The 63,759-nt window shown below is 47.0% G+C and overlaps 1 protein-coding gene and 1 long non-coding RNA gene across 6 annotated transcripts; one reads left to right on the top strand and one right to left on the bottom strand.

Annotated features, from left to right (window-relative positions):
* Positions 1-23,379: 23,379 nt before the first annotated feature.
* LOC309618578 lies at positions 23,380-45,993 on the bottom strand. The gene is made up of 2 exons (XR_014238529.1): positions 45,057-45,993; positions 23,380-28,646 (listed from the first exon to the last, which is right to left on the bottom strand). It is a non-coding gene; the product is annotated as an uncharacterized lncRNA (long non-coding RNA).
* Positions 45,994-46,126: 133 nt separating this feature from the next.
* Positions 46,127-50,873, top strand: TMEM92 (transmembrane protein 92). 5 transcript variants are annotated; one of them, XM_082372335.1, is made up of 6 exons: positions 46,139-46,224; positions 47,843-47,897; positions 48,775-48,800; positions 49,610-49,699; positions 49,842-50,037; positions 50,276-50,873. In XM_082372335.1, the coding sequence occupies exons 2-6, from the start codon at positions 47,853-47,855 to the stop codon at positions 50,387-50,389; spliced, it is 471 nt and encodes a 156-aa protein (XP_082228461.1). In that variant the 5' UTR covers positions 46,139-46,224; positions 47,843-47,852; the 3' UTR covers positions 50,390-50,873. The 5 variants fall into 5 exon arrangements, with proteins under 5 accessions (XP_082228458.1, XP_082228461.1, XP_082228460.1 ...); XM_082372334.1 differs by having other exon boundaries at positions 47,766-47,897; XM_082372332.1 differs by lacking the exon at positions 47,843-47,897 and having other exon boundaries at positions 46,127-46,224.
* The last annotated feature ends 12,886 nt before the right edge of the window (positions 50,874-63,759 follow it).

The following is a 63,759-nucleotide window of genomic DNA, read 5'->3' as shown; positions in this document are numbered from 1 at the left end:
AAAATTGTAACTTTTTGCTCTTCTAAGTTTAGGTTTGGACTATCACAGGTAGTGAACATATTGGCATCTGAACAAGCTGCTTGAGATCTTAGAACTGGTCTCAAGTGGCATAGCCAATGACTTGAAGAAATAGTTTTATCTCATCTCTCTTTTCAAAAGAGAGGTGACCCATGTGTGTGAAGTTGGTTAAAATCAATGATGTGCAGAGTCCAAACACTCTTAGCATATGTGTGGTTCATATATCAGAGAAAAGCATTTGATAACTTTTAGCTTTATCACTTAAAGCCCGTGCTTCAGGAAAAAAAGATTCCTTGCTTAAGTGATCATTTTGTGAAGCATGATATGCATTGAAAGGATTGTTTGGCAATCACCGCTGAGGGAGCATCAGGAAAGGCTCTCCTCCAAGGATGAAAGAAGTTGTTCTTGAAAGCCAATTCCTATCTGTTTCCTGAACTTTCACCAGCATTTTGGCAATGCCAGCTATTGCCCCCCAATATCCCTTTCCCCTTCTCTCTCACAGTAATTGTATTCCCAATTCTTAGCTGGATACATGACCCCTCAGAATAAAAACTACATTTCCCATCCTTCCTTTCAGCTAGATGTGGTCATGCAACAATGTCTGGCCAAAGGGATGTGAGCTGAAGTATGACTTTCAGGTCCTTATAGGGACATGCTTTTCCACCCACTTTCCTCCAGCTACTGCCTGGAACCTCATGTCTTGGTGAGCCAGCTTGGAGCATGCAGATGAGGGCAAGTCTTAAGGGTGGCAGAACAGCAAGACAGAAAGAGCCTGGGTTTCTGGACAAGCTAATACAGAAGAACCACCTTCCTAGCACTGGACTACTTGTCTCTGGACTTTTAGATGGAAAAGAAATAAATTGCTGTCTTGTTTAAATTACTATTATTCTGGATCTCTGTCCTACCCAATATAGAGTTGAGGGAAATACTAAAAATTCTGACTATGATCCAATCTCGTTCACTGAGAATACTTCTCAGCATCCTATGCAAAGACAAGGACGGCAAGTTCAAGACCCCACTTTTCCACCCTAAGATAGTCTAGCTGTGGAAGGAAAAGGTTCCCACAAGGAGTTTTGAAAAGAATGATGAGATAAAGCCATTTTTCATGGCATTGATAATGCCACTCAAGACCACTTCTAAGATCTTATATGTCCTGTTCAGATGGCAGTATGTTCAACATCTGTATTGCCCAGAAATCACCAAATTATTACATTTACTGATGAGTATCAAGTTAACAGAATTTCTTAAAACCAAACTGCATTGTGACTGCTCCATTATGAGAGTCTGATTCTTTCTTAACACTTGGTGATTTTTGTTTCTGAGCAGGAGAAAGGAATCAGTGACATATTATTAAGATTATTTAAAAACTACATCCAAATATTACATCAGAATTTAAAGAATTCTTTCCAGAGTCAAATTCAACCAAAGAGAGGATTATGGCTCCGTTTGTCAACCTCTCTCTTTCTCAAGGTGATATAGTCTTGTCTTCTAACTTCTGGAAACTTTGTACCTGTTGACCTAGTGTCCAAGAGAGTGGAAAACAGTCTTCAGGGAGAAACAGCTCTGTGATTTATGGATTCTTGTTTGGTTTGAATCCACAACCATCTGACAGCCAACAAACATTTGCTGCCATTTCTAATGACCTATAATTGTGGTTTAGGATTTTCTAATTTAGTACAAATAAAGAGTAAGAAAAGAAACTGACAGGATGTGAGAACTCATGGCTCCTTATTGTCACACAGAGCATAGATACACTGGTGGAAATTTTCAGACAGCATCCTCTCTCACTGATAGGAAACATTTATCCTTCATATTACTTTTTTTAAAAAATAAATTTATTTATTTATTTAATTTTGGCTGCGTTGGGTCTTCGCTGCTGCGCACGGGCTTTTCTCTAGTTGCGGTGAGCAGGGGGTACTCTTCGTTGCGGTGCGCGGGCTTCTCATTGGGGTGGCTTCTCTTTGTTGTGGAGCACGTGCTCTAGGCGCGCGGGCTTCAGTAGTTGTGCCGCAGGGGCTCTAGAGCGCAGGCCCAGTAGTTGTGGCTCACGGGCTTAGTTGCTTCGCGGCACGTGGTATCTTCGCGGCTCGAACCTGTGTCCCTTGCATTGGCAGGCGGATTCTTAACCACTGAGCCACCAGGGAAGTCCTATCCTTCATGTTACTTTTACGAAGTTACATTTCGTATTATTTTAGAAATACAATGTTCTTTTAAAATTTGCTTAAACTTGGAGGTTGGTGTGTGAGCGCAAGACGCATTAAGGGATTGCTGATACTAAGAGTGTGAGAAACATTTTTCCCTATGGCCTAACATGGCTGCATTCCACAGCAGATAAAGAAATCCCTAAAGGGAATCCATGGTGGGGGCAGGGGCTAAGATCTGGCAGCCCTGCCTGTCCAGCGGAAGCCCATGTGCCAGCTGGACTGACCCCCCAGCGCAGCCTCTCCCAGTGGGTCACAGCTCCTGCTCACACACTGTCCCATCTGCTCTACCCCAAGTCCGGTGTGGGAGTTATTAGTGTTCCCATAATAGGGACAGGACCTAGAAGCCCAGGGAACTTCTCTCCAAAGCCACCCAGCTTGTGAGGGAGGGTCTAGGACCAGAACCCAAGATTTCTTATGCCCCTCCGAAAGGCTCTTTCCTCCACAATTAAATGTTTGCAAAACAGCCTAAACTACAGAATAATAACGGCTACAGTCTACTTGGGACTTTCTGAATACCAGGCCCCTGCACTCACATTGCCTCAGTCTTCACAACGGCCCTGTGAAATATACCATATGAGCTATATCATTAGCTCCACTTTACAGATGAGAAAACTGAGATTCAGAGAGGTTAAGTAACTTGCCTTCCGTTCCATCGCTAGGGAGTGGCAACATCTGCCTCAAACTAAAATCCGACAGCCAGGGGGCTTTTAACCCCCATCACAAACGGCCATCGCACTGGGCTCGGAGTTCGCCCCCCTCTAAAATCTCTCCATCCACGGCTCGGATTCCAGCCGCCTGCTCTTCGCCTGCCTCGCCACGTCTGCGGAGCCCTGCAGCAGCCTCCTACTCCTCTCCCTGCCCACGTCCACCGCTTCCCCAAAAGGCCAGAGTGGCCTTCCGAACTCGTGCAGGCTCCTTCCACCCCGCTCTGCCCCAGGCGCAGTGTGCCACCCTCGCCTGGGCAGGACCCGAGCCCCGAGCCGCCTTCCTGGGCCCCGGGCCGAGTGCATCGGGCTCCGCGCGAGTCCAGCCCCGCCAGCCCCGGCCAACTCTTCCAGGGTGTGACTCTCCCACGTAGACTTCTCCCGCGTAGACGACTCCCGTCGCTCAGGCACGCACACCTCCGCCACGTGCGCCCCCTCCCCGGCCGGTCACTATCCTCAGTCACATACCCGGACTCGTTTTTCTCGGAGTTTAAAATCCCGGGCTTTTCCCTGCCTGACCCCCTTTCTCTGGCGTACAGTTCTGAAACTGGGCGCCCGCCGCCCTCCAGGCCGGCCCTCCGGCAAGCTGCCCTCACCCACCCCGGGGGGCAGGAGCCCTTTAACTCTGATGCCCTTACAGCGCTTCAGAGGCGCTGACGTGCTTGGAGGCCTTGGTGCCGGCCACTCCTTCTCTGCCTGGAGCAACTTCCCCTCCGCCTACTGTCTCACTCCTACTCTCCCTTATGTGCCTCGGACTCCTCATCCTGCCCAGACTCACCTTGGGTACCTGCCCCCATCAGGGTTCTCCCACAGGACCCACACTTCCCCTACCAGAGCCCAAGCCCAGCCTGGGTGGTTGCTCTCCCCCATCCCACCCTGCAACGGAGCCCTGGCCTGTCATCTTCATTCTGGCTCCCAGCACAGGGTCTGGCCCAGAGTGGGTGCTCAGTGAATATGCTAGAAGTAAGTGGAGCTCTTGAGAGTTTGGGCTCTGGGCTCCAACTTCCAGTTCAAATCCTAACCCCTCCTTTTCCCAGCTGTGTGACTCCGGCCAACTTACTTTCCTTCTATGTGCTTCAGTTTCCTCAGTTCTAAAATGGGGCTAATAATAGATCTTTTTCGTGGTTTTTGTGAGAACTTAAAGCAATACCGGCATAAGTAAGTAATTATTAGGTACCATATAGTTACTATTAACGGTATTTGTGTTGTTAGTTTACTGTTTCCTATGTATGTCTCTTCCACTAAACAGCAGACTCCTTGGGTGTGGGAGGAGTCCTCACTTCCTGACTCGCCAGAGCCCTGCCCAAAGCATGACGTCAGGCTGTCCCTTGGATCTTCCCTGGGAATTGAATATTTTCTGTGAAGCTCCCCTACCCTACTCCAACTAACATCTTGACCCCTGACAGTGCGCTCATCCTACTCCCCTCTCCTGAGGGCTCATGTGCCCCTGAAAGCCTGGCCCCCTCCTCATTCACTCAAGGGCAGTCCCAAAATCCAAAGGGAGAGATTCTGTCTTCCACCACACCTCCCATCCCTCAGCCCCTTCTCAGAAATTTCAGAACTCAGAGAGCTCTGAACTTGGAGAGAGGAACCCTGTTCCCTAGTCTTGGCTCTGCTGCTGAACAGCTGTGTGACTTTGGGCAGGTTGCTTTACCTTTCTGAGCCTTACTTTCCACACCTGTGAAATGGGATTAATACCAGTCCTGCTACCCTCATAGAGTTGTCCTGGTGCTCAACTGCACACACTGGAGAGAGGGTGCTTTGTAAACAGAGGCAGAGTGAAGCAATGCAAGTCACAGTTACCATGGCGTTGGAAGTGGGGATCAGGACCAGGCCAGTAGGCGCCTCTGGTTAGGGCTGTGCCAAGGGTGTGACCACTGGGCTCTGAGTTGGGAGCAAGCTGTTACAAGGTGGGGTTGGCTGGGGACAAGTCTAGTGACTACTGCTTGGTCATTTTGTCCCTGCCACCTGCTCTCACCACTTTTTCAAAAGCACCTTCAAGTACCCCTGAGGGCCCCAAGATTCCTAGTGAATCCTGACACCCAGAGGCGCCGCCATGTCTGTCAGCCACAACTCTCCTCCCCCTCCCCCTCCCCACAGACTCCAGTCCAGCTGAATTAGGAATTTCCTAACATTAGTCATCAATCTTTCAGTTGCAAGTGCCAACAGCCTAACTCAAAGCGGCTTATGCAGAAAGTTAAATACATTTGGGTTATTTAACCAAAAAGTCAAAGTACAGCTGGATCTGTGGGCTAAAATGATGTCAGAAGGACTCAGTTTCTCTGTCTCTCACTTTTGCTTTTCTTTGAAATGGCTTTTTTCCCCCCTGGACAGTCTGGCTCCATGTGGTGGTCTCAGGAAGTTCCAGGTTTATTTTCTAAAAGCTAAGCAACCCCAGGAGAAAAACAGAACCTCTTGCACAATAGTTTTAGAAAAAAATTATCCCAGTGTCAACCTATATTAAGCTAACTTGAGCCCTTCCCTAAACCAATGACTGTGGCCAAAACGGTGAAATGTGCTGGTTGACCTGGGCATATGCCCACACCAGCGACACATAAACCAAGAGCTGGGGAGGGGCAGTTCCCCAAAGTAAAATCTGAATGCTGTTTCTGGAGGAAGGAGGAATGAATGCTAGGGAAGGCAGAAACAATGGATGTCCAAAACATTCCACCCCTTGGCTGGTAGCATGTAGACACGCACATACTTTTTCCACACGCATAATATTTATAAGCTTTTTGTCACCATTTTTTCTTCTTACTTGCAAATCATTTCAAATTTACAGAAAATTTCCAAGAATAGTGCCAACAACTTTTTTTCCTGAAGCATTTGAGGGTAAATTGCTGACATGATTTCCCACTATTCATGAATACTTCAGTATAAATCCTGCAAACAATGACATTCTACTAAATAACCACAATGCAACCATAAAAATTATAGATGTATTACTATAATTTATTCATGTTTCACCATTTGTCCTAATAAAATTCATTGTAGCAAAAAGACCCAATTTAGTGTCATGCATTGCATTTAGTTGCCATGCCTCTTTCATTTCTTTCAGTGTGGAAAGAGACCATATTAAAAGTAGTCTTTCCTTGACGATCATGACTTTGTAAATTTTGAAGATTATAGGCCAGTGATTTCGTAGAGTATCCCTCAGTTTGGGTTTGTCTGATGTTTCCTCATGATTAGATTCAAGTTATGCATTTTGGGCAGAAATATCACGGAAGTGATGCTATGATCTCACTGCATCTTATCAGGTAATGCATGATTTCAATTTGTCCCATTACTGATGATGTTAATTTTGATCTTTTGATTAAGATAGTGTCTACCACATTTATGTACTTAAAGTTACTTCTTTTTCGCATCGTAATTAACGTTTTTTGATGGGAGGTACTTTGTAAAGTACTGTATAAAGTCCCATTCCTCATCCAACTTGGACCCATTAATTTTAGCATCCATTGATATTGCTTGGTTGAAATATTTTGTATTATGATAGTTGCCAAATGTTGATGATCTAATTCCATCATTCCTTTTGTCATTCTACTCAATGGAAAAACTTTTTCTTTCTTTCTTTATTTATAATCAGTATTAAGATTATTATTTATTTTGATGCTCAAATCGTCCATATTCTGCCAGTGGGAGCCTCTTCAAACTGACATCTATCTTTTTTATTTGTCTCTGATGTGGGCTGAATCACGTCCCCTCCAAATTCATATTGAAGTCCTAACCCCTAATATGACTGCATTTGGAGATAGGGCCCTTAAAGAGGTAATTAAGGTTAAATGAGGTCATGAAGTAGGGACCACAATCCAGTAGGGCTGGAGTTCTTAAGAGGAGGAAGAGGCACCAGGGTGGACAGAGGAAAGACCTTGTGAGGACACAGGCAGAAGGCGGCCATGTGCAAGCCAAGTAAAGAGGCCTCAGGAGAAACCAAACCTGCCAACACCTTGATCTTGGACTTCTAGCTTCCAGAGCCATGAGAAAATTAATTTCTGCTGTTTAAGCTGCCCAGTCTGTGTTACGTTGTTGTGGAAGCCCTAGCAAACTAATATAGTCCCTATCATTCTTTGAGCAATTCCTTACTTTCTGGCATAAGATGTTCCAGGCTCATTTTGTATTTTACCTGCCCCAGCTGTGGAGCAAGTCATTTCTCCAGAGAGTTCTAATTCCTTTTAGTGAAAAGTGGTACTTAGAAACCAAAATGTGGGTGCTACTATTTACAATTGCCAGGACATGGAAGCAACCTGAATGTCCATCGACAGATGAATGGATAAAGAATATGTAGCACACATATACAATGGAGTATTACTCAGCCATGAAAAGGAACGAAATTGAGTTATTTGTAGTGAGGTGGTTGGACCTAGAGTCTGTCATACAGAGTGAAGTAAGTCAGAAAGAGAAAAACAAATATCGTATGCTAACGCACATATATGGAATCTAAAAAAACGGTACTGATGAACCCAGTGGCAGGGCAGGAATAAAGATGCAGACATAGAGAACGGACTTGAGGACACAGAGGGGGAAGGGGAAGCTGGGACAAAGTGAGAGAGTAGCACTGACATATATACACTGCCAAATGTAAAATGGATGGCTAGTGGGAAGCAGCTGCATAGCACAGGGAGATCAGCTCGATGTTTTGTGATGACCTAGAGGAGTGGGATAGGGAGGATGGGAGGGAGGCTCAAGAGGGAGGGGATATGGGGATATATGTATACTTATAACTGATTCACTGTGTTGTACAGCAGAAAATAGCACAACATTGTAAAGCAATTATACTCTAATAAAGATAAAACATAAACAAACCAAAATGTGGGAGCTAGGTGCTCATTGCTATTGCAATGTCAGTGCTCCCAAGACTTCTTAAGGGACAGAACTAGGGAATGCATACACCTACACATATTCACGTCTACATTTATTTTTTATTTACCTGTATATGTTGAAAATTATGGGTTCATACAGATACCTCCAATTTCAACCCAACATGATAGGATTCATTCTAGTTTTCTCCCTTTCCCTGCTTGTAATGTCCTTCTCCAACAGCAAGAAACCTGACTTCCATTATCCTTAATACATTTATTTATTTGTTCAATTCTCCTGTTTACAACCAACCTCCATCTCTGCTACCACTTCCTCCTTGTGTAGATCCTGTTCACTCTCTGCTCGGGCTCTGTGATCCCATTACAGGCCACCCCTCTGTATGGACGCCTTCCCATGCCACTCAGCCTGACTCCTCACACTGGGCCACCCTTTCTCTTCTCAGGCTGACGCCCCACACCTGGCCACCCTATATACGTGGAACCCTTCTTAACCACACTGTGGTTCTGACTTCCCATGCCAGGTCATCTCCATGCAGGGACGCTCTCCTCAACCAGGCTCTAATAAACTGCATGGGGCCATTCCACTGCATGGACGCCCTCACCCCCATTAGTCTGACTGACCATCCCAGCTGCCCCATCTCCCGGGGGGGAAATGCCCTCATCACCCAACTCTGGCTCTGATTCCTTGCTCTGGACCACTGTGGCTCCCACCATCACCACCATGGGCACCTACCTTGCTCTGGCCTACCTAATGGCTTTAGGGCTGAATTGTTCAGGTATGGAAGGAAAGGAAAAGACAGGAAAGGAAAAGAAGGAAAGGAAAGGGAAAGGAAGGAAAGAGGGAAGGGGAAAGAGAGAGGAAGAGGAATTTTTAAAATTGAGGTATAGCATACTTACTATATAAGGTGCACAAATCCTAAGTGCACACCTCAATGAACTTTTACAAAGCAAAACATTACCAGTACCTTAGAAGTTTCTCTCATATCCCATCCAATTATTGTCCTCCCCAAGATAAACCAACTTCTGTCACTATAGAATAACTTTGCTTATTTTTTAACTTTATGTAAATGGATACATATAGTATACTCTTTTGTTTGTGACTGGCTTCATTTACCCAACGTTATGTTTGTGAGATCCATCCCTGTTGTTGCCGGTAGAAATAGTTTGTTCTTTGGCATTGCTGTATAGTATTCCAGTGAACGAATTTACCACCATTTAGCTACCCATTCTATTACTGACAGTCATTTGGATTCTTTCTAGTTTCTAGTAATGTGGCTACTAGCAAACTGGCAATGCCCTTTTGGTGCATATATATGTGCACTTCTGTTGGCTATGTACTCAAGAGTGGAACAGCTGTATTACAGGGAATGCATATGTTTAGCTTTAGTAGCTGTTGCCAGTTTTTTTCTAAAGTGACTGTACAAATTTACACTCCTCCCAGCAGTATGAGAGTTCCTGTGGCCACATCATTGTCAACACTTAGTATTGTCAGTCTTTTTAATTTTAGACATTCTGGTAAATGTGTAGTGGTATCTCATTGTGGTATTTTTTATTTTATTTTATTTATTACTTTTGGCTGCGTTGGGTCTTTGTTGCTGCGCACGGGCTTTCTCTAGTTGCGGTGAGCCGGGGCTACTCTTCATTGTGGTGCACGGGCATCTCATCTTGGTGGCTTCTCTTGTTGTGGAGCACGGGCTCTAGAGTGCATGGGCTTCAGTAGTTGCAGTGTGTGGGCTCTAGGGTGCACAGGCTTCAGTAGTCGTGGCACGAGGGCTTGGTAGTTGTGGCTCATGGGCTCTAGAGCGTGGGCTCAGTAGTTGTGGTGCACGGGCTTAGTTGCTCTGCGGCATGTGGAATCTTCCTGGACCAGGGATCAAACCCGTGTCCCCTGCATTGGCAGGCAGATTTTTAACCACCAGGGAAGTCCCTCATTGTGGTATTAATTTAAATTTCTCTAACTATGTTGAATATCTTTTCATGCATTTATTAAATATTTGGATATTTTCTTTCATGAAAAGCATGTGAAGTCTTTATCCATTTTAAAAAATTGGATTGTCTGTCCCTTTTTCTTATTTTGTAGGATAATTTTAATATAGTCTGGATATAAGACCTCTGTCAGGTACATATATTGAAGATATCTTTCACTCCATGGCTTGCCTTTTCACTCAGTGGTGTCTCTTACTAAATAGAAGTCTTTAATTTTACTCAAATACAATTATTAATATTTTCCTTATGGCTAGTTGTGTGAGTGTGTTGTTTAAGAATTCTTTGCCTAATTTCAAGGTCGTGAACTTATTTTCTTTCGTTACTCTCCACTGTTTTCTTCTGGAAGCTTTCTTTTTCTTTTGCTGTTTACATTTAGTTTTTTAGATGAAGTTTTAAGTTTTAACAAAGATGTTTATGTACATGGTTTAAGGTGCAAAGAATTTACAGGGCACGTAAAGAAAAGCAGCAGTCCTGTACCTCTTCATACTTAATTTCCTGCTCCCCAGAGCCAGTGATTTTCAACTCAGTCGGCTGATATTTTTGAGAGAGATTCTCCATATCTCTAAATAACAAGCTTTGTTGCCGATTCTTGATTTTTCAGTTTTGGGCATTCTCTTTTGACTTCCCTGTGTGGAAGATAAGGATTTAATTCTTTTCAACTCCTCACATCTACCACTTTCAGTCACACTTCCAGTCCCACTAATTTCCCAGTAAGGTTACATGTTAATTTTGGCTCAGTGTTTACCCTATTATGATTATCTAATTGTTATTTGTGTCTGAGCTGTGTAATGTACTATGGTCTCTTCTTCTTTTCGTTCTCCTGGAGTTAATCTTGTTTTGTTGTTGCTGAGGTTCATTTAATTTTCTATGTAATGACCACTGTTTCAACCCCAGTTGTCCAAATTCCCTGTCGAGACATTCAGGCACATCAGGTCTTCTGTCAGTTTCCTCTTCGTGAAGCAATCTCTTCTGCAGACTTTTAATCCACCCTAAACCTGACTAATTGCTCTCTAGCCCCAGTGAACAGCTCTCATGCTGGAATCTCCTTTCACCATCCTCCTTAGGATTCCCTTTGTCTCTTTCCTGCATCTGATTTCTTCATTTCCTAAAGCCCATGTCTTCCTTCTTGTTTTATTCTCTTGTTTCTTGGAGCATATCCTCCAATAAGTTCTTGAGAAGGTGTGCAAAAGAGATATAATTTCTGAAACTTTGAACATTGAAAATATCTTTAATTTACCCTCGTACCTGATTGATAATTTTGCTGGGTATAGAATTCTAGGTGACAAATGATTTTCCTTTAGTATTTTGAAGGCATATTTCTATTGTCCTTTATATTTGGATTAATGATCCATCTAGGACTAATTTTTCTATATAGTGTGAGGTAGGAGTCAAAGTTCATTTTTGTTCCCACAGGGATATTAAATTTATCTGATACCACTTATTGAAAAGATCATTCTTTCCACTCATCATACCACTGGACCATATAGGTGTGGGTCTGTTTCTAGAGTCTTCATTGTGTTCCATTGGTCCATTTGTCTACAAGTTTGCAAATACTAACTGTTTTATTTATTGTAACTTTGTAATAAGTCTAATTAATAGGTAGTTTAGGGACTTCCCTGGTGGTGCAGTGGTTAAGAATCCGCCTGCCAATGCAGGTGACACGGGTTCGAGCCCTGGTCTGGGAAGATCCCACAAGCTGCGGAGCAACTTAGCCCGTGCGCCACAACTACTGAGCCTGGACTCTAGAGCCCGTGAGCCACAACTACTGAGCCCGTGTGCTGCAACTACTGAAGCCCGTGTGCCTAGAGCCCGTGCTCTGTGACAAGAGAAGACACCGCAATGACAAGCCCGGGCACTGCAACTAAAGAAAGCTTGTGTGCGGCAACGAAGACCCAACACAGCCAAAAATAAATAAATTTATTTTTTTAAAAAAGTAGTTTAAGTCCTCGTACTTTGTACTTCTTTAAGATTATCTTTGTTATTCTTGGCCTTCTGCATTTTCATGTAAATTTTAGAGTCAGCTTGTTAATTTCCACCAAAACCAAAAAATTCAGGAATTTTTAAAAAAAATAGTAGAGTTAAAGATTTAATTCACATACCATACAAATCACCCATTTAAATAAGTGTATAATTCAATGGACTTCAGTATATTCACAGAGTTGTGTAACCATCACCACAATCAAATTTAGAACATTTTCATCACCCTCCAAGTAAAATCCCATGCCCATTAGCAGTCACTCCTCTCCCCAACCCCCACTCCCAACCCCAGGAAATCATTAATTCTATTTTCTGTCTTTATAGACTTGCCTATTCTGATACTTCACATAATGGGTGGTCTTTTGTGACTTGCTTCTTTCATTTAGTATAATGTTTGCAAAGTTCATCCATGTTGTAGCATGTATCAGTACTTCATTCTGTTTTATGGATGAATGATATTTCTTTATATAGATGAACCCATTTTATTTATCCATTTATGAGTTGATGGTTATCAGGTTATTTCAATATTTGGGCTATCATGAATAATGCCACTGTGAACATTCATGTGCAAGTTTTTGTGTGGACATTGTTTCATTTCCCTTGGGTATATACCTAATATTAGAATTGCTGGGTCACATGGTAACATTATATTTATCCTTTGGAGGAACTGCCAAACTATTTTCCAAAGAGATTGCACCATTTTACATTCCCACCAGCAGTGTATGAGGTTTTATTGATGTCGAATTGAATCTATAGATCAATTGCAGAAAAAACCAATCACTTTACAATATTGTTACAACTGATCTATCAATACAGTGTATTTCTATTTTCCTGTCTTCTTTTCCTCTCAGTAGTGCTCTGTAGTTTTATGTGTAGAGTCATGACTATACTTTGTCAGATTTATTTCTATTTTTTTATTTTTAAAAAATGTATTGTTGATGAATTTTTTCATTTTTAATTGCTTACTGTCAGCTTATAGAAATACAATTGATTTTTGTATATTGACCTTGTTTCCAGTAACCTTGCTAAATTTATTTATTCTTATAGCATATCTGTAGATTATTTTCAGTTTCCAACGTACATAATCATGCTATCGGTGAATAGCCACAGGTTTGGTTTTTTTTAATAAATTTATTTATTTATTTAGTTTAATTTTTGGCTGCATTGGGTCTTTGTTACTGGGCACAGGCTTTCTCCAGTTGCAGCGAGTGGGGGCTACTCTTCGTTTTGGTGCGCGGGCTTCTCATTACAGTGGCTTCTCTTGTTGCAGAGCACAGGCCATAGGCACGTGGGCTCCGTAGTTGTGGCTCACAGGCTCTAGAATGCAGGCTCAGTAGTTGTGGCACACGGGCTTAGTTGCTCCACGGCATGTGGGATCTTCCCGGACCAGGGCTCAAACCCGTGTCCCCTGCATTGGCAGGCGGATTCTTAACCACTGCACCACCAGGGAAGTCCCCTAGCCACAGGGTTTGTTTGTTTTGTTTTCCCTTATTCAGCCTTACATCTTTTATTTTTTCTTGCCTTATTGTACTGGCTAGGACTTCCCATACAATATTAAATAGAAGTGGTGATGGTAGATATCCTCAATTTGTTCCAATTTCAAGGAGATATTTTTCAGTACTTGACCATTAAGTGTGAAATTTGCTGTAGAGTTTTCTGTTTGATATTATTAGATTAAGAAAATTCCCCTTTATTCCTAGTTTGGTAAAAAATTTTATCATGAATAAATGTTGAATTTTTATCAAATGCTTTTTTCACATTTATTGAAATATGACTTTACTCTTTTATACTTTTAATGTGATGAATTACATAATTTCAAATGTGAAGCCAACCTTGCATTCCTGGAATAAATTCAAATTTGCCGTAATGTATTATTACTATTTGATTGCTATTATATTGTTTAGCATTTTTATATTTTTTTATAGAAATTGTTCTGTAACTATGCTTTCTTGTCATGTCCTAGTTTGGTCTTAATATCAAGTTTATGCTGCCCTCATCCAAAAAGTTAGGAAGTGTTTTTAGTTTTTTTTTTTTCACTTATTCTCTGGAAGAGTTTATGTAAAACTTGGATTATATCTTTCTTTAATGTTTTAGCAAATGCAAAATATCTTGTATCCACCATTAAAGTATCCTACAGAATAATTCAACTGCCAAAAAAAAATGTCATGTTCCACTTCCCTTTTTCCCCTTGGGAACCACTGATCTTTTTGCTGATTCAATAGTTTTGCCTTTTCCAGGATGTTATATAGTTGGAATCAGTATGTAGCTTTTTCAGACTGATGTTTTTCACTTAATAATATGTAGTTAAGGTCCCTGCATGTTCTTTCATGGCTTGATAGCTCATTTCTTTTTAGCAGTGAATAACAGATAAACTGGGGTACATTATTCAGATGTACCACAGTTTTTCTATTTACCTACTGAAGGACACCTTTGTTCCTTCCAAGTTTGGGCAATTATGAATAAAGGTGCTATAAATATTCATGTTCAAGCTTTTGTGTAGACGTAAGTTTTCAATCATTTGGGTAAAGACCAAGGAGCACAATTGCTGGACCATATGGTAAGACTATGTTTAGATTTGGAAGAAACCACCAAATTGTCTTTTATATTAGCTATACCATTTTCCATTCCTACTAACAATGAATGTTCTTGTTTTCCACATCCTCATTGGTGTTGTCAGTGTTTTGGATTTTGGCCATTCTAATAGGTGTGTAGTGGTAGCTCATCATTGTTCTAATTTGCAATTCCTTAATGACATATGATGTTGAGCATCTTTTCATATGCTTCTTTCCCATCTGTATATCTTCTTTGGTGAGATGTCTGTTCAGATCTTTGGTCCATCTTAAAGTTAGATTGTTCATTTTCTTATTGTTGAGTTTTAAGCTTTATATGTTTTGAGTAACAGTCCTTTATCAAATATGTCTTTTGTAAATATTTTCTCCCAGTCTGTGGCTTGCCTTCTCACTCTTTTGACAGTATCTTTTGCAGAGCAGAAAATTTTAATTTTATTGAAGTCCAGATTATCAAGTCTTTCTTTCATGGATCATGCCTTTGGTATATCTAAAAGTCATCACCATACCCAAGGTAAGTTGTTATGTTATCTTCTAGGAGTTTTAGAGTTTTGCACCTTATATTTAAGTCTATGATTAACTTTTAGTTAATTTTTGTGAAAGGTGTTAGGTCTGTGTGTAGAAACACTATTTCATGGGGATGTCCAATTGTTCCAGCACCATTTGCTGAAAAGATTATCTTTGCTCCATTATGTTGCCTTTATTCTTTTGTTAAAGATCAGTTGACCACATATATGTGAATCTATTTCTGGGCTTTCTAGTCTGTTTTGTTGATCTATTTGTCTATGCTTTCACTGATATGACACTGTCTTCATTACTATAGCTTTATAGTCAGTCTTCAAGTTGGGTAGTGTTAATCCTCTATGTTCTTCTCCTTCAATATTGTGTTGCCATTTCTGTATCTTCTGCTTTTCCATCTAAACTTTACAATTAGTTCGTTGATGTCCCCCAAATAACTTGCTGAGATTTTGATTGGAATTGCTTTGAATCTATAGGTCAAGTTGGGAAGAACTGATCTCATCAATATTGAGTCTTTCTATCCGTGAACGTGGAATAGCACTCCATTTATTTAGTTCTTCTTTGATTTCTTTCATCAGAGTTTTGTCTTTTTCCTCATATATATTTTGTACATATTTTGTTAGACTTATGCATAAGTATTTAGTTTTTATGGGAGCTAATATAAATGATACTGTGTTTTTAAAATTTCAAATTCCACTTGTTCATTGCTGGTATATAGGAAAGCAATTAACTTTTGTTTAGTAATAGTGTATCCTGCAACCTTGCTATAATCCCTTATTAGTTTCAGGAGGTTTTTTTGGTTGATTCTTTCAGATTTCCTACATGGACAATCATGTCATCTGTGAACAAAATTTCATTTCTTTCTTCCCAATCAGTATATATTTTACTTCTTTTACTTGTCTTATTGCATTGGCTCGGATTTCCAATGCCAAGCTGAAAAAGAGTGGTGAGAGGGGACATCCTTGCCTTGTTCCTGATCTTACCAGGAAAGCTTCAAGTTTCTTACCATTAAGTATGATGTTAGCTGTAGGTTTTTTGTTGATGTGCTTTTTCAAGAGGAGGAAGTTCCCCTCTATTCCTAATTTGCTGAGAATATTTATCATGGATTGGTGTTGTATTTCGTCAAATGCTTTTTCCAAATATATTGATATGATCATGTGATTTTTGTTCTTTAGCCTTTTGATGTGATGGATTACATTAATTTGATTTCAAATATTGAACCAGCTTTGCATGCCTGGAATAAATCCCACTTGGTCATGGTGTATAATTCTTTTTATACATTGTTAGATTAGATTTGCTAATATTTCGCTGAGGATTTTTGCATCTATGTTTATGAGAGATATTGATCTGTAGTTTTCTTGTAATGTTTTTTTCTGGTTTTGCTATTAGGGTAATGTTGGTCTCATAGAATGAGATAGAAAGTATTCCTGCTTCTATCTTTGAGAAGAGATTATAAAAAATGGATATAATTTCTGCCTTAAATTCTTGGTAGAATTCACCAGTGAACCCATCTGGCCCTGGTGCTTTCTGTTTGGGAAGGTTATTAATTATTGACTCAATTTCTTTAATAGATATAGGCTTAGTCAAATAGTCTATTTTTCCCTGTGTGAATTTTGGCAGATTGTGTCTTTCAAGGAATTGGTCCACTTCATCAAAGTTATCAAATTTGTTGGCATAGCGTTGTCCATCATATTTCTTTATTATCATTTTAATGTACATGGAGTCTGTAGTGATGTCCTCTTTCATTTCTGATATTAGTAATCTGTGTATCTCTCTTTTTTCTTAGTTAACCTGGCTAGAAGCCGATTGATTTTATTGATCTTTTCAAAGAACCAGCCTTTTGGTTTTGTTGAATTTCTCTATTGACTTCTATTTTTGATTTTATTGACTTCTGCTTTAATTTTTATTATTTCTTTTCATCTGTTTACTTTGAAATTAATTTGCTCTTCTTTTTCTAGTTTCTTAAGGCCAAAGCTTAGTTACTGATTTTAGATCTTTCTTCTTTTCTAATATATGTAATTCAATGTATAAATTTACCTCTAAGCACTGCTTTCTCCTCATCCTACAAATTTTGATAAGTTGTGTTTTCATTGTCACTTAGTTTAAAATATTTTTAAATTTCTTGTGATTTCTTCTTTGACCCATGTGTTATTTAGAAGTGTGTTGTTTAGTTTGGGATTTTCCAGCTATCTTTCTGTTACGGATTTCTAATTTAATTCCATTGTGATCTAAAGAGCACACATGATATTAGTTCTTTTCTTTTAAATTTGTTAAGATGTGTCTTATCACCCAAAATGAGGTCTGTATTGATGTATGTTCGATGTGACCTTGAGAAGAATGTGCATTCTGCTGCTATAAGGTGAAGTAGTCAATAGATATCACTTATATCCAGTTGATTGATGGTGCTGTTGCGCTCAACTATGTCCTTACTGAGTTTCTTCCTGCCGGATCTGTCCATTTCTGATAGAGGGATGTTGAAGTCTCCAACTATAATAGTAGTTCATCTATTTCTTCTTACAGTTCTATCAGTCTTCGTCACAGGAATTTTGATGCTCTGTTGTTAGGTGCATACACATTAAGAATTGTTATGTCTTCTTGGAGAATTGACTGTGTTATCATTATGTAATGCCCCTCTTTATCCCTGATAACTTTCATTGTTCTGAAGTCTGCTTTCTGAAAATAATATAGCTACTCCTACTTTCTTTTGATTAGCATTAACATGATATATCTTTCTCCATCTATTTACTTTTAATCTCTATGTGTCTTTATATTTAAAGTGGGTTTCTGGTAGACAACATATAGTTGGATCTTGTTTTTTGATCCACTCTGATAATCTCTGTCTTTTAATAGGTGTATTTAGATTATTGATGTTTAAAATGATTATTGATACAGTTGGATTAATATCTACCATACTTTCTGTTTTATATTCACTGCCCTTGTTCTTTGTTCCTATTTTTGTCTTCCACAATTTTTCTGCCTTTTGTACTTTTTTTATTTTTATTTTTTAATTTTTTAAAATGTATTTATTTATTTATTATTTTATTTTTGGCTGCACTGGGTCTTGGTTGCTGCATGTGGGCTTTCTCTAGTTGCGGCGAGCGGGGGCTACTCTTCGTTGTGATGCGTGGGTTTCTCATTGCAGTGGTTTATCTTGTTGCAGAGCACGGGCTTCAGTAGTTGAAGCACATGGGCTCAGTAGTTGTGACTCACGGGCTCTAGAGCACAGGCTCACTAGTTGTGGAGCATGGGCTTAGTTGTTCCACAGCATGTGGGATCTTCCCAGGTGAGGGATTGAACCTGTGTCCCCTGCATTGGCAGGTGGATTCTTAACCACTGCGCCACCAGGGAAGTACTTTTTTTAATTTAAAAAGATTTAAAAAAATTTTTGTACTTAAAAAAAAATTTTATTGGAGTATAGTTGACTTCCAATGTTGTGTTAATTGCAGGTGTACAGCATAGTGATTCAGTTATACATATACATATATTCATTCTTTTTCAGTTTCTTTTCCCATGTAGGTTATTACAAAATATTGAGTAGAGTTCCCTGTGCCATACAGTAGGTCCTTGTTGGTTATCTATTTTATATATAGCCTTTTGTACTTTTAACTGAACATTTTACATGGTTCCATTTTTCTTTCCTTTCTTAGGATATTAATAATACTTTTTTAAAAAGTGGTTGCCTTAGTTTTTGCAACATACATTTATAGCTAATCCAAGTCCACTTTCTCTTTTTTTTTATTATGTGCTAGACATTATTCTAAGTACTTTTATTTATGTATTTATTTGGCTGCATTGGGTCCCAGTTGTGGCACACGGGATCTTTCATTGTGGCATGCGGGCTTCTTCGTTGCAGCACATGAGGTTCTCTCTAGTTGCAGTGCATAGGTTCTCTAGTTGTGGTGTGCGGGCCCAGTAGTTGCGGCTCACTGGCTCTCTAGTTGTGGTGCACGGGCTCCAGAGCATGCAGGCTCAGTAGTTGTGGTGCACAGGCTCTCTAGTTGTGGCACGTGGGCTCCAGAGCACACAGGCTCAGTAGTTGTCACACACAGACTCTCTAGTTGTGACACATGGGCTCTAGAGCATACAGGCTTGGTTGCCCCATGGCATGTGGAATCTTAGTTCTCTGACCAGGGATTGAACCTGCATCCTCTGCATTGGAAGGCAGACTCTTAACCACTGGACCACCAGGGAAGTCCCAAGTCCACTTTCAAATAACAGTATACAGCTTCACAAGTAGTGTGAGTACCTTATAATAACAAAATAATCCTAATTCTTCCCTTATGTCCCTTGTATTATTGCTGTCATTCATTTCACTTACACATAAACATTTATATAAGGTATATATATACACATAGGCATATATAATCAAATATATTGTTACTATTACTATTTTTAACAAACTGTTATATGTTAGATTAATTAAGAATAAGAAAAATAAGGGACCTTCCTGGTGGTCCAGTGGTTAAGACTCTGTGCTCCCAAGGCAGGGGGCATGGGTTCAATCCCTGGTTGGAGAACTAAGATCCTGCATGCTGCATGGTGCAACCAAAAAAAAGAAAGAAAGAAAAATAAAAGTTTTTATTTTACCATCACTTATTCTTTCTCCAATGCTCTGACCTATATTATTTTCATTCTCTCTGAAGAATTTTTAACATTTCTTGCAAGGCAGATCTACTGGCAATAAATTCCCTCATTTTTCATTTTTCTGAAGAAAGTATTTCTTCTGTGCTTTTGAATGATAATTTCTCAGGGTACAGAATTCTAGACTGGTGAGTTTTTTTCTCAACACTTTAAATATTTCACCCCACTCTCTTCTTGCATGTATGGTTTCTGAGAAGTCAGATTTAATTCTTATCTTTTCTTCTCTATAGGTAAAGTGCTCTTTTCCTCTGATTTCTTTCAAGATTTTCTCTTTATCTTTGATTTTCCATAGCTTGAATATGGTATGCCTAGGTATATTTTTTTTCTGGCACTTATTCTGCTTGTTTTTCTCTGAGCTTCATGTATCTGCAGTTTGGTGTCTCACATTAACTTAGGGAAATTCTCAGTTATTATTGCTTCAAATATTTCTTCTGTTCCTTTCTCTTTTCTTACCCTTCTAGTATTCCCATTACGAGTATGTTACACCCTTTGTAGTTGTCCTATAGTTCTTGGATATTCTATTCTGGGGTTTTTTTCCAGGTTTTTTTTTCTCTTTGCTTTTTCATTTTGGAAGTTTCTATTGACATCTTCAAGCTTAGAGATTCTTTCCTCAGCCATGTCCAGCCTGCTAATGAGCCTATCAAAGGCGTTCTTCATTCCTGTTACAGTGTTTTTTGTTCCTAATATTTCTCTTTTATTCTTTCTCAGAATTCCTCTGCTTACATTGTCCATCAGTTATTGCATGCTATCTACTTTATCCATTAGAACGCTTAGCATAAGTATAGTCAGAGTTCTGTGAAAAAAACAGGACCAATAGGATAGATAGATAGATAAATAGACAGATAGATAGGTAGAGATATAGATACAGATATATGAGGAAACATTATAGGAATTGGCTCACATGGTTATGGAAGCTGAGAAGTCCTACAATCTACTGTCTGTAATCTGGAGAACCAGGAGAGCCAGTGGTATAATTCAGTCTGAGTCCAAAGTCCTGAGAATCAGGGGAACCAATGGTGTAACTCCCAGTCTGAGGCTGAAAGCCTGACAATTGGGGGGCCACAGGTGAAAGTCCTGGAGTCCAAAGGCCTGAGAACCAGGAGCTACAGTGTCCAAGGACAGGAGAAGATGGACATCCCAACTCAACAAGAGAGAGACAGAATTTGTCCTTCCTTCCTCCTTGTTCTATTCATGCCCTTAACAGATTGGATGATGCCTGCCTACTCTGGTGAGAGCAAATCTTCTTTATTCAGTCTACTGAATCGAATGCTAATCTCTTCCAGAAATACCCTCAGACACACCCCAGAATAATGTTTTACCAACTATGTAGTCATCCCTTAGCCCAATCTGACACATAAAATTAACCATCACAGCATATTAATCATAGTTGTTTAAATTCCTAATCTGATAATTCCAGTAGCTCTGCCATATCTGAGTCTGATGCTTGGTCTGTCTCTTCAAACTGTGTTTTCTGCCTTTTAGTATGCCTTGGAATTTTTTCTTGATAACCAGATGTGATGTGCTGGGTAAAAGGAACTGCAGTAAATAGGCCTTTAGTATGGTGGTGAAGTGTTGGGGGAGGGGAAATATCTATAGTCCTATGAGTAGGTCTCTTGAAATTCATCAACTACAATTTAGGTTTTCCTACCTTGGCACTGGTTCCTGCAGAAGTTTCTGCTAGGTAAGTTGTGATTTTCTGTACCTGCCTGTCTGCTCTCCAATTTGGGAGGGAGTAGTCTGCTCTGTGATGGATCCAAGGGGAGTGTTGATTTTTTGGTTTGTTTAGCTTTTTCATTGTTATTAGTATGGAGTTATGACTTCCAAGCTCCTTAGATTTTGGACCAGAATCATCTTCAGTTTTTAAGGATACTGTCAGAGCTTCCCTGGTGGCACCGTGGTTAGGAATCCTCCTGTCAGTGCAGGGAACACGGGTTCGAGTCCTGGGGAAGATCCTACATGCTGCGGAGCAACTAAGCCCGTGCGCCACAACTACTGAGCTTGTGCTCTAGAGCCCGTAAGCCACAACTACTGAGCCCGAATGCCACAAGTACTGAAGCCCGCACGCCTAGAGCCGATGCTCTGCAACAAGAGAAGCCACCCAATGAGAAACCTGCACACCGCAACATAGAGTAGCCCCCGCTCGCCGCAACTAAAGAAAAGACCCCGTGCAGCAACAAACACCCAATGCAGCCAAAAATAAAAATAAATAAAATAAATATATTTATAAAAGATATTTTCACTTTTTTGCCAGTTTGCCAGTTATTTTACAGTACTTCACATATGTCATTTCATTCTCTTCTAGTTTACATCATTTCTGTGGAAATATAGAATGTCAGTCTTAAAGATAGCATATAGTTGGGTCTTCCGTTTTGTTTTTTTTTTAAACCAGTCTGATAATCTCTGTCTTGGAGTATTTAGATTATTTACATTTGATGTAATTATTAGTATGGGTGGGTCTAAATCTACCATTGTTCTATTTGTTTTCTATTAGTCCCATGTATTCTTCATTTCCTTTTTCCTCTTTTCCTGCTTTCTTTTTAATTAACTGTCTGTTTAAAAATATTCCTTTTATCTCCCCTAAAGTCTTAATACTTATACTACTTTCACATATTTTTAGTGGTTGCTTTAAGGCAGGGATCAGCATATGGTCCATGGTCTGTTTTTTACAGCCCTTGAAGTAACAATTTTTTAAATAACAAATGTTATTTTTTAGAATACTTTTAGAATTACAGAATATTGTACAGAGTACAATTTTCCATATATCCTGTGCCCAACTTTCCCTATTACTAGCATCTTGTATTAATAATATGGTTCATTTGTTAATATTAATGAATAATTAATAATACGTTATTCTTAACTAAAGTTCATGCTTTATTAAGATTTCCTTAGTTTTTAAAAATTGTGGTAAAATACACATAACACAAAATTTACCATCTTAACCATTTTGTTTTTAATTTTTTTAAAAATTTTTATTTATTTTTGGTTGCGTTGGGTCTTTGTTGCGGGGCGTGGGCTCCTCATTGCAGAGGCTTCTCTTGTTGCAGAGCATGGGCTCTAGGGTGCACAGGCTTCAGCAGTTGTGGCACACGGGTTCTAGAGCACAGGCTCAGTAGCTGTGGTGCACGGGCTTAGTTGCTCTGCAGCATGTGGAATCTTCCCAGACCAGGGATTGAACCCGTGTCCCCTGCATTGGCAGGCGGATTCTTAACCACTGTGCCACTAGGGAAGTCCCCACCTTAACCATTATAAACTGTTCAGTTCAGTAGTGTTAAGTATATTCACATCATTATGCAACCAATCTCCAGAACTCTTTTCATCTTGCAAAACTGAAACTCTCTACCCATTAAACAACAACTCCCCAGTTCCCCCTCCCCCAGCCCCTGTCAACCACCATTTTTCTTTCTGTTTCAATGAACTTGACTACTCTAGACATCTCATATGAATGGAATAATAAAGTATTTGCCTTTTGTGACCTGTTTGTTTCACTTAGCATAATGCCCTCAAGGTTCATCCATGTTGCAGCATGTGTCAGAATTTCTTTCCTTTTTAAGGCTGAATAAGATTCCATTGCATGTATATACCACATTTTGTTTATCCATTCATCTGTCAATGGACACTTTTGTTTATCCATTCATCTCTCACCTACATTTTACCTAATGTCCTTTTTCTGTTCCAGGATCCAATCCAGGATACCACATTGCATTTAATCATCATGTTTTCTCAGGCTCCTCTTAGTGATTACACTTTCTCAGACTGTTTTTTTTTTACTGACCTTGACAGTTTTGAGTAGTACCAGTCAGATATTTTGTATAATATCCCTCTATTAGGATTTTTCTGATGTTTTTCTCATGCTTCGACTGGAGTTATAGGTTTTCTGAAGGAAGACCACAGAGGTAAAGTGCCATTTTTATCACATCATATAAAGGGTGCATACAGTCAACATGAGTTATCACTGTTGATATTGACCTTGATCACCTGGTTGGGGCAGTGTTTGTCAGGTTTCTCTAAAATTACCCTTCTCATCCCTTTCCATACTGGACTGTTTGGACGGAAGTCACTATGCCCAGTCCACATTTAAGGAGTAAGAAGTTATGTCCACCTCCTTCAGAGGTAGCTATGTAAATTATTGGGGGTTCTTTTGCCTGGGAGGTTTGTTAATAATGGCTTTTACATTTTTTATAGTTTGGAAAAATTCAAAAGAAGATCTTGTGATATAAGAAAATAGTTTGAAATTCAGAGTCTACAAATAAAATTTTATAGGAACACAGTCGTGTTCACTCATTTACATATTGTCTAAGGCTACTTTCATGCTACAACAGCAGAGTTATCAGTTGCAACAGAGACTGTGTGACCTTCAACATCTAAAATATTTACTATCTGGCCCTTTACAGAAAAATTTTGCTGACCTATGCTCTAAGGTTTACAATAGGCATCTTTAACCTATCAGTTTTCCTTCACATAGTAACATTATATCACTTTATGTAAAAGTTAGAAACGTAAAATATTGGGTTGGCTAGAAAGCTCATTCAGGTTTTTTCATAAGATGTTACAGAAAAACCTGAACGAACATTCTGGCCAACCCGATAGTGTAGTCCCATTTCCCCTTCCAATTCTTTGTGTCATTGTTGTTATACATTTTATTTCTACATATGTTATAAACCCCACAGTACATTGTTATCCTTTTTGCTTTAATTAGTCAATTATGTTTAAACAATTTTTAAATGAGAAAAATATATTTTTTATTTATCTACATATTTCCCATTTCTAGTTCTATTCATTCCTTTGTGTAGATCCAAATTTTCATCTAGTATGTTCCTTCTGCCTGAAAAACTTTCTTTAATATTTTTTATTGTGTAGGTCAACTAATGATGAATTCTCCCACATTTTTGTGGGTGTGTGAAAAATTTCACTTTCATTTTAAGGATATTTTCATTGAGTTTAGAGACCTGTTGATAGTCCCTTTACCCCCACAACTTTAACGATTGTATTCTACTGTCTTCTGGATTGTATAGTCTCTGACAATAAGTCTATGATAATTTTATCTTTGTGCCTCAGTCTGTAATGTCCCTTTTACCATCTGACTTTTTAAAAGATTTTCTCATTGTCACAGATTTTCAGCAATTTGATTACAATGGACCTCCCTGTCTGTTTTGTGTCTTTATGGGAGGTGTTGTTTTTCTTGGATCTTTGGATTTCTAGCTTTTGTCAAATTTGGAAAAATTTTAGTCACTATTATTCTGTTTTCCCCTCTATTTCTGGACTTCAACTACAAGTATGTTAGAGCACTTGATAACCTCCCGTAGGTCACTGTGGTTCTCTTACATTTTCAGTGTGCTTCTTTTATTTCTCTCTGTGCTTCCTTTCAGAAATGTTCTGCTGATATGTCTTTATATATCTTCAAGTTTACTGATCTTTTCTTCTACAGTGTCTAATCTACTGTTAGTCTCATCCATTCAAAATACATTCAAAACACACTAAGATTTTATACTTTTCATCTCTAGGACTTCAATTTGTCAGTCTTATGGTTGTTTCTTTGAAGTAATGTGCCTTTATTCTCTTGGTGTTTTTAAGATTTTTCTGTTTTAAAAATCTCCCTTTAAAATATTTTAAGGTTTAAAATTTTTCAGCAGTTTAACTACAATGTGCGTAACTATAATTTTTTTGTAATTACCCTGTTCAGGTTGGTTCTTCTGTCACTTATAGAAAAATTTTGTCCAGTAATATTGATTCTGCCCCATTTTCTCTTTCCTCTCCTTTTTGGACTCCAGAAACATATATGTTAGACCTTTTCATTGTGTCACATATAACATTAATGTTATTTTCTGTGTTCTCCATCTTTGGTTTCTGTCTGTGCTTCAGTATAGGTATTTTCTACTGACCTGTTTTCCAATTCACTCATCTTCTCTCCTGCTCCATCTAATCCACCTTTAGATCTATGTAATAAATTCTTAATTTCAGTTATTGTATTTTTTCCATTCTAGGATTCCACTTGATTCTTTACTCTTTATTTATTCCAATTCTCTCATGAAAGTGTCTAGCTTTTTATCTGTTTTATAATACAGAGTAATCACGGTATTTTAAAACTGTCTGATAACTTCAATATCTGGATCTCCCGTGAAGCTGTATTTTCCAAGATCTGCTTTTATCTTAGGTTTCAGGCATTCATTAGTCAAGTTTTTTCACATACATGATCACAAACTCATAGAAAGATTACAAATACAGTACAAAGAAACTTTTTCCTGACTCATCTGAGAGTAAGTTGCCATCACCTCCCAAACACTTCAATGTGTAATTCTTATGAACAAGGACATCCTCCTAGATAACCACCATCAAATACCACCATCAAAATCAGGAAATTAACATTAGCACACTCCTGCCCTCTAATCCACAGACTCCATTCAACTTTCACCAGTGGTCCCAGTGATATCTTTATAGCAAAAGGATCCAGTACAGAAGCACATGTTACATTTGGTTCTCAGGTGTCTCCAGTCTCTTTCAATATGGAACAGTTCTTCCATCCTTTCTTCACTTTAAAGACACTTTTGCAGGTTATAGGCCAGTTGCTTTGTAGACTGTCTTAATTTGGGCTTGTCCAAAGCTTCCTCATGGTTAGATTCAGGTTATGTGTTTGTGCAAGAATATCACAGAAGTGATGCTGTGTCTCTCTCATTTCATCCTATCAGGTGACGCATGATTTTAATTTGTCTCATTACTGTTGACCTTCCCTTTGATCACTTGATTAAATTGGTGTCTGCCAGGCTTCTGCACTGTACCACTGTAAAGTTACTCTTTTTTTCCCCTTATAATTATTTTGTGGCGACATGCTTTGAAAATATGTAAATATCCCATTCCTCCACAAACTTTCTGTGTATTTATTTTTTTCTGTCAGTATGGAGTCTTGGGTTCCTATTTTATTCAATCAGTGATAATCCATTAATATAATTTACTTTAATGCTCAAATTATCCATATCCAGCCAATGGAAGTCCCTTCCAGATGGCTTCTGTATTCTTTTGAAGTCTCCATCATCCTTTGAGTAATAAAGACAGCTTTATTGAGGCATAATTTACATACCATACAATTCACTCACTTTAAGTGTAAAATTTAATGAGTTTTAGCATATCCACAGATATGTTACACCACCACCACAGTCAATTTTAAAACATTTTCATCATCTCAAAAGTAAACCTCATAACCCTTAGCTATCATCCCCGTATCCTCCCATCCCCACTTCAGCCCTTGGCAACCATTAATTAATCAACTTTGTGTCTCTGTACATTTGCCTATTCTGGATTTTCATATGAATGCAATCATACAATATGTGGTCTCTGTGACTGGCTTCTTTTACTTAGCATAATGTTTTAGAGGCTCATTCAAGTTGTAGCATGTATAAGTACCTCATTCCTTTTCATGGCTGACTAATACCCCATTGTACGGATATACCGCATTTCGTGGAACTGTTCATCAGTTGATGGGCATTGGGTTGTTTCCATCTTTTGGCTATTGTGAATAGTATTGCTATTAATATTCAGGTACAAGTTTTTGCGTGGACACATGTTTTCATTTCTCTTGGGTATACTTCCTAATGGAATTGCTGGGTCATATGGTAACTCTGTTTAATCATTTCTGAGTACTTTACTTTCTGGCACAAGATGATCCAGGCTTATCTTGTATTTTCCCCACCCCAGTTCTGTAATCAGCCATTTCTCCAAGGAGCCCCAGTTCCTTTTAGTGGACAGTGGTAGTTAGAAATTAAGACGTGGGGACTTCCCTGGTGGCACAGTGGATAAGACTCCATGCTCCCAACGCAGGGGCTGCGGTTCAATCCCTGGTCAGAGAACTAGATCCCACATGCATGACACAACTAAAGGAGCCGGCGAGCTGCAACTAAGACCTGGTGCAATTAAATAAATATTTTAAAAAATTCAAACTTGGGTGCTAGTTATGCTCATTAGTATTAAGATGTAACTGTTTCAGGCCCTCTCAGTGAATGAAGCTGTGAAATATATGTATGTATTCAACAGAAACATAAGTGTACATGCATTGACACATACATGCACAATATAAACATCTACATACACACACAGCAACTTTTATTTCTGTATCTATTTATTTTGAAAATCCTAAGTGCTCGCTCATACCTCCAATTCCAATCCACAGGGTTCATTCTAGTTTTTCCTTTTCCATGTTTACAACAGTTTTCACCAACAGTGAGAAACCTAGTCCATTCTCTCAACAAATTCCCTTATTGGGTCAGTCCTACTGTGGGTAACCAATATTCTGTTGCCACCGCTCGCCACCTCACACAGACCCCTGCTCAGCCCTCCTGGGCTCTGACACCCTGCCTCAGGCCACCCACACCACCCCTTCCCCCCACATGGATGCGCTTTTCACCCCACCAAGCTCTGACACCCTCCCAAGCTCCCCTGTGGACACCCTGCCCCACCCCTCTAGGGATGCCCTTCTCACCCCGTGACTCCACTTCCCGGTGCTTGGCCACCCTGGTCAGATGCCCTCTTCACCCCCTCAGGGTGCAGTCTGCCTTACTGAGCTCTACCCTACATGGACATCCTCCTTATCTTGACCAGGCTTCCGTCCTGCTTAGATGCTCTTGTTTCTCTGCTGCAGCTCGGACACTGGGCCAGTCTATCTGCCCACATGACTGAGCTTTGACTGATTCTCTCTGTTTCTTGTCTCTCTCTGTCTCTCTCTGTCTGTCTGCTCTGACTCTCCTCCATTGGAGACACCCCCCTTACTTCACCTGAGCTCCCAAACCGTGTGCTGGGCCACTGCATCCCTCCCCACCCCCCACCCCGGGGATGCCTACCTTGCTTGGCCCATCTAAAGGCTTCTGCACTGAACTGTTCTTGAAGGGAAGGGAACGAAAGGGAAGAGAAAATAAAAAGAACGAGTCGGGGAGGTGGGGGAGGAAGAAGAAGAGTAGGAGGAAGAGGAAGAGAGCTGCCTGGCAATATTTTGTTGAAAGGTGGACCTTGTATGTAACAGGTTGTAGAGGTTCTCATGGACATTGTCTCTTCCTCAGAGAATTTCATTTCCTTCTGGCAGCCAGACAAAGTACAGGTAAATCATCGTCTCGATGCAATGAAGCTGGTCTAGTTTGCCCTTATTTCTGGGTGTGGCCCTCTCCAGGGTCTCAGTTGGAAGCCAGTTTGAGCAGGCTGAGGGACGGATGGAAGCTCTTCCAAGAACTGCAGCTGGGAAGAGGAGGAGAGAGTCAAGGTGACCGGGGTTTCAGGAGTGGAGGAGGGGGAGAGACACTAGGGTGCATTTGCGGGCAGATGGGAAGGAGGCGGCCAAGTGGAAGGTGAGGGCAGCACCAGGAGAACAAGGGGTGGGGGGGCAGGAGGGTGGGCCCTTGGCTTGGGGAGGGTGGGCTTTGGACTCGAGGGGACACCGCCAGGTGCCCGCCAGGTGTACGGGAGGCCAGGTGGGACACGACCTGCATCTCTGCGCGGCTGCGGCTTCCTGGAGTAGCTGGAGATGAGGTCACTACAGAGGGGGCAGCCGTGGTGGGGAGAGGTGTGGAGAAGGAATGGGATGCAGTGGGGGGGCTGCGACTCAGTGAGGGGAGGGAGTTTAGTGGGGAGGAGGCTCAGTGAGGGGGAGGGGAGCTTGCTGGATGGAGGGAGCTCAATGAGAGGGAGGGGGCTGGGTAGGGAGGGGGCCTTTTCAAGCAGGAGGGGCCCAGAGGTCTCATTTCTTTGTCTAGACGGGGAGCACCTGAGAGCAGGGACTCTGTCCCTTCCCTTCTGACATTGCCCCCCCACCACCACCCCCTTCAGCGTGGGGAAGTGTGGAGGCGGCCGCTCTGCTCTGTCTTTTCCAGGGCTGGTGGAGAGCCACAGACTGTCTGCCTCATAGTGGGTGTGGGGAAGCGAGGGTCCTCCCCTTCCCTTCCCAGCTAAACCTTTTGCCCCTGGGGTCCTAGAGCAGGTCGGTGTCCTGGGTGGAGGGCGGCAGTGGGCGTAGGGAAGGGGCTGGGGGCTTGCTCTCCCCTTTCCTCCATGCACCACGGGGGCAGGCAGGGGGACGGCAGCCCCAGGCTGGCTTTGTTTCTCATTTTGCTCTTGGCTCTTCTGGTGGAAAAAGCGAAGCGCTCCCCTTGGTACAGCTGAGGTGGAGAGGGTGAGCCTGGCAGGGAGGCTGCCCTGGCAGGGAAGCTGAGGGGCAGGAGGGGCCTGGCTGGGGACAGACTGCCCACCCTTCAACCCCCTCTGCTTCTACGTGGCTCTCCAGGCCCAGGGCTAAGTCTTGAGTGTGAGGTGTAGGGGGCTGGGGCCTGGGAGGAGACAAGCACTGGGCTTGGGCTCAGCCTCAGGCCCATAGCACCCTCTCTCCCACGGCTGTTCCCAGAACAGTCTCCAAAGGGGGATATAAAGTCCCCCTGGAGTTCTAGAGGGAACCACTGGGAAGCTGTAGCAGGAGGGATTTGAGTCAGACTGGGACAGGCTTTCTCCCCACACAGGGGTTTTTCCTAAGGTAGAGGCAAGCTGCGTGCTCAGAGCATTTCCTGAACACCTGAGGATGTGGCGGCGGCCTTTCTGTACATTATCCATGTCACCTTCACAACCACCCCAAGGTCAGCATTAGCTGTCCCCATTTTACAAGTGAGGAACCTGAGGCTCCAAGAAGTCAAGAGTTGCAGAGTCTCGAAGTGGCCAAGGCAGGATTGGAACCCAAGTGTTTGGCTCGTTGGATGATGCTCTTGCCCCAACACTGGGAACACAGGAGAGCCCTCGTCTCCAGGGCCCGCAGCCCCCGAGCAGCTGCCTGGGGGGCTGCCTGCTCAGAGAAAGGGCTCCGGGATCCTGGCATCCCGAGGTGCTTCGGGCCGTGCCTCCATCGCAGCACAGCCCATGGTCTCTCCTGCTGTCCCCAGCCCCTCATTTGGCTGTGAGATGCCTGGGGGGATCTCCCCACATCCGTCCTCTCGTAGAGCTAGCACCACCCCCACTCCATTTTTCCTGCCACCCCATTCCCTGGCCCCGGCCTCCTCTCTCCAGCCTGATGGAAAGAGGAGCCCAGAGAGGAGCCCAACCACTTTCCCTCTGGAATCTGCTGCCTCGGCTCTCAGATGGAGAAACCATCTGGAGTGTATTATGGGCAGTGGAGAAAGCTGAGAGCAGGAAAATGTGAGTTGGCCCCAGCGGCGGCTCCTGTCTGCAGGAAGAGGGGGCTCAGTGCTCTCCAGGGGATGGGCCAGCAGCTGCCCTTACCTCCCCAGTCCCTGGAAGAGGCAGATAAGAGATGTGCAGGAGAGGGTGTCTGGGGAAGGCAGGGCCCAGGCCTCCGGACACCTCTGTAGAGCCCAGTTTGAAACTGCTGATCTTATCCACTTCCCATTTCACAGATGAGACTGAGGTCCAGAGAGGGATAGTGACTTCCCCAGGGTCACACAGCAAGTCATGAGGGAAAAGATTGGAATTAGAACACTTCCACATAAATGCACACACCAGTGGACATCAGAAGTCCCCGGAGTCAGGGTGGAGGACAAAAGTGGGAGCAAGGATGCAGGATCTAGGCTGGATGATCTCTCTCTTCCTCAGCTTCAAATGAGTGGAGCAAAGGAGCAAAGGCCAATGAGAACAGGAAGATATATATCCTTCATCCTTTTGGGGTCTTCATTCCCTTCCCACTCCTGCCCCACACGCCACCTGATCCTTGAGGCTGGCCTGGTCCTGGGGTCTGGACTTCTAGGCTCTTCCTCTGGCTCCCAGGAGCCCCCTCCCCCAAGCGGGGCCCCAGCTCCAGACGTGGCAGGGCGAGCAGGAGTGAGGTTTCTCCGCTCCCTCCCAAGTGCTGTGCTGGCGGCTCCCGAAATAAAAATCAAATGTGGGCTTGGCAGAGAGCGCGGGGTGGGATAAGCAGCAGCCGACAGCACTGGGCCTTCATTCTTTCCATTGTAACTTCGCCTCCTAACCTCTGGCATTTTAATTATTCTCCTACCCACTTGCTCTCCCTGGGCCAGAGGGTGAGCTCACCCTTTCCTCTAGCCTGAGAGGGGGCAGCTGCTGCCTGGACCCCCAGGCTGCTCCCGGGAAGCTCGGTGGGGCCAGGCTTGCTGCTCCCTCCTGCTTCTGCCGTCCCTGAAGGGGCGGCCAGCCTGGCACCTAAGGTTCCATGGGTGAATCATTAAGTCTTCACACCCACTGCCCCACTTAACGGTGGCCACTGTCTTAAGCTGAGGCATCACCGGCTCAGCACACGCAGCCATGCTCAGTGTGTACAGAGCAGGGCCTAGGACCTGGGCTGGTGGCTCCTGGTCCTGCACTCTTTCCAAACCCAGGAAAAGGGCAAGAACAGCTCAGGCTTCATCATTTGCCTCATCTCCCAGAATGTCCAAATTTTCCCCAACGGTAATTGATTTAAAGCATTAGTTTGACATTAAAACATACAAGCGGGACTTCCCTGGTGGCACAGTGGTTAAGAATCCACCTGCCAATGCAGGGGACACGGGTTCGAGCCCTGGTCCGGGAAGATCCCACATGCCGCGGAGCAACTAAGCCTGTGCGCCACAACTACTGAGCCTGTGCTCTAGAGCCCGCGAGCCACAACTACTGAAGACTGCATGCCTAGAGCCCGTGCTCCACGACAAGAGAAGCCACCGCAGTGAGAAGCCCATGCACCACAATGAAGAGTAGCCCCCGCTCACTGCAACTAGAGAAAGCCCGTGTGCAGCAACGAAGACCCAATGCAACCAAAAATAAATAAATAAATAAAATTTAAAAAAAAAACATACAAGGACATAGTATAGGGTAAGAAGTAAAATGTCTATGAATTTTTAAGGTAGAAAACAAGATCTCAAAGATCTCCACTTGAAGCTGTCTGTAGACACCAGGCAGCAGTATCTTATCCCTGGGCCTGGCCATGAACTGGGGTGAGATGCTGGTCATACCTATTAGTGGCATCTGTTTGGACCCCAGGCTGCCACTGAAGATGCTGGTGGGTGCCGGTAGGCAGCCTTGGCCCACCCTGGGAGGCAGAGGCCTTCTCCTACCTCCGGGCCTAGAGCTGGAGCTCTCTGCTGATTCTGTGTGTCTCCTGGGCAGGCCAACTTCCACAAGGCAAGCAGCACAGGTGGGGGGCAGCCTCAACTCTGACCCCAGAGCCAGCACCCCAGCAACCTTAACCAAGGCCTCCTGCTCCATCCCCAAGTCCTGGAACCTCTCCCACCTCATGGCCTTCAGAGGCCTAGCCCGGCGGGGGGCGGGGGGGGGGGGTGCAGGGAGGCAGCCCTCGGTCTTCTTCCTTCTTGCCCTGTAAGTCTCCCCTGAATGAACTTTCCATCTATGCAACTATGCCTGCGCAAGGCCTCGTGGGCAGTTACAGTCTCCACTCTAGTGGAGCTTCCAGAAGTAGAGTGATGCGCTAGTCAATGCGATGAGTTCTTTGATGGGGGAAAGTAAGGCTCTGGCAGCCCCTGGAAGGGGATTTCTGACCCAAGCTCAGGAGAAGGGCATCAGGGAAGACTTCCCAGAGTCCTGTGACGACCAGGATGAGAGGGAAGTTGTAACTAGAAGTTTCAAGCAGAGGGAACAGCACCTGCAAAGGGGCCAGTCGTGAGAGCAAGCCGAGTGCAGGGCTCACAGGAGTGTAGACGCTGCGAGGGGTCGGGTCATGGATGGGGAACTGCCGGAGTACTTGGAGTGAAGAGGGGGTAGGACGACATGACCAAACTTGTGGTTTAGGAAGATTTCCAGGCGAAGTGTGGAGGATTGGTTGGAAAGTGATCAGATTGGAGGTGGGGTGGTGAATAAGAGGCCGCCACAGAGGTCCAGGTGGGAAGTGACAGTAGCCGGTGGCAGTGGCATGGAAAGAGATGGCTGGATTGACCGATTTGAGAGCAGAAGTCACAGGACTTGGTGACCAACTGGCAGAAGGATAAGAGTTGGTTCGCACATCTGGCTGGGTGGTTTACTGTTGAACATGGTGACCATGAAATACCTGTTGGGATCCAAGGGGAACGCCCACTAGGGCCCCTGGAGAAAGTGTGCAGAGAAGAGGCCAGGCCCAAACCCGAGGGGAGATGCAGAAGGCAGAGCCTACAAAGGAGCTGGAGAAGGAGTAACCAGAGAGGTAGGAGGGAAATCAGGAGAGTAAGGGGTCGCCAAAGCCCCCAAGAGGCTTCCTAAAGGAAGCATGGCCAACAGCTTCAGTGGTCACAGAGATGAGGTGGGATGAGACCTGAGAAGGGACGTGTGGTCTAGGGACCAAGAGGCTTTTGGTCCCTCACCCATCTCTGTCCTGTCTCCCCTCTCTCTGTCCCCCAGCCTCCCCCGTCTCTGATCACCAGCCTCCCCCAGCCTCAGTGCCCCCTCAACCCTTCCCCACATGCCTTCCTTCACCTCACTCTTTCTCTCTGACCAGAAGAAGGCCCAACATCCTTCTAAGGGAACCTTCATGTCACCCCAACCCCCCTTGGGTTTTGTTGTCCTTCCTGGCTCCAGAAATCACACCCCACCGCCAAAAACAACCACCATCACATATACTTCTCACCAGAGGATCACCCAGAGCTCTTAGAAGCTGGGGCAGAGAGGAGCACACATCTCCAGCTGGCCGCTGGGGCAGCTCACTGCCTCTTCTGATTGAGCCCCCATGGGGTGCCAAGCTCCAGGACGGCTCCAGGCAAGCCTGACCCCCAGGCCTTATGGTCTAAAGCAGAGAGAAGCGATGACCCTGGCCAACTTATGCAGTGACAGGACAGGTACAGAGAACAAGCTATGTTAAATCCAGCGGAGAGATCCAAGCGGGTTTCATGGAGGAGGTGACTCTGGGTAGGACCTTGAAAGACTAGCAGGATTTGGTCAAGTGGCAATGGGAGCCAAAGGGATTGCAGGAGGAGGGAATGTAAGGGGTGCCCAACATTCGGGTGGCAGCCAATAGCTCAGGGTGGCTGGTGGCCCCAAACAGTAGGCCCAGAGGGGGCAGGAGGCTGCAAGGTGAAGGGGCCCAGAATGCCAAGGAAAAAGACCTCATACTTTGTCCACTGCTGCCTCGTGATCCAGGGCTTTCCGATCAGACACAGTTTCCCTGTTCGTTCATTCATTCATTTGGGAAATATTTATTGAGCTCCTACTCTGTGCTAAGCAAGTGCTGAAGATGCTTCGAGGGACAGGATAAAGTCTCTGCCATCACAGAGCTTAAGTACCAGGAAGAAACACAGACTATAAAGTTGTAAACAAATAAAGGCTAAAAATTAAGATCATGATAGAGGTTGAAAAGAAAACAATGACTGGTCACTCTGAAAGGGGAGCCTGTGTCCTGCCTCCCCTCAGACTGAGGGCTCCCAAGGGCAGAACCTGTGTCTCCGCCATCAGACTGGGAGCCCAGCACCTCTGGGGAAGGACAGAGGATGGAGCATCTGGGAGCAAGAGCTGACGTGGCTCAGAAAACTCCCAGGAATGGCTGCTTCCCCAGCCCAAGGACCCTCCAGCAGGGACCGGCCATCATCACTTCCCTCAACCATCAGCTGCTTCTGGAGCCTGGTGGTGTGAGGAGGGCTGGGACCCATGACCTGGAGCCCCAGGCCTTGGAGGAGACTGCAAACCACCGCCTGCTGCTGGACGAGGTGGGTACAGAGGGGTCTGTGAGGGCCTCCGCGGGGGACCCAGGGAGAGAGGGCAGAGGATTCTCAGAAAGGACCCTCTTCCCAGGCAGGCCCAAGTGGGAGGGCTTCCTTCTCCTCCCCATCCAACCCCCACCCCATTAAACCCTTAAATTAACCTCAGCCCCACCCGGAGCTGGAAAGAGTGCCCCAAAATAAATCCTAAATTACATGCTGCCTGGGGGCAACCACAACTCTCCTTCCTCCCTCTCCAGCAAGTAGACCCGCCCTACCCAATTCTGGGGGGCCTCCCCCCCAATGGGCTATTTATACAGCTCCCCACTTTGCTGTCTGGCCTCCTTGTCCTTGGGTGAGGCCCAAGCAGGCTACACTGCTCTCCCGGGAGGTGGAAGCCGGTAGGGAGGCTGTGAGATTCTCCAGGCCTGACAGGACCATGGGGATATAATTTGTAGTCCAAATCAGGGTGCTTTGGGGCGCTGCTAAGAACTACACCTAAGCAGCGGCATAGATCTGTCCTGTCCTGTGTACGCCGGGCATCTGGTCACCAGAAATGCAGCCCAGGCTCCAGCCTCCTAGAGCACTGCCTTCCCAGGGATGAGAGAGAGCGAGAGGGAGAGCGAGAGAGTGATTAAGAGAGAGAGATTGATAGAGAGAGAGAGAGAGAGAGACAGCAAGCACTGCCTTTACCCCCTGGTTGCCTAGGGGAGCAGTTCTAAATACAGGGCACCCCCCATACACACCACCTGACAAGGGCAAGAGTGGTTCCGGCTCCGAGGACCCCAGACATAGAGGGGGTCTGGGGGAGGGCCTGGGCCAAGAAAGGGGGGAGCTGGACATGGCTCTTTGGAGACCATGGGCTTAGGACAAGGACTTCCCTGGACAAAGCCACCGTCCACACTGGGAACCTGGCTCCAGACACTGGGACTGCTCCCCTCAAGGGGTAGAGATGGGAGGGGAGGGAAGAGGCAAGAGAGAAGACAGTGGGAGAGAGAGACGTGCGCACCGAGATGGATAATGACAGAGGAAGGGAGGGGAGCTCCTGGAGCCCCGTCTCTACCGCGTGGCACCCGTGGGCCTGGACGTCTACCCACTGGCCACTGCCCCCGGCTCCTCGGCCCCTCTCCCCTGCTCTCCAGGGGGATGGGTGAAGGGCCTGCTGCCGGCCTCAGGAGGGGGGACTCTCATCCTGCTCCTCCACGCCCCCCATGTCCCCTCTCCTCTGCCCCTGGGAGGCTGCTCCACTCCCCCAGAGACCCAGCCTTTACCGGCCCCTCAGGGAGGCACTGCTGGGGCTGAGGCTCCTCCCCTCGCCTCAGCTGCCCTGTGGAGGTGGGCAGCAGTGAGTCCAGAGAGAGGGCAGAGAAATAAGTGTCCCCTCCGCACTTGGACACAGCCCCAGAGGAGGTGGGGGGACAGGAGCTGAGAGGAAGGAGGTAGGGAAGTCGGGGAGGAAATGGAGAGGCTGGGAGAGCCTGGAAAGGAGCTGGCTTCAGGCCTGGGTCTCAGGAGGAGGGAGCGTAATGGTCCAGGGATTGAGCGGAGTGGTCTTGCTGTCTGGAGGACCATGGACACATCCAAGTTCACATCTCACGCGGGTGATTTAGGGGATAGGGCTCACCCTCTCCGGGCTTTACCGACAGGTTGTGAAGAGGGAACAGGACAGCACGCGATGAGCTGACTGAGCCCCAGTCACCGCCGAGGGGATATTTTCATTCACAAGGAAAGTGGGTGTCGACAACCTGGGGGAGCAGCGGGCTGGGGTTGCTGCCTGAGGGGGGCGAGGACCTGGGGGGTCCAGAGGTGCCCAGGCATACCTGACCGGGGCTCCAACAGCCCTCCTGCGAGGTGGCAACTTGTCTCCCTATTAAACTTGATTATCCGTCTGTGCGCCAGGTCCCCACGACCCCCACCTGCCCAGAGAACGCTGTTTATGGGGCCTGAGGCTCAGACCTGTCATTTAGCTGGAGGAGGCAACACAAGCCACAGTGAGCCTTATGTGGAGAAGCATTGCCCAACTCGCGCCGGCACCAGCCCAGACACTTAGTGCCCTGTTTACCCTGGCATGGGCAGCTGGCACAGGTGGGGCTCTCCAGGGAGCTCCAGAGGCCCAGCCAGCAGACCTTCCTGGAGGCCAAAGAGGAGGTCAGGACAGCAGCTCTGTGGAGCTGAGGGAGGGGTGCACGGAGAGGCACCTAGCCCAGCTGCACACCTGGCCCTCGCGCTGCAGCCCGCAAGGTGCCGGCCACCCCCCACCCCCAATCCCAAGCTCAGTGGCCTCTCAGCTGCCCCGCAAGAGGAGAAGAGGAAATCACACGGGCCAGGCCCAGCAGGGGAAACTGCAGCTCTGATGGTTCTGGAAACTCCCCAGAAGCGCCCCCAGGAAGTGGGGGGGTGGCTGGAAGAGGTGAAGGAAGCCCCAGGACTCCGGAGCCCTGGCCGAGTGTGCCTGACACTTCTTGACTCCCCAGGTCCCAGGGACCCACCCTCAGCACTGAAAGGCACACATGGCTTCCCTCAGGTGTGCACCATCGCAACCCCCTGCTCCGCGTCCCCGTCCAGCCCGCCAATACTACACAGATGCTGTCTCCACATTCTTTCTCTATCAGACAGACCACAGGGACCATGTCCCCACAGCCTGCCACGCCCAGCATGCACATAACCTTCTAATACCCAGCTCATAACACAGCTTATAGGAGTCAGACACAAAGATGCTCACCCCAAGATACCCCTCCCCATGTGTAACCCACATCCCGAAATGAGGATACACACACACAGACGCGTCCTCTGTACCCTCCTTCCAGCTGCAACCACCCACACCAAGCGAAACTGAGGGGTTCTGATGCTTCAGTCCTGAGCTTCTCCCTGCCCGCATCTCCGTCCCCCTGACCCCCTCTGTCTGTCCCCCTCCGCACTTGCTGCCCCCCACCTTCAGCTTCTCTCTCTCCAGGAGATGGGCGACCCCCTAGCTGGGCCCCTTGCTCTGAAGCCTCATCTCTCCTCTCCCCCTCTGGAAATGAGGGCTGCACATCTGGGCAGCTCCCGGCAGCTACCTCTCCACCGGCCCGCAGGCTTCAGGGGGCTGGGGGCTCCAGAAGAAGGGGAGCCGCAGCTGGCAGTTGCTCGGGGGGGGCCCTCCCTTCCCTCTGCTCACCACCCCCCACAATGGATCGCCTACCCCTCCCCGTTCCAGGCTGAGTCATCCCTACATCTGGAGCTTCAGCACATCTGGAAGAGCTACAGCCTGTGCAGGCAGCTCCACGTGGACACCCCTCCCCCATATTGCAACTCATCCCCACCCCTCCTAGCAGCTGGGTTCCGGCCCCTCAACCCCACCTGGGCCAGGTGCCTGGTCACCTAGCAGGCAGGCGGGCACACCAGCGCCAGCCTCTGAGATGGACATCCAACGACCTCAGGGCCTCTCCCCGGTAGCAGTAACCACAGCTACTCGGTGCCCACCCCCTGAGCAGGCCGGGCAACACTGGCCTTGGGGGAGGCCAGGCCCTGGTCTGGGGGAGGCAGGCGAACCGAGCACTGAGCCGGCAGAGGGAGTTTATCCTGGCACCCGGCCCTGAAGCCAAACATCCTTCGCTAACCTCGCAGACACATCAAAGCTGACCAGGAAGGGGCCCTTCAGCAGAGGAAACCTGCAGTCCTGGCAGCCTGACAGCCTGGCTCTGGGCACTGGACCACCCTGTGTCCCACTCGGCAGCCCAGGCTCAGGTTGGGCACAGCAGCCCTGGGGGGGTGGGCAGAAGGGGACACTTCTACCCCATCCCTCTCCGCTACCAACCTGCCTCCCCACCTCAGCGCTGCAGAGAGGGTGGTGATTTGCCCTGGGGAGGGTGGCACAGCTGGCACCAGGACTTAGCTTTGGTCCCTACAACAGGGTTCCCTCTCAAACTTGCCCCCTCCCACCCTCTAGGCAGGAGAGGCTGACGGAGGGGCTCACTTTTTCTGTGCCTCAGCCTGGAAGAGGAGTGGATGCTGAATTGCAGGGGCACCAACTTCACCCCCCAGGCTGGCTTGTTCAGGAAAGGACCCCTCCAGGTAGATGAGGGAGGATGGAGAGGGCAGGGGGCTTAGGGGCTGGGAGAAGAACGGAGCTTCAGAAGATAGAAGCTGAAGCGGAGTCGGAAGAGGAGAGCTGGGCTGCAAGCCACGGGCCTCTCTCCAGGGACAGCAGGGGCCGAGGAGGAAGAGGGGCTGTGAGGTGCTAACAAGGGAGGAAGGAAGTGCTAACAGGGCCACTGGGGTGAGGGGGACCCTGAAGGCAGCCCACTAAAGGCTGGCCTGGGGATAAGGAAGCTGGGGGTTGCTGAGAGAGGGCTGCCACATCCCCACAGGAAGCTGGGTGGTGTGCATACACGTATGTACACACATGCAGACACACACTGCATGCGCCCACCCACGCGTGCATGCACACTGACTCTAGCCAAGTCTGTCCTCGGCTGGGGGCCAGATGATGTGGCTGCTTAGAGGAGCTATGATTTGCGGAAGAATGTGATCTCTGCCCACCTCGCTTCCCCGCCCCTCTGCTCACACTCATTCTTTGCCTAACGCCCAGGTCCCTAATTGGTGAACAGTTTCAAGGATGTCCCAAGCTGTGCTTTCTCTGCATTTTAGTCTGAGTCCCCAGACCCTTTAGAAGCCCTCCCCTCAATATGCCCAGCCCACAGAGGGGCTATCCTTTCCAATGGCAGCCCTGAACCCCCAGCTTGTTTGGGACTGGGAAGTTCTTCTGAAGTCTAACCACAGTCCCCTGTAACATTTGGATCTGAGCAGAGGCACCCACAAGCGGGGTGCAGAAGAGCCCTCTTTCAAGGGGCCAACAAGAGCAGAGCTACAAAGTGGGGGCCCTAGGGGTTCCTCAACCCCTTTCTTTTCTCTAACTACAGGGTCCTATCTCTAAGAGCCAACATCGAGGGTGGGGGTGGGAGAGGGGCTGTAGGGGGGGAGGGGCAGGGAAGACTTGGGGAGAAGGAGCCCCAGAAGCAGGGGACCAGGGCTGGGGGGCTCTGAAGACCCTTAACCTGAGTTAAGCCCCTCCCATCTGAGTCTTAGTGGCTGTGCTCCATCTGCCACCCCAGACAGCCAAAGCTCGTTAGCTCAGCCTTCCCCCTGACTCCCCACCACCTACCTCCTAGAGGTGTTTCCCCTCCCACCCCTGGCTGTGCCCCGGAAACCTACACTTTGGAAGGATAATGGCTCCCAAATGCCGTTTTTGTCTCTGCTAAGACTCCGGGAAGGTGAGCATTAGTTGAGCTCCTCCAACCCACTCATTAGGATAATAAGCTCCCTGCACACCGTTAATTGTCAGGTGGCGTGCCCCCCTCCATCCTCCTGGCTCACGGGTTTGTGGCTCAGCCCGGGGGTCAGTTCAAGCCATTATCTCCCCACACCCACACCCATCACCTCGAGAATGAGTGACAGGCCGGTGGGCTTCAGTTTTCAAAGAGATGCTGGGAAGGAGACTCAGACCCTGGTCTCATGGCCAGGAATTCCTACTGGCCACCCAGCGTGCATCTGCCTCTCTTGGAAGGCGGACAGTGAGCCAAGCGTGCCTCGCAGCATGTCCCGCAGGAGGTGCTCAATCCCTGGGGTGCCGTCTCACCCACACAGGGGGGTGTGTACACTTGGGGAGGAAACAGGAAGCAGAAGAGGTGGATTCCCCAAACCACACAGCCCGTGGAAACGGGGAGCCCGGTCAAGTCTGGAACAACCCCCCTAACCGAGAGCCCCCCACCAATGACTCTGAGAATTCATTCCCCATCCCCTGGGAGAAATCTGGCCCCTGAGCAGCCAGTGTTTACTTGGAACAAAGCACCATGGGAAATGAAAGCTGAATCAGAACTGGGCGGGCCCCTGCAGCCTGGTGGGAACATTAGGGCATGTACACACATCTTTGAGCGAGAATGGCCACGGGCATCAGAGAGGCCCAGAGAAAAGGCTTGGGTGGGGGTGAGCAGGGAGGGGACCATCACTTCTTGCAGGAGAATCCAAGTCCAGGAAGCCTTTCTGGAGGAGGTGGTATTTGAGCTGAACCTTGAAGGATGGATCGGAATTTGTTAGGTTGCAGGGAGGGCATGGGGCAGGTGTGCAAGGTGCAGAGGAAAGGAGGGAAGCAGAAAGGGCTGGGCGTGTGGCTGGAGAGAACATAGGACAGGGAGAGCGAGCACACCATGAGGACAGGTGAAGGACCCAAGGTCCCATCTCAGGTGAAGGTCTCCCTGAGATGGAACTTTATTCAGGCAGAAGTGGGGAGCTTCTGGAAGTTAGGGAATAAGAGGGTGACATGCCCCCACAGGGGCAAGGAGGAGACCAGGCTGGAGGCCTTGAGGACAGCCCTGATGGCCCTGGGGAGCCACACTGGATGGGGGCAGTCAGTGGCAGGGGGACAACTGTGAATGAGCACATCACACCCCCATGAGGGCGAGGGGGGCAGCCACTGTGAGGCCAGCCCAGGCAGTGCTCAGCGGGAGTTGGGGGAGCAGAAGTGGGGGACAAGCCAGGAAGAGAGGGAACTGCTCAAATCTCTGGACCCAGCACCACTGCCGTATCCGGTCCCCTGTGGCCCTCTAGGAGTAGTCCACACAAGGTCATCCTCTGAGCTTGGTCACCCATCCCACTGCCTCAGACCTGGCCCTTGGGTGGGGCCCAAAGCACTTAATGGACAGCAGAGGGGGCTAGCGAGCAGGGCATCTGGGGGAAATTGGAGCTGGACTTTGGGTGGCCCATCCAGAAGGGCTGAGAACAATTCTCAGAGGGAAGCAAGACCGTTAATCCTTGGCACCTCATTCTCTGCCTCCATGTGAAATAAGGAGAAAAAGCTTTGGGCCCCTTTCCTCTGCCAGGACTGAAACATTTATTGCTTATTATTATTTTCTGTGTGTGTGTGTTTTTTTTTATTGAAGTATAGTTAATTTACAATTTTGTGTTAGTTTCAAGTGTACAGCAAAGTGATTCATATATATTCTTTTTCAGATTCTTTTCCATTATAGGTTATTACAAGATATTGAGTAGTTCCCCGTGCTATACAGTAGGTCCTTGTTGTTTGCCTATTTTATATATAGTAGCATGTATGTGTTAATCCCAAACTCCTATTTATCTCTCCCCCCACCCCCACTATTCCCTTTGGTAACCATGTTTGTTTTCTATGTCTGTGAGGCTATTTTTGTTTTGTAAATAAGTTCACTTGTATCAATTTTTTAGACATATAAGTGATATCATATGATATTTATATTTCTCTGTCTGACTTAATACGATAACATCTAGGTCCATCCATGTTGTTGCAAATGGCATTAGTTCATTCTTTTTTATGGCTGAGTAATATTCCACTCTGTGTGTGTGTGTTTTTGTGTGTGTGTGTGTGTGTGTGTATACACACCACATCTTCTTTATCCATTCATCTGTTGATGGACATTTAGGTTACTTCCATGTCTTGGCTATTGTAGCTTATTATTATTAAGGTAATATTTATTTACCATTACTGTATGCCAGACACTGAGCCGCTTATTTCATCTTCACAATGACCCTAAGTGACAAGGGAGGTACTGTTATCCACCCCCGCACCCCCTTCACAGATGAGTTTAGAAAGGCACAAAGAAGTTTGGTTTCTTGACTAAGATCACCCAGCACACCATAGCAAGTGGCACACTTACTAATACAACCTAACACTGTCCCTGCAGACAGAGAGCCAGCTTACAGCAGAACATCCTGGGGACTTTGGAAAGAAAGATCCCAGCCCAGCACCATAAGTCATTCATGGGTATCAGTGTCCACCACAGTATGGCAGGGAGGGGGCTGAGAGGAACAGAACTCAGCCTGGCTCTTGCACCTTACCCAGGGCTTGGCCCCCAGGCCTGGGCTGAGCCAGGCTGCACAAGGCCTCCCACCGCAGCTCCCAGTGAGGGGTTCCTCCATCCCAAGCAGCAGCTCCCCAGGCCCGACATGTGTGCCGCCTCTGAGGCTGCCACTGGGTGTGGGGTCTTAAGACCTGCGTGGTTTGGTCTTGACTCAGCTCCAGTGTCCCCCTGTGACTTGGCCTTTCTGCCCCTCTGGGCTCCAGCTGGCTTCTCTGAGAAGAGAGCGGGTGGACCAGCTGACCTCCGAGGTCCTTCCAGCTGGGCCCTTGTAGGGCACACAATCAGCTCCTTCTTTATGGAATGGGCCAGGGAGGCTTGAGCCAGTATGAAGACATTTCAACTTTGCTGCTTTTGGGAAACCCCAGATGGCATCTGGAGTGGAATCTAGAAGGACCCACTGACTGCATGAGGTCTCTGGGCCTCCCTGCCCCCATGTCCCTGTATGTCTGAGCATACATGTACATGCGTGCACACACTGCCCACCCACTGCCAGACTGAGTGTTGAACAGATGTTGTCCTTGTCCAGGACCCTCCTGCCTCTAGACAAGAACAGGCCCGGGTCTCCTCAGTCTGGGGCCCCTCTGTGCCCTCACCCCCACCCGACCTCACCCACCAGGAATGCTGGGGCCCTGGGAGCCATGGTGGACGCTGACAACAGCACTTGGTGTTCTTGGCCTGAGCTGGGACTGCCCACCTCCCATCTGCAGGAAGGAGCACAGAAAGGAAGTCTGATGTCATGAAAAAAACTGGGGATCCAGAGGCAGATTCCAGAGGCCCTCTGGACTCTGCCCAGGAGCCTCATTTTCCCACTGGGGAGATGTGGGGCAAGGGGTAGAGTAGCTATTCTCCTGTGACATTTTAGGGATGTGGGTAGGGTTGCCGGATTTAACAAATAAAAATACAGGACACCCAGTTAACTTAGAATTTCAGATAAACAACAAATACATTTTAGTATAAGTATGCCCCAAATATTGCATGGGACATATTTATTTATACTAAAAAGTTATTCATTGTTTATCTGAAATTCAGATTTAACTAGGCATCCGGTATTTTGTCTGGCAACCCTACATCTGTGTCGGTGGACGCCAGAAGGAAGCAACGCCATCCCCTCCTGCCCTCCTCCGGCTCCTCCTCAGGGCACCAACCTGCCTGGTCCCTTCACCTCTTCAGCCTCCCTCGTCTACCTCTCAAGCTCCTCCATGCCCTTCTCAGCACCCTCATTCCGCTCCCTAGGATACCCTCCTCCCCTAAGCTCACCCATCTTCCTCTCCCCTAAGGGCCACACCTCCGCAGGGCTCCAGGCCTGGGCAGAGAGGCAGGAGATTAGGGGTGTCTCAGGTCTTGGGTGTTGGTGCAGCAGGGCCCTGGAATCCCAAGTTAGCAACAAGTTCACTAAGGAAGCAGCGGCGTGGGTGCTGCTAGGAGAAAGCTCCAGTACTCTCTGGACTAGGTCCACCTTGGCAGAGGGATGGGCTAGGTCCAGAGCCAACTGCTGGGGGAGGAGGAAAGACGTGCCGTGCCCCCCCCCAATTCCTTTCAACAAGATCAGTCACCAGGAACTTCAAATAGAGAGGGCATTCTCTGGGGCCAGACCCCCAATTCAGCTTGGATCAGGAAACTGGAAGATTCTGTCCTTAGGAGCCAAGAGATAATGAGAAACAGAGACAGAGAGAGAGAGAGAGTCCAGGAGATTTGGTGAGAAACAGACACAGAGACAGGGAGACACAGGACCAAACCAGAGACAAGGGAAATGGAAACAGAGACAGAAAAACAGACACCTCCACTGAGACAGACAGAGATTAACAACGAGGAGAAACAGAGATGGGAAAACAGGGAACACGTAGAAATGAAGAGAAAATGCATGGACACAGAGACGGGGAGAAACTGAAACAGGAAAACAGAGACTGGGAGAAATGGGGCGGACCAAGGAGAGGTTAAACATAAGACCGGGAAAACACGACTGGGAGAGATGAGAAACAGAGATAAGGAGAAAGCGGTGAGAGAAAAAAGAAAAAGAAGCCAAAGGACGACGGCTGTCCTTTCCTACTAGGTTGGGGCTAGTTTTCAGTGGCAAAGTCAGATTTGAGACGCAGCAGGAGACTTCTAAATACCTAAGAACTGATCCTCTCCTGGACCCCTCCCCCTTTCCCCAGGTCTGGGAGCAGCACCCCACCCACCATCTCCTTTTCGCCCCCGTCCTCAGGGGTCCGGGCTCCATCTCTCCAACTCCCACAAGGTCTCCTTACGTCTCATCTGTGTTTGGGCGTCTGGCTCTCACCCTCCGCGTATCGCCCACCGAGACGGCCTCCCACCGCACACTCCAGCCGGGTCCCCCCGGAGGGAGCCCAGGGAGACCCAGCCCCAGGTCCCAGCCCCGCGCTGCCCGGCTCCGGGGGGAAGCCCGCGTTGAGCGATGCTGCCACCTGCCGGCCGGATCCGGGAAGCACAGCACGCCTCCGGGGCGGGGCGCGGCCGCCGCTGGTCTGAATCCAGCCCCTCCCGGCCGGGACCGCGTCCGCGGGGTCTCTCCAGAAATCTGGATGGGCCTGCTCGCACGCGCCCCAGCTCGCCTGGCTGCCGCTCGGCCCCAGCTGCGGACTGAGGCACTAGTCTCTGAATCCTGGGGCCTTAATTTCCACTGTAGTCAAATGGAGGAAGTGTACCAACACCTCCTCCCAGGATTTCAGGGAGGGTGGGGGCGGGGTACGAATGTACTAGTGATCTACTCTAGGTTCTCCTGACCCAGAAATCAATCAGGCCGTCCCTCCCTCCCTTCTTGGCCAAAAAAAAAAAAAAAAAAGTGACACCTCCCTCCGTTGTAATCCCCTCAATCCACTCCAGGGCCTTCGCTTCCTCTCTCCCTCAACCTCTGCCCCGCAGAAGTCCATGTGGGTAGGGACTTCCAGTGGTCCAGCTCCCTCTGCCTGCATCCTCTCTCCATCTGGTAGGCGCAGCAGTCCCTCTCAAGCTTGGGATCACTTAGAGGGTGGAGCAGTTGAGGGTTGGGAAGGGGTAGCTCAGCAGTCTTAAACTGACACCACAATATTTTTTAATCAGATAATCTCTTCTACCTCCCATTTCCCAAAACCCAACCCACACTTCTTTCCCTCCCTTCCCCCCTCCCCCTCCCTTCCCGGGTCCGGCCCACCCCCGGTGCATCAGCTCCGCCCCCATCCCGAGGCGGGGCCCTATAGGTGGAGAGTCGTGGGATAGGTCGCGGCCCCGCCTCTCCCCTCCTCCCCCTACACACGGAAGCTCAGTGGCCCCCGTGCCAGGATGTCAGACACCTGGGTCCCCGGCCTAGTACCCACCTTGCTGCTCGGCCTGCTGGCCGGCCTCCAACAGGTGAGCGCTTGGGAGGTAAAGCTGTGGAACTTTCGGGGCCCTACTCTTGTGGGTCAGGGGCCTGCTTCTGGCTCCCGATCACCACCTTCCATTGTCAGGATTTCCTCGTGACCACATGCAGTTAGCAACTTCCTTTCTCTTTTTGCCGGGGAGGTAAGAGCAGAGGGAGGCCCTGAGAAGGCCTGGGTTCCTTCACCTCGTGGGGGACTGTGTCGTGGGAACTACTCGTGCCCACCGCCATCTGACGCTTAGCTCCTCTTGGTGAGTGGGGACTTTGACCCTCACATTAGCCTTGGCTTGTTCTCGCTGCATCAGAAAGCGGGGACTAGCGGAGGGCCTGAGGTCTGGACTGAGATCTGGACGCCTGGCCAGCCTATCTCCCCAGCTCCATTCTTCACAGTGCTGGGTGACCCTGGGGAAGTCCTAGCCCTCTCTGGGACTGTGTTCCTCTGCTTGTGCCCCAGAGGAAAGAGGCTCCCTCTTCCCTTTCTAGGAGTTGGGGTAGGATTCCAGCTGGTGATAGGATTTGATCTGGCTGCCTGACCCAAGGCTGGGGTGACCTCTGAAACCTGTGATTTCCAAGGATGAGGCAGGGTTTCAACACCTCCTCATCCCTCCCTGCCCCAGTGATGGGGGCAGTCTATCCAGTTTTGGGATAGGAGATTATCCTAGAAACTGACATAGGTCTAGAACATGGGTTTTTAACTTCTATGTAAGAGTCTGAGGGAAGGCCCAGGCCTGCTCCCCACAGCATTCACTGACTGCTGAGCGGCTCTGCTCCAGAAGCCCTGTTACTCCCTTCTCTATCACCAGCGGTGGGTTTGTGCCAGCACTAGGCTGAGCATCCTTTTGTTGGTTCCTCCCAACAACTCCAGGGGGCAGGCTATGCCCCCAGTCCACATGTAAGTAAGTTGAAACTGCCCAAGATTACCCCAACACTTGATACCACCTCAGTCGAGACCACCACCTGTTTAAAATGGGGGTGGGGGGAGAGAATCTGGGAGAGGATCCCCTACTCCTCCAAACAGGAGCTCAAGATTAATTCAGTAAACCTGTTCATTGTTTGTCTTTCTTAGTTGGGGGACAGCAGAGGGGGGAGGGACAGGGGATGGGATCTGAGGGAAAGGAGGTACACTGAGTGCCTGGACCCCTTGGGCTGTCCCCAACTCTGCAGTCACCTTACCCTCTCTGGGCCAACCTGCAGGGGTTCATTCCTGCTCCTGACCCCACTGGCCAAGACTTGTGGGAATCAGCCCAACTATTATTGGCTGTCACTGGTATTCTTAGCTTTATTGTTGTTGTCATTAACAGTTAAACTGTTATTTCAAGGTATAAAGATATGGTGGTCTTGGGACTTCCCTGGCAGTACAGTGGTTAAGACTGCACGCTTCCACCGCAGGATGCACGGGTTTGATCCCTGGTCAGGGAACTAAGATCCTGCATGCTGGTGGCGCGGCCAAAAAAAAAAAAAAAAAAAGACATGGTGGTCTTGCCAAAGTTGGCTTCTTATTCTTGAGCCATGGTTGTTTATCTCCCTGGAGGCTGGGGTGGGGTGACAGATAACCTCCCGTTTGCTGTGTTCCTCTACCTGCATTCCTCCCCCACGGTCTGGGAGCAGCCAGGATGAAATGAAACCAGGTTGTCAGTGCTCTTTCATTCATTCTGCCAAAATCGTGAGTATTGGTTTTCAATAGACAAAAATCCCTCCCCTGGTGGGGTTTACATTCTACTGAGGAGACAAACAAGTAGCAAGATAAAGTAAAATATATAGCATGTTAGATGTTGACAAGAGCTATGCAGATAAAGTAAGCACAGTTAGGGGAAAGGGAGTGCTTTGGGGGAGTAGATGTAATTTTAAGTAAGATGGTCAGAGAAAGTGCTGGAGCCAGCCTCTCAGATACCTGGGGAAAGAACCTTCCAAGCAGGGCTTATGCACATATTTGCTATTAATCAGGTTAGATTCCGTAGTGATAGCCTCCATGTGGCACAGAACTAGTGCAAAAGAGGGAGGGAGGGAGGAGCTTGTTCTTGCAGGCATGTGTAAAACAGCCAGACGTGCTCAGAGAACTCCCAGCGGGTGGGTGTGCAGGAGGGCCAGGGGGAGTGGGAATGGGGGATAGGGTTGGTCATGGTGTCTGGGCCCCAGGAAGCCACTGAAGGAGGCTTCCAGCAAGGTTTTAGGTGTTCAGATTTGTGGGATAGAAACCTGCAGCAGTGTTGGGAGTGACGGGGTGGGCGCGGGGGTTGCTGGAGTCCTGGCCGTGGCGGGGATGGATTGGAAGGATGGTGAGAAGGCGTGAGCTTACAGACCTGGGGGTGAGCAAATGTGGCAGGAGGTGTGGTGAGGAGAGGAAGGAGAGCTGGGGCCACGAGGTGGCGCTGGGGCTGCAGCCACCGACCCGGGGAACATGTGGAGGGAGGTGGAGAGCAGGCGTGGGGGAAGATGCTGATCCTCTGGGACCTGCTAGCAGTGAGGTACCTGGGCAGCATCTGGGTGGAAACCCCAGCCCCCAGTTTATGACCCAAACCTCCGCCTCTTTTCTTCCACAGGCTGCAGCCACATGTGGTCTCTTCTTGTAAGTCTGGGATTTGGGCTGTAACTTCCAGTGTGGGGAGGAGACATCCCAAATCCTGCCCTGCCTGCCTTCATCATCCTCACCCTCTCCCCTTCTAGCCAGAAACCGTACCCCCACCCAGAGAGGGAGACTCCACCCCTCACTCCTTCCACCAGCCTAGCGACGGGCAGTTTCACATTTGCGGGCCAATCCCCATCCTTCTTACTCCATTCTTGGTCCATCTCCCCTCTGAGGGTCCCCCTGGAAGTGAGGGCAAACGCTCTCACTCTATAAACGCTAAGAAGCCCAAGCACCATGAGGAGGGGCTGAGGCGGGTGGCCTCTGGGCAGCCAAGTGTTTCCACCAGTCAGCCCTGGATGTTCCAGGAACACCGTGTCCCTCCCATCTCCTGCTCCGTGGGCACCAGCACCAGCTCGCTCCTCCTGGAATTAGCTCCTGGACCCTCCCCACTGTCCCTCTCCCTCTACACCTCCTTAGAGTGATGTTGTAGCCACTACAACACTCAGTCCCCACACCTGCCCAGTGAGGTCGACAGCACCTTCATTACACCCATCTTATAGATGAGGAAAGTGAGGCCCAGCAAGGAATGTAACTTGGCACGAGTGCACGAGGCCAGTAGTGAGCTGAGCCTGAAACCCAGGTCCTGATCCCAGCCCCAGGTTCCTCCCACTGAGCCCAGGGGGGCCTGTACCTCCACCCTGCTAGGGGTGTGGCTCGTGCCCTGAGCACACGGGTGAGTTTTAGGGAAGCTGGGATCCTTCTGCCTCCCCACCTTGGTACCAATGGCCTCTCTCTGACCCGGTCCACAGCACCTGCCCTAAAGGGTTCAACTGCTGTGGTAACAGCTGCTGCCAAGAGTACCAGCCAGAGCAGTACGAGCTCTTCTCTGGCCCCTTGAGGTGAGCCTTGGGCCAGTTCCTCTGGCCCACACAGGACTGGACTGGACTTCCTGCTGAGGGGTGGGTGTAGGTCAGGGGAGGGAGGGAGGTGCAGCGGGGATGGCTGGAGACTCAGGCTGATGTTGGTGGTTCCTTACCCCAGGATCTTTGTCATCGTCTTTCTGATCATCATACCCCTCTTGTGCATCTGTGGCCTGGCTAAGCGCTTCTGTCGCAACTGCAGAAAGTCGGAGCAGGACCCCCCAGCGGATCATGAGGGGCCCCCAGAACGGCCCCCCATTACTCCCGCAGAGAGGGTCACAGCAACCATTTCTGAGCCCCCACCCCCCTACAGTGAGGTGGGTATCCACCCCAACCCCTGCCCTGTCCCTCGGCTCTCTGTGCCTCCCCATTCAGGTTTTTAGAGCAACGGGGGCAGTGGAGGGTGTCCTTAGGCCAAGCCTCTGGGCCCTAGGGAGGGCTCTGCCACCAGCGTCGGGTCACCCTTCTCCCTGGTAGACATGCCACCACCGGCACATGGGTGGCAGTGGCTAGTGGCAGGCCCTGAGAAGTCTCTGTCCCCTCCTTTCCCTGCAGATTATCCTGAAGCCCGTCGTGGGTCTGCCTCCCGCGGAGCCGCCCCCTCCCTACAGCTTCAGGCCTGAAGAACACGCCGGCGTGCGCAGCGGCATCGACAACCCCACCTTCTGAACCACCTCCTGCCTGGAACCTTGTCATCGGCCGCCTCCTCCCCAGGGCCTCCTGGATCAAGCCAGAGACTCGCCCCCGCCCGTCGTGCCAGACCTCTGGCCATTCTTGGCTTTAACTTATTGCTTTTCCTACCCCGGTTCCACGCCAGTTGCTTCTCTTGTCCCAAGGGCTGGTCTGGAGTGACATGTCCACCCCTCCCTCACCCGCCGTTGCAAGGTAGAGGCTGCCTGGAGGAAAGTGTGAACAGCTGGAGGTGCCCAGCGGCGGCCTAACGAGCTGCTCTGAGAGTGGAGGGAGCTGCGCTCTGGCGGTACGAGTGTGGACTGGATGGCCAGCTCTGAGATGTTTTGCAGGGCGCTGATGCACTCTGGGAGACAGAACTGCCTGAGCTCTACCTGGGCTCTGCTTTCCATTCTACCTGACTAGAGAAGACCCCATTGTACCCTCCCCTCCCCTGCAACATGAGTTCTCACTAAATCTGAGAGTCTGCCTCTGACTGTGTGGGGAGGTGAGCCCAGGCAATGCTGGGGGACACGGCTGGGGGGGCGGGTCACTGTGCCTGAAATCCCACCACTGATGAGCCTGGGAGGACAGTACATCTGTGGGCCACCCTCTGGGAGAGGATCTTGGCAGATGCTTTGACCTCTGGTTCCTTGAGGTCTCTGGGTGCCACAGAGCCTGGACGGGGAATGGGGATGGGGTGGGAGTGACCATTGTGTGCTTCCTCATCCTACCCTCCGGCCGCTTTCCCTTGGGACACATAGAGCTCAGCTCTCTGACTCTCTCACCACGGAGGTGGGGAGGGGGCAGTGGGGAGGCGAGCTGGGGCAGGGCCTGGAAGACCTTGATCTGCCCCACCCTGGAATCTCTGGAGGGAGGAGAGAGAGCAGATCTGCCCTTCTCCAGTCCCGCGTGGTTCTGGGCACCACCGCCTCAGCCCCATCTGTGGGGTTAAGCACCCGAAGAGGAAAGAGGCGCTCACCATTGCAGCATGGCAGAGTCTTCACAGGGCGTTATCCCTGTGGGGGCCTGCAGCAGAGTGTGGAGCTGGAAGCCTGGCATGGGACACGCAGTGTGAGAGACACCCCCACGCCAGCATCTTGGGGGCTCAGGAGGCCTGGGCCCCTCCACCTGACCTTGCCTTTGCACTGCTTCCCGGCAGCCTCTGAATGCCAGCCTTCCTCCCCAGGCAGAGGGCACAGAGCAATGCTGGCCAAAGTTCCTGCGAGCGTCAGAGGTAGAACTGGCTCCGGTGTGCTGGCCTCCTCCGGGGCTCTCCCAATAATTTTCTTGGGGCATCAGGACCCAGGCAGGTGACAGGGCCAGGGGCAGGGAGATGGCACAGCCAGCCCCAAAGATGCTAGAAACGGGCTGTCTGGTTGGGGGTTCCTGCTGGAGACGAGGCCCCAGAGGAAGAACAGCAGTTAGTGACAACAGAGTTCCGGAGTTGGCAATGGAGTGAGCCCAGCCATAGGAAGTTTCCCTTCAGTTTCAGAGGATGATCAGGAAGATATGTGGGTGCTTGTGTAAACATGGCGAGTTCCCATTAGAGAAGTCCCAGAGCTGACGTTGCCCTCACTGGTAAACACCCACCCCAGTGGGAGGATGTTAAGCCATGGCTTTTGCAGACCGGGGAGAGGAGGTCACCCTCTGCCTGGACGCTGCCTGCCTTTCACCGAAGGTGACATAGGGTCTTTAAATCCTTCCCAGCAACAGCAGAGTGGCCTGGAGGAAAGTGGTTGTCATGAAGCCCAGCGGGGCTGGGACCTAGTAGCAGAAATTGTCAGTTCTATGGCTCTCTGTTTGCTGTTGGTGGGAGTGGAAATAGTGTGTTTTTCCTAGAGGGCAATCCAGCAGTATCCATTCATGCCACAGATACTTACAAAGACCCTACTATGTGTCTGACGCTATGCCTGGCCCTGGGTAGCCATTAAAATTTTAAAGGCACATGACCCAGCAATTCCACTTCCAGGAATGATCCTTCAGAAATGCTCATACAAAAGAGCTTAAAGATATATACAGTGGAATATTACTCAGCCATAAAAAGAAACGAAATTGAGTTATTTGTAGTGAGGTGGATGGACCTAGAGTCTGTCATACAGAGTGAAGTAAGTCAGAAAGAGAAAAACAAATACCATATGCTAACACATATATACGGAATCTAAAAAGAAAAAACAGTCATGAAGAACCTAGGGGCAGGACGGGAATAAAGACGCAGACCTACTAGAGAATGGACTTGAGGACATGGGAAGGGGGAAGGGTAAGCTGGGACAAAGTGAGAGAGTGGCATGTACATATATACACTACCAAATGTAAAACAGCTAGTGGGAAGCAGTCGCATAGCACAGGGAGATCAGCTTGGTGCTTTGTGACCACCTAGAGGGGTGAGATAGGGAGGGTGGGAGGGAGGGAGACACAAGAGGGAGGAGATATGGGGATATATGTACATGTATAGCTGATTCACTTTGTTATAAAGCAGAAACTAACACACCATTGTAAAGCAATTATATGCCAATAAAGATGTTAAAAAAAAAAGCTTAAAGAGATATCCATCGCAGCATTGTAGCTGGGGGTAAATGAAAAATACCCTTAATGTCCGTTGATAGCCTGTTAAATATACCAACCAGGTCCCTCCATATTGAGAAGGCTCTGCAGCCTTTAAAGAGAATGAAGTGGATCTGAAGCACTGACCTGGCACGATGTCCATCATTTATTGCTACAGAGAAAAGGCAAGTTGCAGAACAATAGTCTATGATCTCAATTTGTAAACATAGACTTCATCATATAATATATATGTTTTCCCCCTTTGCAAATGTATAGAAAAGATCTAGAAGGATATAAATTAAACCACATTTGCCACATTTTAAACAGTGGTTGGCACTGTGGGATGGTGGGATGGAAGTGGTTTTTTACTTTGTGTGCTTTGTCATTGTTTACATTTTTCACAATGAGCAAGCATGACTTTCACAAATTTTTAAAAGGTCTCTCTAACGGAAAATATAGGCGGCTTCAGAAGTTAATGAAGACTCATCATATGAACTTTGATCGATGGTGATTCATGTATTATCAGCCCTGCTATGAGGAAGAGGCTCAAAGGACTCATTCAGATGTGGCACACACACATGTATGGGACCCAGGGAATAGATAAGCGATGGACATGGGACCTGCCAGATGTGTGAGGTCACGTGATGCCTGTATGTCGCAGCTATGCAGGACAGTGACGGGCACTCAGTGCATGTCGAACGTCTGGCTGGCGGACCGGGTGGATGAGCAGTCCCACGGCGACTGAGAATTCATCCCTTGAGCTTGCTTTAGCAGCTCAGACCTAAGGAAGAACAACCGAAAGGTGAAATCACTTAACCGGTGAATGAATGATTACCTAAGTGAGTGAGGGAACAAATGTGAAAGTCTGCCACAGACATTTCAATGCCACATGCAGCCTGGTTACCTTCAAGAAGGCGCTCCTTGTGGCTGTGGACTTGCCCTTCTGTCTGCAGGCGCTCTCCAGAGGACTGGGCAGTGCAGGAAAAGCTGTGAGGCAGGGAGCAGGCGGGAGGCGGGAGGAGGGAGGAGGAGAAAGGGGCCCTGCTGCTGTGGAAGCTGGGAGGAAGGATGACACCAAGAATCCTCTCTCACCCCGGGACTCAGAGTCAGAACTCCAGCCTCTGACATTTTAGCTTCAGCATCCAGCATCCTCAGGTCTCAGCCCCCGTTTGCACAATGAAGAGGTGTACCCCTTCCCGCCCCAGTAGGAGGTTGCTCTCTGACTCGCATGTGGGGAGGGGCTGAGAAGCTAAGAGAATTCAGAGGCCCTCCTTGATTCCAGCAGCTTCTTCCCAGCCACACCTCAGCCACACCCTCAAGTGGACACACCTGATCTTGTCATCCCTGGTAACTTCAACCCTCCCACTCCCTGACCATCACCTCCTATTCCTCCAGCTCAGGTACTGTTATTAGCTCCACGCCAGTGACTCTGAGCCCACTGAGACCTCCGAGCCATTGGCCTTAGCCTCCTGCCGTGCCATCAGCTACATCCTCACTGCCCTTACCCAGCTTGGAGTCCTGGATCCCTCCTGATAATCACTGCCCTGCTTCCAACTCCTTTACCCTTTTCTGCGTCCATTGTACTCAGCTGGAAAAATCCCAAACCCTGGTTGGAACCAACATCTGCTCAAGAACCAGTACACCTGTGCAACTGGACTCACTTCCAAATCAAAACTACAAATCTCAAGTGAGGGGGCTTCCCTGGTGGCGCAGTGGTTGAGAATCCGCCTGCCAATGCAGGGGACACGGGTTCGAGCCCTGGTCCGGGAAGATCCCACATGCCGCGGAGCAACTACGCCCGTGCGCCACAACTACTGAGCCTGTGCTCTAGAGCCCACAAGCCAAGTGGACCCTCAATGCCTTAGAAGCTTTACTTCCTCACTCTTGAGATGACTAATTCTACTCTAATCTCCCAACCTCAATTTCAGGTGGTGATGGCACCACAGACTTAAGAGGAAAATTGGTTGCCATCACACAAGAACCACCCAATTCTGCCCCCATCCCCACCACCACCTCTGGCTACAGTGGAAACTGCATTCCACACCTCCAGCTGGATTCCACACCTCCGAGCTTCTCAGGACCTCACTCCTGCAGTAATTCCTGCATCAGCTATCTCTCCCTCATTACTGGACCTTTATCATTATCACCTGTGCAGGTGCATCACTGTGTCCCATAACCTGTCTTAGAGAAACCCTCCTTGATACTCTCATCCCTCCCGTTCTCAATTTACCCTGCTCCAGTCAGCCCTTTGTCCCCATGAAATGGCTCTTGTCCACATCACCTACATCTTGCTGAAGTCAAAGGTCAATTCTCAAGCCTCATTTACTCAGTGTCTGGGCATTTGACACATTTGGCCATTTCCTCCTTCTTGAAGAACCTTCTTTTCTGGACTTCTCTGATGCCAGTTTCCCTGGTTTTTGTCCTGCACTGCTGTTCCTTTTCTGGCTCCTTCACTTTCCTCCCCCTCCACCAGCTCTGAATGACAGTTGACTCAAGGCTCTGTCTTTGGGCCTCTTGTCTTCACCTTCACTCACTCCTGTAGTGGGTCTCAGCCAGTTCTGTGGTTTCATAGACCATCTATTGTCTGATGAATCACAAATCTTTCTCTCTGGCTGAGACTTCTCCCCTGAGATCCAGACTTAGATATTTAACTACCTAACTTCTCCACTTGGATGCATTTCATAGTCCAAACTAGGTTCTAATTTCCCTCCACCCCACCCCAAATCCAGTCCTTCCCAAGTTGTCCCATCATAAATAGATGGTACTACCTGCCAGCCTGCTGTTCAGGCCCAAGAACTGAATTATTCTAATTTCCCTCCTTCCCTCACCCCCTCATCCTGCCTCCAGAATAGATCCATGTCCCCTTCTCACTATTTCACCACTACAGCCCTAGACAAAGTCACTGTCAAGACTAGCCTAGGCGGTCCTACTGATGTCCTAACTGGCCTCCATCTCACCCCCCAGCAGTTCATCCTGTTCACAGCGGCCAAGATCTTTCTAAAGCATAAGTAAGCATAAATAAGTCACTCCCCCGCTTAAAGGCTTCTGACAGTTGCCCGTTGTACTTGGAATAAACTCCAGCCCCTGGCTGTGGCCTGCAGGACTTACCAGGTGTGGCCCCTTCCAGCTCCTCCCTGCTCATGGCATTCCAGCTTTGACTGTCCCAGATCAGCCTGGCTCAGGGCCTGAAGTGGCTTTCTGCTTGGAACCCCTCCCTCTGTACTTCTCTCGGGAACTTCACCAGGCTGCCAGCTTTTCATCATTCTGCTTCCAGTTCGACTGTCACCTCCTTAAAGAAGCGTCCCCTGACCACCTGCAGAAAGTAGCACCCCCACCCCCACCCCCGAGGCCCACTCTGTTACACTACCCTATTTTATTGTCTTCACAGTTTGGCCCCATACTGGAAATCACCTTATTTATGTGCTTCTGTGTATATAGTCCCTTTCACCTCTCTGGGCCAACGCCCCTCAGAGCTGGGATCTGCCATGTTCATGCTCCCGTCCAGAGTGTAGAACAATGCTGGGCAAGGGGGCAGCCTCACTGTGGACTCAATACCAGCAGCCAGCAGCTGCCTCAAAAGCAACACCCAAAAGGTCCTGCAAGAGAAACATCCAAGAGAGGAGCTGCCGGGCCTTGCACCTGCCCCCGCCCAGTGCTGTCTGTGTGATGCCAGGCCCTTGATCCACAAGGAGTTGCTGTGTTCTTTCTCTCTCTCCCTTCCTCCCTTTCTTTCTTTTTTTCACTGAATACTCAGTGAACACCTCTCACGTGTCAGGCACGATCCCAGAGCCTGGGTAAATGAGGCCCACAAACTAGACACTGTTCCTGCCCTCATGGAGAACAGACGCTAGTCAAACAACCCAACAAATGAAACTGTGGTTACCCAGTGGGCTAACTGCTGGGAAGAAAAGGTACACATGTAGTGTTAGAGAAGATGGGGTGGGCTGCTTTAGACGGGGAGGTTGGGCATGATCCCTCTAAGGAGACGACATTGAACTAATGCCAGAAGAAAGAGAGGTAGACTGACATGAGAGAGCATGCAGAAGCGTGCTCATGGCAGAGAGGCCAGCATGTGCAAAGACCCTAAGTAGGGAAGGAGCTTGGTGGCTCAAGACACTTAAAGGAGACCCCTCTTGGCTTCAAAATCCCCAGGATTCTTAACAATGGGTATATGCATTTCTTAGGGCTGTCAGAACAAATAACCACAATCTGGAGGGCTTAAAACAACAAAAATTAATTCTCTCACAGTTCTGGAGGCCAAAAGTCTGAAATCAAAGTTTGGGCAGGGTTGGTTCCTTCTGGAGGCTCTGAGGAAGAATCCATTCCATGCCCTCTTGTGGCTTCTGGGGGCTGCGGGTGATCCTTGGCAGCCCTTGGCTTCTGGCTGCCTGCGATCTCTGCCCTCGTCTTCACATGGCCTTTTCCTCTGTGTCTATGCGTGTCCTTCTTTCCTGTCTCTCATAAAGACATTTTTCATTGAATTTAGGGCTCACCCTAATCCAGGATGATCTCACTTCAAGATCCTTACCTTAATTACATCTGCAAAGACCCTTATTCCAAATAAGGTCACATTCTGGGCTTCTGAGTGGAGATGTCTTTTGAGGGCACAATTCAACCCCCTATAGAAGTCATAGAAGACATTCTCATCTGGAAGGCACCTCGGAGATCCTCTGAAACAACATATCTCAAAGTATAATCCCTAAAAAAGTAGTTCTAGAAGGTATTTTTATTTTATTTTGTTTATTTATTTATTTTTTTAAATATATGGACTCCCGTATTTTTTTTTTTTAATTTATTTTTGGCTGTGTTGGGTCTTCGTTTCTGTGTGAGGGCTTTCTCTAGTTGCAGCAAGCGGGGGCCACTCTTCATCGTGGTGAGTGGGCCTCTCACTATCACGGCCTCTCTTGTTACGGAGCACAGGCTCCAGATGCACAGGCTCAGTAGTTGTGGCTCACGGGCCCAGTTGCTCCGTGGCATGTGGGATCTTCCCAGCTCGAACCTGTGTCCCCTGCATTGGCAGGCAGATTCTCAACCACTGTGCCACCAGGGAAGCCCCTAGAAGGTATTTTTAAAAGGAGGGAGTGGCATTCTGTGTTCAAATAAATTTGGAAAAATGTTGCATACACATCTCACACCGAATGATTCACAATTCACCTTAGCATATTAAATGACTGAGAATTGACAGCAAAGAAGCCACCTTATCATTATGTAAAACAGAATGTCCCTAGTTTATTTCACCATAAAACCCTGTTTTCATTTTCATAAACCCTGTGGAATTTTGAGAGAAATGCTGATGTGATCCAACCTTGTCTTATGTGATGATCAAAGTCCAGAAAAGAGAAGTGACCTATCCAAGGTCACACAGCTGGCAGGGTCAGAAGCTGAATTTAAAACTCAGTCTCTTCAAGAGATGAAGGACAAGTTATTGAGGGCCAGGGGTCGGGGTGATGTGAGGGAGGGAGTAGGTGTGATTATAAAGGAGTAGCTGGAGGGGGTCTTTGCAGTGAAGGAATAGTTCTGTATCTTGATTGCAGTGGTGGTTACACAAATCTACACAGGTGATGAAATGACATAGAATTATACACAAACATTGTACCAATGTCAGTTTCCTGATTTTGATACCGTATGTAAGATGTAACCACTGGGCATTACATAAGTTGCAACCATTGGGGGAAACTGGGCAAAAGGAACTTGGGACCTCTTTGTACTGTCTTTGCAACTTCCTATGAATCTATAATGATTTCAAAAACAAAAAGATTTTACAAAATCAGTTTCCCACCTCCAGGTTCAAGAGCTTTTTACATTATTAAAGTTTATTAGATCAAATTTAGTTTCAGTTTATGCACCCAGGGCCCAACACAAAGCACATTTTATTGCTTTTTTAAAAAATAATTAATTTATTTATTTATTTATTTATTGGCTGCGTTGGGTCTTCGTTGCTGCACACAGGCTTTCAGGGGCCGCTCTTCCTTGTGGTGTGCGGGCTTCTCATTGCGGCGGCTTCTCTTATTGCGGAGCACGGGCTCTAGGCATGCGGGCTTCAGTAGTTGTAGCACACAGGCTCAATAGTTGTGGCTCGTGGGCTCTAGAGCACAGGCTCAGTAGTTGTGGCGCACGGGCTTAGCTGCTCCTCAGCATGTGAGATCTTCCTGGACCAGGGCTCGAACCCGAGTCCCCTGCATTGGCAGGCAGATTCTTAACCACTGCACCACCAGGAAAGTCCCTTTACTACTTTTTATAGTTTGCAGTTTATGTAAACTGCAGTAATTTGGGTGTAGAGGGGGGTAATTTGTAGATGCTCCACTGCCGTGATGAATGCAAAGTTGTATAGATCTTCTCCCTCCTTCACACCTGACCATGACTTTCTTGCAGCCAAGTGTGCGGCTCTTGCTCACATAGAGACACAGAGGCAAGAGGAAGAAGACGTCAGCTGGATTTCTTAGTCATCTAGATATACCTCCTTGGGGCAAAAATATATATTATATACACACATATATATAATATACATATTGACATATTTTATATGTATATTGAAAAGATGTAAACTTCATTTACAAAACAGTCAACTGGCTGGATTTGGCTCATGAGCCGTAGTTTGCTGACTTCTGAATTAAAACGTATCATATAAATAAGTCTTATTTTTCCCCTCTTATCCTCCACCCAGCTTGCTTGTGCAGTTGGCTGTTTTTGTTGTTGTCTTGGTTTGTTTTTCCAATTTCTTTTCAATTTTTTTTTATTGTGGTAAAATATACATAACATAAAATTTACCATCTTAACCATTTTTAAGTGTACAGTTCCGTGGTATCAAATACATGCATGATTTTGTGCAACCATCACCACCACCCATCTCCATAACTCCTTTCATCTTATAAAACTGTCATTAAATAACAACTCTCCATTCTCTCTCCCTTCCCCCCAGCCCCTGGCAACCACCATTTTACTTTCTGTCACTATGATTTTGATTAAGTATCTCATATAAGTGGAATCTACAATATTTGTCCTTTGGATCAGGCTTATTTTACTTAGCATAACATCCTCAAGGTTCATTCATGTTGTAGCATATACCAGATTTTCCTTCCTTTTTAAAGTGAGTAATATCCATCACATGTACATACCAAATTTTGCTTATCCATTCATCTGTTTATAGACACACGGATTGCTTCCATGTTTTAGCTATGATGAATAATGCTGCTATGAACATGGGTGTACACAAAGCTCTTCAAGACCTTGCTTTTACTTCTTTTGGGTATATACCCACAAGTGGAATTGCTGGATCATATATTGCTGGATTGCTGGATCATTCTATTTTTAGTTTTTTAAGGAACTGCTGTTCTGTTTTCCACAGCAGCTGCACCATTTAACATTTCTATCAACAGTGCACAAGAGTTTCAGTGTCTCCATATCCTCACCAACACTTATTTTCTGATTTTTTGATAGTAGCTATCCTAATGTGAATGAGTTAAAAACATTGTAGCTTTGATTTCCATTTTCCTAATGATTAGTGATGCAGAGCATCTTTTCATGAGTTTATTGGCCATTTGTATATCATCTTTGGAGAAATGTCTATTTAAGTCTTTTGCCCATTTTAAAATCAGGTTTTTGGCTTTTTTGTTGTTGAGTTTTAGGAGTTCCATAATATATAATCTGGATATTAATCCCTTATCAGATACATGATTTTAAAATATTTTCTCCCATTCAGTGGGTTGCTTTGTTACTTTATTGCTATTGTATTTTGATGCACAAAATTTTTGTTTCATGAAGTCCAATATGTCTATTTTTTTCTTTTATTTTTTGTATCTTTAGTGTTATATCCAAGAAATCATTACCAAGTACAACGTCATAAAGCTTTTGCCCTATGTTTTCTTCTAAGAGTTTTATATTTTTTAGGTCTTTGATTCATTTTGAGTTCATTTTTGTACATGACGTTAGTTGAGGGTCCAACTTCTCACCCTTTTGTATGTAAATATCCAGTTTTCTCAGCACCATTTATTAAAAGACTGTCCTTTCCTCCATTGAAGGGTCTTGGCTCCCTTGTCAAAAAACATTTGATCATATATGGGAGGGTTTATTTCTGGACTCTCTATTCTATTCCGTATATCTGTCTTTATGCCAGTATCACACTGCCTTGATTACTGTGGCTTTGTAGCAAGTTTTGAAAGCAGGAAGTGTGAGTCCTCCAGCTTTTTTTTTTTTTTTTTTTTTTTTTGGCTGCATTGGGTCTTTGTTGCTGTGCGTGGGCTTTCTCTAGTTGCAGTGAGCGGGGGCTACTCTTTGTTGTGGTGCGGAGCTTCTCATTGCGGTGGCTTCTCTTGTTGCGGAGCATGGGCTCTAGGCACGTGGGCTTCAGTAGTTGCAGCACTCGGGCTCAGTAGTTGTGGCACACGGGCTTAGTTGCTCCACGGCATGTGAGATCTTCCCAGCCCAGGGCTTGAACCTGTGTCCCCTGCGTTGGCAGGCAGATTCTTAACCACTGTGCCACCAGGGAAGCCCCAGTCCTCCAGCTTTACTTTTGTTTTTCAAGATTGTTTTGGCTATTTGGAGTCCCTTGAGATTCCAAGTGAATTTTAGGATGGGTTTTTCTATTTTTGTAAAAAAAAAAAATTCGTTGGGATTTTGACAGGGATTACATCGAATCTATAGATTGCTCTGGGCAGTACTGACATCTTAACTTTATTAAATCTTCCAATCCATGAACAGGGATGTGTTTCCATTTATTTATGTCCTCTTTAATTTCTCTCAGCAATGTTTTGCAGTTTTCATTGTACATGTCTTTCCCCTCCTTGGTTAAGTTAATTCCTAAGAATTTTAATCTTTTTGATACTATTGTAAATGGAATTGTTTTTATAATTTCCTTTTCAGATGGTTCACTGCTAATATATTGAAATGCAACTGATTTTTGTGTGTTGACTTTGTATCCTGCTACTTTGCTGAATTTGAAACCAAGCAGGACCCTATGGGGCCTCCCAGGTACAAAAGGCTTTCCGTGCCCTACCCCCCACCCAATTCTTGTTTGTAGGAAAAAGGTTTCAACCTCTGAGACCCTCCCTGAGTTCCAAAGGGCATATGCAAACAGTTACTAATTAGAGGAATGAGGGAATGCAGAAAGAATGAATAGTACAACAATGGGGCAGGGTCCCAGTTCCCCCTCAAGGAATATGCATAACAATCTGATACATATCTCTGAGTTTTTCTACCAGAACTAAGGCCCCCACCCAGGTGGGGGATGGTAAGTTTAGGCTGAACATAAGCACATGGACCCCAGACTGGATGGAAACAGAAGGAAGATTCCTGGACTACCACTTTGTTACCTCACCACCAACCAATCAGAGGAACGTCAAACACCCTGCAGACCTCCCCCCAAATTTTGCGTATAAAAACTTCCCCCAAAACCATCAGGGATTTTGGGTCTTTTGAGCATGAGCCGTCCCACTCTCCTTGCTTAGCCTTCTCAATACCTTTCTCCACTCCAAACTCCGATGTTTTGGTTTCTTCGGCTTCACTGTGCATTGGGCACATGAACTTGGGTTTGACAACAAATTCATTTATTAATTTTAACATTTTTTGGTGGAATATTTGGGGTTTTCTACATATAACATCATGTCATCTGTGGACAGAGATGATTTTAATTCTTCCTTTCCAGTTTGGGTACCTTTTATTTCTTTTTCTTGCCTAATTGCTCTGGTTAGAATTTCCAGTACTATGTTGAATAGAAAGGGCAAAAGTGGACATCCTTGCCTTGTTCCTGATCTTAGAGGAAAAGCTTTCAGTCTTTTACCATTGAATATGATGTTCCCTGTGGGTTTTTAATATATAGCTTTCATTACATTGAGGTAGTTTCCTTCTCTTGTTTGCTGAGTGTTTTTATCATGAAAGGGTGTTGAATTTTGTCAAATTCTTTTCCTGCATCAATAGAGATGTCGTGTGTTTTTTCCTTTCATTCAGTTAATGTGGTGTATTACATTGATCAATTTACATATGTTGAAGCATGCTTGCTTTCCAGGAATAAATCCCACTTGATCGAAATGTATACTTCATTTAATACACTGCTCAGTTAGGTTTGCTAGTATTTTGTTGAGAATTTTTGCATCAGTGTCCATAAAAGGATATTGGTCTGTAGTTTTATTGTAGGTTTTTTTGTCTGGCTTTGGTATCAGCATAATTCTGGCTTCATAGAACAGTCATTTAAGCATAGTAGGTTTTCCATCTTCTTCAATTCTTTGGAAAATTTTGAGAAGGATTGGTATTAGTTTTCCTTAAATATTTGGTAGAATTCACCAGTGAAGCCACCAGGTCCACAGCTTTTCTTTCTTGGAAGATTTTTGATTACTGATTCAATCTCCTTATTAGTCATAGATCTTTTCAAATGTTCTATTTCTTCATGATTTAGTCTCTGTAGGTTTTGTGTTACCAGGAGGGGAGGAAGGAGGGCAACAACAATGGCTGGCCTCCTCTTTGTACCTCTAAGATCAGAAGCAGAAATCAGCAATCAGAGCACAGATTCCTGCTATTCGGAGGACGTGGCCCTTTTTGCCCACTCTGGCTGCTGCAAGCTGTTTGCAAGCTGCTCCAGGGACATGGGCACAGCTGCCTGCAACCTGGCTGAGGGTGGGGGATGGGTACCTGCTACTGTGCTAAGAGCTGAAATTGACTGAAATTAACTGCAATTTACTGTCTGAGCCTTCCCCCTGGAAGTTGCAAGCCATTAACAGATTCCAGAGTTACAAAACATTTACATCAGACAGATTCTGCCAGTGCAACTGTTGTTCAGGTGAGGAGATACCTTCCTGTTGCTTCCTACTCCATCATTTTCCCAGAATCCTTTCAGC

This window comes from Balaenoptera borealis (assembly GCF_965194805.1).
Source record: "Balaenoptera borealis genome assembly, chromosome: 20".
In the NCBI taxonomy this organism is placed as follows: domain Eukaryota; kingdom Metazoa; phylum Chordata; class Mammalia; order Artiodactyla; family Balaenopteridae; genus Balaenoptera; species Balaenoptera borealis.
The sequence above is the reverse complement of the archived record's forward strand: the minus strand, read 5'-3'. Positions and strand labels throughout refer to the sequence as shown.

Bases quoted from the DNA above. Each gene is read 5' to 3' on its own strand.
- TMEM92 (XM_082372331.1), top strand. From the start codon at position 48,508: ATGGTGAGAAGGCGTGAGCTTACAGACCTGGGGGTGAGCAAATGTGGC. The intron at 48,801-49,609 runs GTAAGTCTGGGA...CCCGGTCCACAG, and splicing joins GCCACATGTGGTCTCTTCTT to CACCTGCCCTAAAGGGTTCA. The intron at 49,700-49,841 runs GTGAGCCTTGGG...TCCTTACCCCAG, and splicing joins CTCTTCTCTGGCCCCTTGAG to GATCTTTGTCATCGTCTTTC.